Source organism: Drosophila elegans, unplaced genomic scaffold, assembly GCF_018152505.1.
Source record: "Drosophila elegans isolate 14027-0461.03 unplaced genomic scaffold, ASM1815250v1 contig_197, whole genome shotgun sequence".
Classification (NCBI taxonomy): domain Eukaryota; kingdom Metazoa; phylum Arthropoda; class Insecta; order Diptera; family Drosophilidae; genus Drosophila; species Drosophila elegans.
In genome coordinates, this window is record NW_024545565.1 from 346,311 (window position 1) to 418,399 (window position 72,089).

General features: G+C 39.7%; 1 protein-coding gene and 1 long non-coding RNA gene across 2 annotated transcripts; one reads left to right on the forward strand and one right to left on the reverse strand.

The window, feature by feature from the left end:
- Positions 1–18,760: 18,760 nt before the first annotated feature.
- Positions 18,761–22,116, reverse strand: LOC108137735 (atherin-like). Its single transcript, XM_041707810.1, has 2 exons — positions 22,093–22,116; positions 18,761–19,444 (listed from the first exon to the last, which is right to left on the reverse strand). The coding sequence occupies exons 1-2, from the start codon at positions 22,114–22,116 to the stop codon at positions 18,761–18,763; spliced, it is 708 nt and encodes a 235-aa protein (XP_041563744.1).
- A 44,369-nt stretch (positions 22,117–66,485) lies between these two features.
- Positions 66,486–67,663, forward strand: LOC121467008. Its single transcript, XR_005977169.1, has 3 exons — positions 66,486–66,644; positions 67,289–67,414; positions 67,475–67,663. It is a non-coding gene; the product is annotated as an uncharacterized LOC121467008 (long non-coding RNA).
- The last annotated feature ends 4,426 nt before the right edge of the window (positions 67,664–72,089 follow it).

The following is a 72,089-nucleotide window of genomic DNA, read 5'->3' on the forward strand; positions in this document are numbered from 1 at the left end:
GTTTTGCACTTGTGCTTGCATTATATTTTATGGACTCATTATTCTGTCATTATCGTTGGCCAGCAGTACAACTTTGTCACCCTTCTTGGTGTACTTCACTTTCTTCTTCAATACTCTCAATATTTGCATTTTCACTCTCTTCTTCAATACTCTCAATATTTTCATTTTAACTCTCTTCTGTAGCGGTTACGTTACTTTCATCTAAATTATTATAATCATCGTACACAATTAGCTCTTCGGGCACTTGTCCCTCTGGAAATTTTCTTAAATCCTCATGTGCATATTTATAATTTCTTTTATTAGTTAAAGACTTTAAAATGTACCTGTCACCTCCTAGAACTTTTACTACTTCACACCTTCGCGCACAAGCAGTCGTGAGGACGCACAAGTCGGTGGGGGTTGAGATTAGAGCTCGTGGGTATGCGGGTTCACTTTCTCATACCCTTTCTTACTTTCACACCCTCGCGCACAAGCAGTCATCAGGACGCACAAGAGGGTTGGGGTTGAGATTAGGGTTCGTGGGTATGCGGGTTCACTTGCTAGTACATTTTCTCATACGATAAGGATCGGTCCGAACATTTGGCGAGAATATTTAGAAACCAAATAAAACGAGTGAGTTCCATCGGAAATCATGTACACTGATTATGAAATTTGTATATGAATGCATTTGGAAAAAATTCAACTGATTATAAAACCGTTAAAAACCCCCGCTCCCGTATATTCCAGCTATTTTTAGCTTAAGGCTTTGGGAAATATCCATGGTTGCAATGCAACATCTTAAGCAAATTTTGACCCTAACCTAAGGACAAGGTTGATACACCATCAATATTTACCTACAACCTAAACCCTCCTACACCACGTTCACCACCCGATAACTTGTTATCCATCCTTGTATTGATTTGACCTCTGATATCCATTAGACAGGTGTCTGGGCGGGTTTCTATATTCAAGAACCAATCGGATTGGTTCTAGGAGTAAAACATACCTGTATGCACTCCCTGTATATGTCAAACAATTAAGTGAACATTCTAGACTATAAAAATGACACCACTCAAATTGCTCAGGATCAGTTCTTCAAATGCCTCAGTACTGCATACCAATGGATGTAACTGTGCAATTCATTGACTCCGAGGACGAGGTGGAAGTACCCCCTACCCAAGACTCGGATGTAATTATTATTGAAAACACAGATCAGGAACCTCTGGATGCTTCCGACTCTCAGGATGCGGTTGAGCTGGTTCTACGAGGCGTGTTTGCTTCTGCTACAGTGTCAACCCAAACGGAGCCTATTGGAGCTGACTATGGCTCCCTTGAGTGGAGCGATTTTCCATTGGGGAGGACCACTCAAGAAGTTTTGAATAAACTAATACGGGACGATGAAGACGATGAAGACGATGATCAATTTCAATGTGGACAGAGATTTGAATTGGACGAAGCTTTCTCAAACTCTCAAGGCAATACGTTTCCTGATGATGATCACATCTTTGATCAGATCATCGAGTCCAACCCCTCGAACGAATATTTAAAAATGATGGATGACGACGAAGATCACAACCTACTAGACGTTTTATTTGATCTGGGATTGTAATTTTCCATGTTGAAAAAAAAAATTATAATAAATAAAAAACCTTTTACAAAAATGCAGTTGTTAAAATTGTTTTTTCTTTATTTGATAATTTTCTTGGTCCTTGCGAATGCTTTTTAAGACTGCATCATGCTTCAACAGGAGATGAGCGTTATAATCATATCGCAACCAGAATGTTTGTACTTTTGGACAGAAATAACAGCAATAATATGACGTTTTTGATTTTTGATAGTTAATGTTATGTAACTTCAATATATGATTTTTGAGGCCTATGCGTCTAGTAAACGATTTTGTTTCTGGACACAACTCACAAAGGAACTTCCTTATTTTAATTTAAAAAATATAAACTGAGTTTTCTTTAAAAATGTTGTCTTATAAAGGGTCATGGGTACATTTTTTTTGTAACTATTTACTTATTTAAAAAAGAGATAGATATAATAATGTAAAATTCAAAGAATGTTCTTGTATATGAATCATAGTGATTTATATGACATTTTTTCATAAGTTCCCCAAAAGTGGAATTATAATATTCTTTTCCTTGATCTGAATGAATGTTTTTTGGTGTAAATTTACTATTTATAAAAACAGTTTTCATTGCATCTGCTACATCCGGTGCAGACTTTGTCTTAACTGGTTCAGCGAACGCATACTTTGAAAACGTATCAATAACGGTCAGTAAATATCTAAAACCTCCATTTTCTTTACTGAATGGTATCATTTCGACTAAATTAATTTGCCAATTTGCCTATGAATTTCATTAACGACTTGTAGTTTACTCATCTTAAGGCGGTGGTTTGCTTGTATTATTTTTTATTAGAACACAATGATTGCTTAGTTAATAGTGATTGCTTATACACCTGTACATCTCTTTTTATTTCAGCACGCATTTTTTTTTTAAATTTTTAAAACATAACCGTGTTTAATCTATTTGTACATCGGGATCGTAGGAACCATAGTTGAATATATAATCTTTCCAAAGATGCACACTTAGGAATAATATGATTATGATAAAGATATATAACTTGCTGTCGTAATATGGAATTCCAACATAAAAATGTTGTAAAAAATATACCCAATCGTAACAAAGATCTCCATGACTCCGAATCGAACTCAATTTTGTTACCATACTGATTAATTACAAAAACGTACTGCTTATCTGATTTCCTAAATCTAAAAGTACACTTTATTGAAGACATGCGTGGGTGATCAATAATTGAATCCGACAGCAAAAAGTCATACTGGTCAAGCTTCAATTGAATATATTCCTTATATGTTAACAGTTGCATCCATTCGTCTTCATCAAATACACGAAATTATTTTTACTTTGCTGCATCCAAATTTTTGTAAGCGTTGAGGAAATTATTATGCTAATAAGGGGAACGGACCAGACCCCGTACGGACAATTACTACTAAGAACCTTGAGAAGCAAAATTATAGGAAAAGCGGACGAGACTCTGAATATCTTGGACACCAAGCTAGAATGGGACAGAAAAATTTTCTGGAAGTTGACAAGCTACATTTCAACTTTAAGTTATGAACGACATAATATTCGAATTCGAAAATAACGCCATGGTCCTGAGTCTTTCGGGAAGTTTATTTTGTTTATTTAAACTAAAAATGGGTTCTTATCTTGCGGGTATATAAAGGCGGAAGCCCTTCCAAACTCACTCCCAGTTGATTAAAAAAACTCATTCAATCATGAACACTCCAAGTCGAAATTCAAGCATTATAGTAGATTTTCAATATTTACTCGGAAACAATAAACAAGTTTTTGTTAAGGAACTAGCGTTCATGCCGGCTGGAACTGTGACACCTAATTTCTTTCATTTTAAACCGCCGTTTAATATCAAAGAATTGGATAATGAGACTCTTAAGCAACAACACATAAATCAGCGAAGTATAAATGGATTGGATTGGTCAGCTGGTGATATACCGTATACATGTCTTGAAGATATACTTTCACCACTTAACAAGTATCAAACAGTTATTGTTCGGGGTGAAACAAAGAAAAGCTTTTTAACCAAATATTTATCAACTAACATAATCGACATAGATATTGGAAAAAGTTTAACTGAATTACCCAATTTTTTCACTAATTGTACAATACATAAGAAAAAAATTCCACTACGATGTTCATTAAATAATTTGTTTAAGCTTTTTGTATTCTTAGAAAACTCTAATTATGAAATATATAGTAATGGTGACACATCCGTTTAAGATTTAGTAGAAAATAATTAGTGGACCCAACCTGATCGTTAACTATGGATTCCCTTAAAAAAATTTTTGGAAATGATCCCCGCAAAAAGGGATACATGCAGCTTATATATTGTAATTATTGCGCATCTGATACTCATTTCGAGAAGAACTGCGCCAAGAAACGCGATCAAGAAAAGCATAAAAAAGCTTAGTGTAATAAAAATAAATAATATAATATCCTATTATAAACAAAAATTAAGTAAAACACTTTTATATTAATCTTGAATAAAATAATTTTTAAAAAATATATATATATACAATACCTAAAACTAAAAAAAATGTTTACACAATTTATACATCCATTCACAATGTTAATTTGCGGGCCCTCTGGATCAGGAAAACAACATTTTTAGAAAACCTGATTTCCAAGAAGAATGATCTTTTTAATATTTCAATTGATCGAATTATTTGGTGTTATGGGGAGGAAAGTGCTAAACCAAATTTTAGTAATATTGAATACTTTAAAAGAGTTCCTGAAACAGTCGAAAACGAAATTAATGTGCCTATTCTGTTGATTCTAGACGACTTGATGATGGGTGCCTTTAACAAAAATGTTTGTGAACTGTCTACGAAAGGATCACATCACCGGAATTTATCAGTTGTTGTGGTTACTCAAAATATATTTCATAAATCATTGCATACCCGTGATACTTCACTAAAGACCAAATATATACTACCTTTTAAAAATCCCCGAGATAAGCTTCAATTTCAATGTTTGGCAAGACAAATTTATCCAGAAAACCCAACAGATTTATTTAGAATATATAAAGAAGTAACAGAGCAACCCCACGAATATTTACTTATTGATCTCACTCAGGGAATTAACGATCTCTTACGGTTTAGATCAGACATTTTTAACTCTGAGTATACGGTGTGCTATTCCGAAGAAAATGGTTTACAAAAAGAATCTAAATCGCTTGAAAGCGAACAAACATATATTGTATGTGCTCAAAAAGGCTAGCAATTAACTACGAAATGCAATAATAAACAATAGCGATAGTGAACTGGTAAAAACAATAGTGGAAATAGTTTTGAACTCATAACGAGGAAATCATAAGGTTACTAAAACGCATCTAAATTCCCTAAAAAAGTATAAAAGTGCATTGCGCTACCTTTCATGTCCAAAGCGCACATTAAACTCTAAGAGAAAAGTTCTTATTCAAAAAGGTGGATTTTTACCTATTCTACTAAGTTCGTTGCTCTCAAATGATTAAAAACAAACATAGTTTAAAAAAAGTAATTTTAGTGAACCCCCACACCTTTCAAAAATTAAAAAACAACTCTCGAGGAAATGAATTGATAAGTACAAAAATTTTACCAATTTTAAATAATAACAAAATAAGTGATTTTGATAAATGGCTTTAAATTAGACAAGAACTTAGTTTCTATCAAAATAAAAAACGTAACAAATTATGGAATATTCAAAATGAACAAAAATTGCCATTTATGTCAACCAAAACAACTGAATCGCAAACTACAGATTGGATTGATATAAAACCTACCACTTCTGAATTAAAACCAAAGTCTGATGCGACACTTGGGTCCCCTGAAAGTGATGATGAATTTTAAATAAAACAAAATTCCTAATTCTGTTAACGTTCAACAAAAGTTTAAGTCTGATGACCTACCGAGAGTGATGGAGAAGATTTTAAATCAACTAAAACACGAAATTTATTGAACGAAAAACAAGAGATACTTCGTTTTTAGACAAAAAAGAGGATATCCAAAAACTGGCAGTACCGAAAATAAAGCTTAGTGATCAACAACGCAAATTGAGAGTTAAGCTAAAAAAAAAATGAAAGCGGTTTCATTACCATTTCAAGATTTTAAATATATAACAGGACGAGAAAAGTTGTCTAGATCGGTTCGAACTAAGCCGGTGCAAATAGGGAAAAACAAAATTAATTGGATATCTTATCAATAACAGAAATTTCAATATAAAGATAAGTTATTCAAATGAGTTGTTTGTCACATTGCTTAGTAATGATTCAATGAATGTATTTCCTGATAATGTAAAATGTGCATTTACAAATACTGTAAATATACCACAAGACATGAATGAATACTGGGAGGTAGGCATTACGGACATATATCTGAATAATTACATTTACAAAACAACTACTAAAGAAAGAAATATAGCTGAAGAAACTGAATTTGTTAGCTTAGTAAATGCTGAAACATTTAGATACTCAAATGTTCCTGTTGAATCTAAAATACCTGAAAATGGATTGTTTATACTGACATAATCAAACCAAGGTCTGTAGGTTGTAAAAGACCTTGATGTCATCGTGTAATGCATTATAATGGAAACGAAAGAAATATTCAATTTAAAAATATTGAATATTATCCTTTAGATATATGGTCTCCAAACGAAATCTCAATACTAATTACTGATTCAAATGGATATAAGGTTCCTTTTGAAACTTCAGCTGTTCCGATTTTTGTAACTCTACACTTTAGAAAAAAAAGAAGGTTAAGCCTATAAATAATGATGATGATTAATTTGAACAAGAATAGTCATCATGGTGAAATCTTATCACGAATATTATGTGAATCAGTGCGGTGCCGGACTAAATAATATTGGCAGTCTGTATGTGTCTCCACGAATTATTCAGCAAGGACGAGGAATTGGAAATTTTTTTAGCGGAAAGAAATATTCAATTTAAAAATATTGAATATTATCCTTTAGATATATGGTCTCCAAACGAAATCTCAATACTAATTACTGATTCAAATGGATATAAGGTTCCTTTTGAAACTTCAGCTGTTCCGATTTTTGTAACTCTACACTTTAGAAAAAAAAGAAGGTTAAGCCTATAAATAATACATACCCCAATGATGATTAATTTGAACAAGTTTAGTCAACATGGTGAAATCTTATCACGAATATTATGTGAATCAGTGCGGTGCCGGACTAAATAATATTGGCAGTCTGTATGTGTCTCCACGAATTATTCAGCAAGGACGAGGAATTGGAAATTTTTTTAGCGGTCTTTTTAATTATATAAAACCCCTTCTCCTTTCGGGTATAACTGCTATACAAAATCAGGCTGCAGAGACTGGTAAAGCAGTAATAAATGAATTTGGCCGAAAGCCCTTAAGAAATATTATTCAAGAACAGAGCAAGATTGCGTTAAGAAATCTCTCAAATAAAGCAATAAATAAAATGACACGCTCTCAAAATGGTAGCGGTAAAAGGAATAAAAAGCGTGGGTCGAGAAAAAATCGTTATCATTTAACTTCTAAACGACAAGGTAAACATACCCACCACTATCAAAAAGGAAAAAAAAATCAAGGAAATTGAATATTAGTGATATTTTTTCTAAAGTAAAATGAGTAACCATATTGAATGTATGAAAAGCGAACTAGATTTGTTTACTCCACACCCTACGCAAAGTTCTATTCTAAGAACTTAAGAAGTCTCATACAATCCTATTGCATCCTTGGACGGCACCTCCTCAATTGAATTTGTTTGCTTGGGAAATGGTGAAACATATCGAGACTTATCAAGTGTTTATTTACGGCTTGTGGTGCAACTCAAAAAAATGGATAATAACGTCATTGAAGGAAACGCTGTCGGTGTAGTAAACAATATTTTACATTCAATATTTAGAAGTTCCTCAGTTTATTTAAATAACATATTAGTATCGCAGAGTGATAATAATTATCATTATAGAGCTTATTTGCAAACAATTTTAAACTATGGGAGTGATGCATCAGAAAGCCACTTGGCTTCCCAAGGCTATTTCCCGAATTTTGGAAGATTAACAGCAGGGAAATACGTTTATCCAGCCACTAATGAAACTCTGAAAAATATTTTCCAAAATAGTAATAAGGTCGAATTATTTGGAAAAGTTCATGGTGATATTTTTAACCAAAGCAAACCGTTTCTTAATAATGTAGATCTAAAAATTAATTTTAACATTGAAAAAACAGCATTTTATTTAATGGAAAATGAAACTGAATCAAATTTAAAGATACTAGAAGCACAACTCTTTATGAATCATATAACAGTTAACCCAAGCATTTTATTGGCTCATCATCATGTTTTACAAACAAAAAATACTTTATACCCATTCAGTAAAGTAGAAGTCAAATCTTTTACAATATATCCAGGCAACAATACACTATCGATAGATAACGCAGTTATTGGGCAACTACCCAATTTCTTGGCTTTTAGTGTGGTTAAAAACCGCTCATACTCAGGAAACCGAGGCTTAGATCCATTTCATTTTGAACATTTTAAAATGCAACGCTTTAACCTAATGGTTAACGGAGTTCAAGTTCCTTCCCAGGCCTTAGAATTTGATTACTCGAACTCTGAAAATGTTCAAAGCTCTAGAAGTTATAATATGCTATTCAGATCAACTGGAATAAAGCATTATGATCGTGGTCTACAAATAACCAAGGAAATGTTTGATACTAACAGTTTCATATTAACCTTTGACCTAACTACTGATCATTCAAATTCCACTGTATACTCAAATTTGATGTCACAAGGCACTGTACGAATCGAAGGAAGATTTTCAGAACCCCTAAGTGAAGCAGTTACTTGTCTGGTATACTGTGAATATGATTCCATGATTAATATTGATAAACATAGAAATATTCGAACGCTTTTTTAAAATGAATACTTTACAAATTCAACAATTGCTTTCCAAACATGCCAAAACACAATCAATTTTTAAAGGAGTTTTTCCTTCGAACCAGCTACCTAAAACCATTTTAAAATATCCTGCTCTAATTATTGCGAACACCGACACTTCATTGGATTGCATTTTATTTTAATAGTAGCAGATCAGCAGAATTTTTCGATTCATATGGACAATATCCCCAGAAAAAAGAATTCGTAACATTTTTAAGATCAAACGCTTATAAATACTTTTGTAATAAGCAACAACTACAGGGATATTTTTCTAATACCTGCGGTCGCTATTGCATGCTGTATGGCCTTTTTAAAAGTAAAAACAAATCACTTAAAAATTTCTTAAAATATTTTAAGAAAAATGATTTCTCATACAATGACAAAATAATACTTAAAATTTTTAAGTCCAATTTTAAAAAATAAAATTCGAGTTTTTAAAAGATAATTAATTTAGTTTATTAAATGTTTCAGTTCGATACAATCGTCGGCTTAACTTATAATATCTAAGCATAAGACTAAGGGCTTCTTTTTCTAATACAGGCAGCATATGACACTGGCATGTGTCAGGGACAGACGTGGCATCATCATCGCTCCAGGGACAAAGTTTGTAATGGAATCCAAATTTAGAATGAAATAGCTCCTTTTCCTCCAAATCCTCCAGAGTAGCCTTTGGGTATTTAAGCCTCTCCAAGTATTTTTCTAAAAGCATGTCTTCCAATTGCATCAAGAAGACTTCAATTTGTTGAGCGTACATTTTAAGGGAGAAGTCATCGTTTCTTACGATTGCTTTAAGACTGATGTTGGATTTAGAAACCCAGGGCTTTGTATTGGAAAAATGCATTTATTTCAATCCAATCACAGGCTTCAATTCGTTCAATGTCTCTAAGAAGTCCTAAGAAATCAACAAAAATTACTTTATGATTTATTTATCGTCAATATATATGCATACCATTTTTGAACAGCGCTAGTTTTGATTCGATGTGCTCTAGTACCTAACAGTTGTGTACTAATTGATTTACCTAAGATTACTTGGTCTTTTATACTATCCAGAACATGAAAAATATACCGATATCTTTTTTCTCTTTTATACATGCATATATACAGAAACACAATAAAACTAAAACACATAACTATGCTATATTTTCATATATACTTTATTATAGCTATCTCTATCTTTAAGAAATAGTTACAAAAAAATATATCGATGTCTCTTTATAAGAAAACATATACGAAACATTGTTCAAACTATGTAATGCTCTCATGTTTACATTATTATATCTATCTCTTTTTTAAATAAGTAAATAGTTACAAAAAAAATGTACCCATGACCCTATATATGACAACATTTTTAAAGAAAACTCAGTTTATATTTCTTTAAATTTAAATATGAATCGAAAAATTCTGCTGATCTGCGACTATTAAAATAAAATCCAATCCAATGAGTTCCGGGCTGATCTGAAGTGTCGGTGTTCGCAATAATTAGAGCAGGATATTTTAAAATGGTTTTAGGTAGCTGGTTCGAAGGAAAAACTCCTTTAAAAATTGATTGTGTTTTGGCATGTTTGGAAAGCAATTGTTGAATTTGTAAAGTATTCATTTTAAAAAAGCGTTCGAATATTTCTATGTTTATCAATATTAATCATGGAATCATATTCACAGTATACCAGACAAGTAACTGCTTCACTTAGGGGTTCTGAAAATCTTCCTTCGATTCGTACAGTGCCTTGTGACATCAAATTTGAGTATACAGTGGAATTTGAATGATCAGTAGTTAGGTCAAAGGTTAATATGAAACTGTTAGTATCAAACATTTCCTTGGTTATTTGTAGACCACGATCATAATGCTTTATTCCAGTTGATCTGAATAGCATATTATAACTTCTAGAGCTTTGAACATTTTCAGAGTTCGAGTAATCAAATTCTAAGGCCTGGGAAGGAACTTGAACTCCGTTAACCATTAGGTTAAAGCGTTGCATTTTAAAATGTTCAAAATGAAATGGATCTAAGCCTCGGTTTCCTGAGTATGAGCGGTTTTTAACCATACTAAAAGCCAAGAAATTGGGTAGTTGCCCAATAACTGCGTTATCTATCGATAGTGTATTGTTGCCTGGATATATTGTAAAAGATTTGACTTCTACTTTACTGAATGGGTATAAAGTATTTTTTGTTTGTAAAACATGATGATGAGCCAATAAAATGCTTGGGTTAACTGTTATATGATTCATAAAGAGTTGTGCTTCTAGTATCTTTAAATTTGATTCAGTTTCATTTTCCATTAAATAAAATGCTGTTTTTTCAATGTTAAAATTAATTTTTAGATCTACATTATTAAGAAACGGTTTGCTTTGGTTAAAAATATCACCATGAACTTTTCCAAATAATTCGACCTTATTACTATTTTGGAAAATATTTTTCAGAGTTTCATTAGTGGCTGGATAAACGTATTTCCCTGCTGTTAATCTTCCAAAATTCGGGAAATAGCCTTGGGAAGCCAAGTGGCTTTCTGATGCATCACTCCCATAGTTTAAAATTGTTTGCAAATAAGCTCTATAATGATAATTATTATCACTCTGCGATACTAATATGTTATTTAAATAAACTGAGGAACTTCTAAATATTGAATGTAAAATATTGTTTACTACACCGACAGCGTTTCCTTCAATGACGTTATTATCCATTTTTTTGAGTTGCACCACAAGCCGTAAATAAACACTTGATAAGTCTCGATATGTTTCACCATTTCCCAAGCAAACAAATTCAATTGAGGAGGTGCCGTCCAAGGATGCAATAGGATTGTATGAGACTTCTTTAGTTCTTAGAATAGAACTTTGCGTAGGGTGTGGAGTAAACAAATCTAGTTCGCTTTTCATACATTCAATATGGTTACTCATTTTACTTTAGAAAAAATATCACTAATATTCAATTTCCTTGATTTTTTTTCCTTTTTGATAGTGGTGGGTATGTTTACCTTGTCGTTTAGAAGTTAAATGATAACGATTTTTTCTCGACCCACGCTTTTTATTCCTTTTACCGCTACCATTTTGAGAGCGTGTCATTTTATTTATTGCTTTATTTGAGAGATTTCTTAACGCAATCTTGCTCTGTTCTTGAATAATATTTCTTAAGGGCTTTCGGCCAAATTCATTTATTACTGCTTTACCAGTCTCTGCAGCCTGATTTTGTATAGCAGTTATACCCGAAAGGAGAAGGGGTTTTATATAATTAAAAAGACCGCTAAAAAAATTTCCAATTCCTCGTCCTTGCTGAATAATTCGTGGAGACACATACAGACTGCCAATATTATTTAGTCCGGCACCGCACTGATTCACATAATATTCGTGATAAGATTTCACCATGTTGACTAAACTTGTTCAAATTAATCATCATTGGGGTATGTATTATTTATAGGCTTAACCTTCTTTTTTTTCTAAAGTGTAGAGTTACAAAAATCGGAACAGCTGAAGTTTCAAAAGGAACCTTATATCCATTTGAATCAGTAATTAGTATTGAGATTTCGTTTGGAGACCATATATCTAAAGGATAATATTCAATATTTTTAAATTGAATATTTCTTTCCGCTAAAAAAATTTCCAATTCCTCGTCCTTGCTGAATAATTCGTGGAGACACATACAGACTGCCAATATTATTTAGTCCGGCACCGCACTGATTCACATAATATTCGTGATAAGATTTCACCATGTTGACTAAACTTGTTCAAATTAATCATCATTGGGGTATGTATTATTTATAGGCTTAACCTTCTTTTTTTTCTAAAGTGTAGAGTTACAAAAATCGGAACAGCTGAAGTTTCAAAAGGAACCTTATATCCATTTGAATCAGTAATTAGTATTGAGATTTCGTTTGGAGACCATATATCTAAAGGATAATATTCAATATTTTTAAATTGAATATTTCTTTCCGCTAAAAAAAATTTCCAATTCCTCGTCCTTGCTGAATAATTCGTGGAGACACATACAGACTGCCAATATTATTTAGTCCGGCACCGCACTGATTCACATAATATTCGTGATAAGATTTCACCATGATGACTATTCTTGTTCAAATTAATCATCATCATTATTTATAGGCTTAACCTTCTTTTTTTTCTAAAGTGTAGAGTTACAAAAATCGGAACAGCTGAAGTTTCAAAAGGAACCTTATATCCATTTGAATCAGTAATTAGTATTGAGATTTCGTTTGGAGACCATATATCTAAAGGATAATATTCAATATTTTTAAATTGAATATTTCTTTCGTTTCCATTATAATGCATTACACGATGACATCAAGGTCTTTTACAACCTACAGACCTTGGTTTGATTATGTCAGTATAAATAAAAATCAATCCATTTTCAGGTATTTTAGATTCAACAGGAACATTTGAGTATCTAAATGTTTCAGCATTTACTAAGCTAACAAATTCAGTTTCTTCAGCTATATTTCTTTCTTTAGTAGTTGTTTTGTAAATGTAATTATTCAGATATATGTCCGTAATGCCTACCTCCCAGTATTCATTCATGTCTTGTGGTATATTTACAATATTTGTAAATGCACATTTTACATTATCAGGAAATACATTCATTGAATCATTACTAAGCAATGTGACAAACAACTCATTTGAATAACTTATCTTTATATTGAAATTTCTGTTATTGATAAGATATCCAATTAATTTTGTTTTTCCCTATTTGCACCGGCTTAGTTCGAACCGATCTAGACAACTTTTCTCGTCCTGTTATATATTTAAAATCTTGAAATGGTAATGAAACCGCTTTCATTTTTTTTTAGCTTAACTCTCAATTTGCGTTGTTGATCACTAAGCTTTATTTTCGGTACTGCCAGTTTTTGGATATCCTCTTTTTGTCTAAAAACGAAGTATCTCTTGTTTTTCGTTCAATAAATTTCGTGTTTTAGTTGATTTAAAATCTTCTCCATCACTCTCGGTAGGTCATCAGACTTAAACTTTTGTTGAACGTTAACAGAATTAGGAATTTTGTTTTATTTAAAATTCATCATCACTTTCAGGGGACACAAGTGTCGCATCAGACTTTGGTTTTAATTCAGAAGTGGTAGGTTTTATATCAATCCAATCTGTAGTTTGCGATTCAGTTGTTTTGGTTGACATAAATGGCAATTTTTGTTCATTTTGAATATTCCATAATTTGTTACGTTTTTTATTTTGATAGAAACTAAGTTCTTGTCTAATTTAAAGCCATTTATCAAAATCACTTATTTTGTTATTATTTAAAATTGGTAAAATTTTTGTACTTATCAATTCATTTCCTCGAGAGTTGTTTTTTAATTTTTGAAAGGTGTGGGGGTTCACTAAAATTACTTTTTTTAAACTATGTTTGTTTTTAATCATTTGAGAGCAACGAACTTAGTAGAATAGGTAAAAATCCACCTTTTTGAATAAGAACTTTTCTCTTAGAGTTTAATGTGCGCTTTGGACATGAAAGGTAGCGCAATGCACTTTTATACTTTTTTTAGGGAATTTAGATGCGTTTTAGTAACCTTATGATTTCCTCGTTATGAGTTCAAAACTATTTCCACTATTGTTTTTACCAGTTCACTATCGCTATTGTTTATTATTGCATTTCGTAGTTAATTGCTAGCCTTTTTGAGCACATACAATATATGTTTGTTCGCTTTCAAGCGATTTAGATTCTTTTTGTAAACCATTTTCTTCGGAATAGCACACCGTATACTCAGAGTTAAAAATGTCTGATCTAAACCGTAAGAGATCGTTAATTCCCTGAGTGAGATCAATAAGTAAATATCCGTGGGGTTGCTCTGTTACTTCTTTATATATTCTAAATAAATCTGTTGGGTTTTCTGGATAAATTTGTCTTGCCAAACATTGAAATTGAAGCTTATCTCGGGGATTTTTAAAAGGTAGTTTATATTTGGTCTTTAGTGAAATATCACGGGTATGCGATGATTTATGAAATATATTTTGAGTAACCACAACAACTGATAAATTCCGGTGATGTGATCCTTTCGTAGACAGTTCACAAACATTTTTGTTAAAGGCACCCATCATCAAGTCGTCTAGAATCAACAGAATAGGCACATTAATTTCGTTTTCGACTGTTTCAGGAACTCTTTTAAAGTATTCAATATTACTAAAATTTGGTTTAGCACTTTCCTCCCCATAACACCAAATAATTCGATCAATTGAAATATTAAAAAGATCATTCTTCTTGGAAATCAGGTTTTCTAAAAATGTTGTTTTCCTGATCCAGAGGGCCCGCAAATTAACATTGTGAATGGATGTATAAATTGTGTAAACATTTTTTTTAGTTTTAGGTATTGTATATATATATATTTTTTAAAAATTATTTTATTCAAGATTAATATAACAGTTTTTTACTTAATTTTTGTTTATAATAGGATATTATAATATTTATCTTTATTGCACTAAGCTTTTTTATGCTTTCCTTGATCGCGTTTCTTGGCGCAGTTCTTCTCGAAATGAGTATCGCAATAATTACAATATATAAGCTGCGTGTATCCCTTTTTGCGGGGATCATTTCCAAAAATTTTTTAAGGGATCCGTAGTTAACGATCAGATTGGGTCCACTAATTATTTTCTACTAAATCTTAAACGGATGTGTCACCATTACTATATATTTTATAATTAGAGTTTTCTAAGAATACAAAAAGCTTAAACAAATTATTTAATGAACATCGTAGTGGAATTTTATTCTTATGTATTCTACAATTAGAGAAAAAATTGGGTAATTCAGTTAAACTATTTCCAATATCTATATCGATTATGTTAGTTGATAAATATTTGGTTAAAAAGCTTTTCTTTGTTTCACCCCGAACAATAACTGTTTGATACTTGTTAAGTGGTGAAAGTATATCTTCAAGACTTGTATACGGTATATCACCAGCTGACCAATCCAATCCATTTATACTTCGCTGATTTATGTGTTGTTGCTTAAGAGTCTCATTATCCAATTCTTTGATATTAAACGGCGGTTTAAAATGAAAGAAATTAGGTGTCACAGTTCCAGCCGGCATGAACGCTAGTTCCTTAACAAAAACTTGTTTATTGTTTCCGAGTAAATATTGAAAATCTACTATAATCAACTGGGAGTGAGTTTGGAAGGGCTTCCGCCTTTATATACCCGCAAGACAAGAACCCATTTTTAGTTTAAATAAACGAAATAAACTTCCCGAAAGACTCAGGACCATGGCGTTATTTTCGGATTCGAATATTATGTCGTTCATAACTTAAAGTTGAAATGTAGCTTGTCAACTTCCAGAAAATTTTTCTGTCCCATTCTAGCTTGGTGTCCAAGATATTCAGAGTCTCGTCCGCTTTTCCTATAATTTTGCTTCTCAAGGTTCTTAGTAGTAATTGTCCGTACGGGGTCTGGTCCGTTCCCCTTATTAGCATAATAATTTCCTCAACGCTTACAAAAATTTGGATGCAGCAAAGTAAAAATAATTTCGTGTATTTGATGAAGACGAATGGATGCAACTGTTAACATATAAGGAATATATTCAATTGAAGCTTGACCAGTATGACTTTTTGCTGTCGGATTCAATTATTGATCACCCACGCATGTCTTCAATAAAGTGTACTTTTAGATTTAGGAAATCAGATAAGCAGTACGTTTTTGTAATTAATCAGTATGGTAACAAAATTGAGTTCGATTCGGAGTCATGGAGATCTTTGTTACGATTGGGTATATTTTTTACAACATTTTTATGTTGGAATTCCATATTACGACAGCAAGTTATATATCTTTATCATAATCATATTATTCCTAAGTGTGCATCTTTGGAAAGATTATATATTCAACTATGGTTCCTACGATCCCGATGTACAAATAGATTAAACACGGTTATGTTTTAAAAATTTAAAAAAAAAAATGCGTGCTGAAATAAAAAGAGATGTACAGGTGTATAAGCAATCACTATTAACTAAGCAATCATTGTGTTCTAATAAAAAATAATACAAGCAAACCACCGCCTTAAGATGAGTAAACTACAAGTCGTTAATGAAATTCATAGGCAAATTGGCAAATTAATTTAGTCGAAATGATACCATTCAGTAAAGAAAATGGAGGTTTTAGATATTTACTGACCGTTATTGATACGTTTTCAAAGTATGCGTTCGCTGAACCAGTTAAGACAAAGTCTGCACCGGATGTAGCAGATGCAATGAAAACTGTTTTTATAAATAGTAAATTTACACCAAAAAACATTCATTCAGATCAAGGAAAAGAATATTATAATTCCACTTTTGGGGAACTTATGAAAAAATGTCATATAAATCACTATGATTCATATACAAGAACATTCTTTGAATTTTACATTATTATATCTATCTCTTTTTTAAATAAGTAAATAGTTACAAAAAAATGTACCCATGACCCTTATAACGACTTGATTTCTATGTGTTCTCGCTCGCTACGTTAACGGGCGGCTAGCTCAGAGAGGTTATGGGTTCGTTCCACTAAATTTATATTGGGTGATTGCCTTTGACCAATGAATAACGCAAGAGTTCTGTTGGGATCGTAACTGTCTTTATTCGTCTCCTTGTACAAGCCTCGCGGCTCTTCAGCTGCTGCTGCTCCTCGTCGTCGTCCTCTGCGGCGTCGCTCCTCTTCGCTGTCCTTCGCGGCGTCGCTCCTCGTCGTCGACTGCTTGCTGGTATCTGACTCGTGACGGCTCCTTCGAGACTCTGGATGTTATGCGAACCTCACTGTCGGGACCGGCAAGGTGCTTTGCCTAGCAGGTAGAACGCCGTTCTGCCTTTTCGCCCAGCCACCTTTATCGCAGACTCCACGCAAGGACTCCCTGAGCTCGATTTAACCACGACCTAGCACCCGTTGGATCTCAGCGTTGAAGCCTCAGCTTTGTAGACTCGCAGTCGTTCGGCGTCTCGACTTTGCGATCTTGATCCTGGTACTCGGCACTTGATTAACTTGCTACTGGTCTCGCGTACATGCACTCGCTTTGATTCTCGCACTATTACTCCTCGTGTGCTGCGCTTGCTCCGCCTTTTATAGCCTTTGATGGTCCCGTTATTTCCCTTTTCTAGCTCGCGTGATCGGGTCCAAGGTCCACTGCCGCACCGTTAGTTCACGGTGCGTCCTCTTTGAGCGGGTCCGAAGTCCGCCAATTTACCGTTCGACCCTGTTGCTCTTGCCGTATGACGGTCCAATGTCCAGCGTGGTACCGTTAGTCCACGGTGTCTCCTCTTTGCCCGGTTCCAAGGTCCGTTGTTTACCGTTTGACCTTGTTGCCCTTGACTCCTCCGGCATTCTCGCCTCCTTCGCTGTTGCTATGCAGCTCTCCTGCCTCCGAATTTGTGGGGAGTTTTAAGACTCTTCACATTTCCCCCTTTCTTCGGAAATGTTATGAAGGTGGTGATCTCCCCGCCCCTGTTGTTCATTCAAATTCCTCGCCCAAACTCGTTCTCCTCGTGACCCTATACAGTTCCCCAAAAGACTTCAACTTTCCCTGAGCTGCCCTTGTAAGACTCCCCCAAGACAGCGCTCTGAAAGACCTTTAACTTTCCTATGGCTGTGCTGCGTTAGCCTGTTCCCCAGACAGTTCCCCGAAAGACTTGAACTTTCCCAAAACTGCATTTTGTTCCTTCGATAATTCCCCGCGTAGAATTTGAATTTCCCGCCCAGACATTTCCCCGTGTTTGACATCACCATTCCGATTCCCGTCGTCTGACCACACCTCGATCGCACTTATCGATAGTGGTTCCAGCATTGCCATCGTTGTTGCCGTTATCGTTTCCGTTGTCTTAAATTGCCTCCGTGTGACCGTTTCTTGAGAAATCCTGTATTTTTTGTACCCATCGATCGCAACTATCGATCGACCGCCTATCGCCTGGCGCCCCCGTCCTTAATTTCCTCACGGCCTCGTTGTTTTGAAAAAAACTGGTAAATAAACATGCTGTTTATAGCTTTCCTTTAATTAACGACTTTTTTCTTTACAGCGACACCATGACCATGATGCCCCTGATGCCCCTGACATGTCTCGGGGTGCTGACCCTGGACCGCGTGCCCCGGGAGATCCTTGCGGCGGCAAGTGACCCCCTCGCCCTTCGCCTGCGGCAGCCTCGTGTTTTCTGCCAGCGGCGTGCTTGGCCCGCGATTTCCCCCCTCACCGCCCCCGTTCCGCGATCGGCTGCTGCGGCGGACCACTCTTTTTTTTTTTCCTGTGTTGTGCTGTGTTGTGCTTCCCTGCCCAAATAACAACTGCTGGGCTTTAACGCTGGGATCTGCTTTATTGGGCCTTAAACACCCGCACCCGGCCCCCTGCTACCTTGACTCGGTAGCGCTGTCCCTCCTCCAGCACGAGCTTGGCCCACCTGGCCTTCCTCTGCCTCCCTCGCTGTCGTTGCGCTTCTTCGGCCACCCGCGCCGGCCACTCCGCCTCCGGAACCTCCGCCCACGGTTCCGCGCCCTCCGACTGCTGTCTCCGCAGCGTCGGCCTCGCCGGTGGGGCTCGCGACTCCGGGCACGAAGTCTGCCGCGCCAGCTTCGGGGGGTGGCGCCGTGTCCCGCGACGTCTCCGGCGGTGTTGGCCACTCCCATGGCCCCTTTTCCAGCCCCTCCTGGGCCTCGCGTTCCTTCTCGGTCGTCACCTCCAGCCCCTCGCGATCGGCCGTCTCCGCGACGCGTTTCGCCGACTTGGCCCTCGGATCGCGCGGGTTCAACGGCGGTGGGCGCCGCCACCTCTGCTGCCTCCTCGGGCGCGGGCCACGTCCACGTGACCGTCTGCTGATGCCACCGCCGCCCCCCACCACGATGGTCCGCAGCGCTTGCGCGACCTGCGCTTGTGGCAGGTGCCACTCCTGCTGCCTCGGCGGCGACCATGGTGGTGGTGATGGTGAGTGTGGCAGCGGTGACGGCGATCGTGGTGGCGGCGGTGGTGGTGGCGTCGGAAGGAGAAAAAAAGGACACACATACCCGGAGAACTGAGAAGGACCGAAATGATGAAAACAATTATTTGTATAATTTATATACAACAGTAAGTTAAAATAGTGGTGTAAATAGAAAAAGAAAGGGTGCACAGATATAATAATGATAAAATTGAAAGGCATAAAATGAAACAACAACAAAGAACATTGGCAAGAATAAATTACATAAATCAAATAATGTGTTGACTGGGAATCTGGTGCGACGCAACCTGGCGACCTGCAACGTCATCGAACCATTTAGTTCGACGGATTGAGTTGCAAGTAAGACGTTCGAAAGTTCGATGTTGGACGCGAACATCAAACATGCAGCTTGGGAAAAGAAACCCAGGTCGCTGGGTGGATACTCTGCCTGTCAATAAATAAAAAAACAAAAAAAAAAAAAAAAAGGGAAAAGATTATAAAAGAAATATCTATTGCAAGTGACTGTCCGCTCGTGGCTGGAATAAATGCATCGCGCAGGATTTCCAGTTAGCTTCAGCACCGTGAAAAAAAAAAAAAATAGTAAACAGACAAGGAAATCCCAAAGACCACTGCATCGCGCAAGGGTATTTGGTGAATCTCAAAGTTAAATATAATAAATTATAACACCTACAAGAAGAAATTTTGCCGTATCAGAAACCACTGCATCGTGCAAGGGTGACGATTATGCAATAACAATAGAATATATATATATGTTACAAAAATACAAGGGAACCTGATACCACTGCATCGCGCAAGGGTATAGAAGGGTGAAAAGAAAATTAAAAAAAAAAAAATAAAAGAAACACATACACAACACTTCCAACACAGTACAAAAATTTTTTAGTAATAAAACAATTGAACAAATGATAATAACAAAATTTTACAGATAAAAGACACCGACACACACCTCACTTTCTAAGGAAAAGGAATTATTAAAGACACATCAGGAAAAAGCTAAGAAAATACATAATACAATATATACACATATATCTGATACACATATACTATATAATAAGCATAAGCAAAAAAAAAAAAAAAATAATAATAATAGTTGAAAGAGTAAACAAAAGAGAATTGTAAATGTCGAAAATTAGCAAAGTCAAAGAGTCACTTAGACCTCTGACTAGAAGTAAAGTTATAAAAAAGGCTACCAGTTTGCCAACGATAGTTGAACAGTTAAATTTTGAGCCCTCAACTTCTAGAGCAGTGCAGAACAGGGAAGCTAATACAATGACGCATCAGGACAATTTAGGAATGCAACAGGCAACATTTGAGATGTTAGGTACTGTGAAAATTTCCGACGTGATCCGGTCGATGCATGTTTTTATGGGGGAAAAAGAAAGGATAAACGAGTTCATCTTAAACGCAGAGGAGAGTCTTTTAATGATTAGAGGGATGGATCAAACACCTATGGGACTAATGATCCTTAGGCAAATAAGTAATAAAATCCAAGGAAAGGCAGATGACATTTTGGTAAAATCAAATTGTGGAATAAATTGGGATGTAATTAAAAGAATTTTGATAGCCCATTTTGCAGACAAGAGGTCAGAACCTGATTTACTGAGGGAATTAAACCAGTTGGAAAATAAAAAACTAACAGTAGAATTATTTTACTCAGAGGTATCTGATGTACATAAGGCATTGTGTAATGTTATAGACAGGACAGATACGAACCCCATCGCAATTCAGGCGAAGAAAAAGTTATATGAGGAAACGTGTCTGGAGGCGTTCGTAACAGGTCTTAAAGGCAATTTAGGTAGTGCCGTGAGGGAAAGAGTTCCGAAGACGCTCTTGGAAGCATACGAGATAGCGGTTAAGGAGAGAGACATTTATTACCGGTCTAAAGAGGTACCCAGGAGCAATAATTTTAGTATGGCAGGGGGTTATAACAGGCAGAACTTTGGGTATAATAGAAACAGAGGATACAATAACAACTTTAACAGAGATAATGAAGGATAAGGCAACAAGGAGGATATAATAGGAACCCCAGGTGGAATAATGAAGGAATTAGGAATAGAGGATATGACAATCAGTCGACCTCTAACTCTTCAGGGTATAATAAAAAGGCAATAATGCCAAAACAAGAAATTGCAGAATGCTCATCAACTGGGCCTAGAGGTGCCAAACGATGGCAGTCAGGGCAATTAAATACAGTAGAAAGAGAAGAGGAGCAGGAGTTGAATAACATTGAGGACGAGGGGAATTTTTGCCAGAATGCCTCAAAAAACAGACAGGGTATATAAGGAAGAATACCCATCAGGCGACATTACCATACGTGGTAGTTAAAGTAAATAACGAAACAGAACTAAAATTATTAATAGATTCGGGAGCTACAAATACGTATTTAAATCCCGCAATGGTTAGTAAAGATCAACAGCAAAAATTGAAAGAAAACCTTGTAGTTAAAACTCCAATAGGGAGTCATAAAATAAACAGTTATATAAAAGATGTCGAGCTGCAGGAAATTGCAAAAGGGGAATCGTTTGATTTCTTTTTATTCCATTTTCATTCCTGGTTTGGTGGATTATTGGGAATGGACATATTAATTAAGTTAGGTGCAAGTTTAGATTTAGAAAATCTCGTATTAAGAACCAAGACAGGGACAGTTAAAGTCCATTTGAAGCCCAATAGGACCACTGACATACATATCCTGGAGGAGGCGACTAAAACAATTGTCACCTTACCAGTTTCAGTAAACAATGGTTCATTTTTGATACAAACGACACTAGTGGAAGAAGGGTTAGAAATAACCGGTGGAATTTATTATGCAAAGAAGGGACAGGCCGACCTAGAAGTTGTCAATTTCACAGGAAAAAGAAAAGAAATTATACCTAGAAAAGCCGTTGGCTGTCACTGCATATGATTCCAAAGATTATGTAGAAATCGAAATGCTAAGACCATTTAAACAGGAGTATGTATGCAGGGAAATGAACACAACGGAATTAGCTGGGCGTGATGCAAGCCATGCTAAATTGGATATGTCCCATCTAAATACAGAAGAGGCGGCAAGCCTTAAAAAACTGTGTTCCGAATTTCCAAGTATTTTTCACACAAAGGGAAATCAACTGACATTTACCAATGCGGTAACTCACTCAATTCCAACAACGGACGATATTCCTATCTATAAAAAGCCATGTAGATATGGATTTAAACAAAGAGAAGAAATGAAGAATCAGATACAGGAATTGTTAGAACAGGAAGTTATTAGGCACAGTCACTCACCTTGGAGTGCACCAGTTTGGCTAGTACCAAAGAAGATGGACCTGTCAGGAAAACAAAAGTGGAGATTGGTGGTAGATTTTAGGAAGTTGAATGAGAAGACAGTGAAGGATAGGTATCCGATGCCAGTAATTGGCGAAGTACTCGATAAACTGGGAAAAGCCATGTATTTCTCGGTATTAGATTTGGCTAGCGGATACCATCAGATTGAGATGGAAAAACAGGACATTCCAAAAACAGCATTTACAACGGATAACGGGCATTTTGAATATGTAAGGATGCCATTTGGACTGACAAATGCTCCAGCGACGTTTCAAAGAGTGATGAATAACCTGATGGGAGAGTTGGTGGGCAAGATTTGTCTAGTCTACATGGATGACATAATTGTGTATTCCCCGTCCCTACAAAGTCACATGCAAGATTTGAGGACAGTTTTTAAAAGGAAAAGTGGAGCAAATTTTAAACTTCAAACAACAAATCAGAATTTTTAAAGAAGGAGATAGAGTATTTAGGGCATGTAGTGACACAAGAAGGAGTCAGACCAAACCCAAAGAAGATTGAAGCCATAAAGCTTTTTCCTTTGCCCAAAACATCAAAGGAAATAAAGTCATTTCTTGGACTTATTGGTTATTACAGGAAATTCATAAAAGATTTTGCAAAAATAACGTAACCATTAATTAAGAGACTAAAAGGAAAACAACAGATAATCATAGATGAGGAGTATACAAAAACTTTTGAATATTGCAAGACGTTGTTATGCAATGATCCATTGTTGAGATATCCAGATTTTACAAAACCCTTCATTTTGACCACAGATGCTAGCAATTTTGCTATTGGTGCAGTGTTATCACAAGGAGCAATGGGAGGTGATCGACCAATCGCATTTGCAAGCAGAACGTTAAATGAGGCTGAAGTAAATTATTCCACAGTAGAAAAGGAAATGCTTGCCATAGTTTGGGGCATAAAACACTTCAGACCGTACTTGTTTGGTCACAAATTCACAATAGTCACAGATCATCGCCCACTAACTTGGCTCATGGGGATTTAAAGAACCAAATTCCAAGTTGGTGAGGTGGAAGCTGCAACTGTTGGAATATCGGAAACGTCGTGGCAGACGCCTTGAGCAGAATTGAACTACAAGTTCACAACAGTGAACTAGAGTCAACTCAGGCTACTTGTGCGGCCCATACAAGTGAACTGGAATTAAGTTGCATTCATGTGGCAGAAAAGCCACTGAATGACTTTAATATCCAGTTAATATTTGAGGTTGGGTCGACACCAAGCAGAACAGTGGTGACACCTTTTAAGAACAAGACAAGAAGGACGATAACAGAAAAGGAGTTCACAAAAGAGGAAATTGCAAAAATTCTTAGGGAGGTGCTTAAACCATACAGGTTGTGTGCGATATACACGTCAGATGAAGTTTTTAAAAAGGTAGAAGAAGCGTTTAAGAGTTATTTTTGCAGGAGCAAACTGTATAAAGCAGTACGATGTCTTACCTTCATGCGGGAAATAACAGATATTAGTGAACAAAGAGAAGAAATAGAAAGGTATCACACCTCAGGTAATCATAGGGGAATAGATGAAACGTTTTGGAAGATGAGACGGGACATTTATTTTCCATTTATGAAAAACCGAGTAACACAGGTCATTAATGCGTGTGAAACTTGCCAGACATTGAAATATGATCGGCAACCGCAAAAGGTGGTATTTCAAAATTCGGAAACCCCGTGCAAGCCACTTGATATCGTTCATACGGACTTATATACAATCAACAAAAACTATGTAATAACAATAATAGACAAGTTTTCAAGGTTTGCCGTGGGGTACACTATACCGGCAAGGGACAGTTTGAATATTGTTAAATCAATAAAGAAGTTCATAGGTCAGTACGGCGTTCCTAAAAAGATCATATGTGACCAAGGCGCAGAGTATGCCTCGGCACTATTCAAGGATTTCTGTAGGCAGTACGGAATTGAATTGCATGTGACGTAATTTCAACAATCGTCCAGCAATTCACCGGTTGAAAGGCTTCATTCAACACTGACAGAAATTTATAGGATAATTATGAAAACAAGGAAGGACTTAAAACTAGAAAATGAGCATGAGGAAGTTTTAGATGAAGTTTTCCTAACTTATAATAACTCAATACACTCCAGTACGAAATTGAAGCCGTTCGAATTGTTCTCGGGGAGAACACACGTTTTTGAACGGGAAATTAATTTCGATACAGAGCATGAGTACTTAAGGAAGTTAAATGCATATCAGGAGGAAATTTATAAGGAAGTTAAGAACAGGTTGAAAAGACAAAAACAGGAAAGGACGCGAAAACTCAATGAAGGAAGAGAAGAACCCATGGAGTTAGAAAAAGAGGATGTAGTTTATAGGAAGGAGAATAGAAGAAATAAGTTAACACCTAGGTTTACGGAACACACAGTAGATGAGGATTATGGGGTTACATTCGTTACAAAAAAGAAACAGAAGATACATAAATCAAAAATTAAAAAAGGAATTAAACAAAATAAAAACTAATCAATCACGGTTACAGGTGCATATTAGTCCATGGACAGACAATGGAGGTGCAAGCACTAAAACGAGAAGAGGCGATCGTAAAAATGGAACTGGGAAAGGCAAGAGTAATGGTCGGAGCGAAGATGTTTGACCATATAATAAACTTTAAGGACTATGAAGGTAATATTGCACAGATTGAGAACGCGTTGTTAGACATAGAGAAGGTTAGATTCTCAGGTGAGGCAGTCCAGGTGGATAAGGAAAAATTGTATCTGGTGAAGGAGAAGCTAGAAGTACTTAAACCAAGAAATAGGGTCAAAAGAGGAATTTTTAATGGATTAGGGAGCATGATAAAAATAGTTTCGGGAAATATGGACGCATATGATGAGGAGAAAATAGGAAATAGAATAAAAGAATTGAGAAATGAAACAAGGTTTCTTACAAAAGAAGCGGACGAGCAAAGAACCTTTTATCAGGAATCCTTGAGTAGGTTTACGAAAATTACTAAGCATATAAATAAGGAGCAGGAAGATATAAATTTGTTTATAAAGAATTATAAGAATAACGTATTTAGGGAACTAACACAAGAGCACAATGAAATACATATGCTCCAGCATTTGAATAGGATTAGTTACAGTATTGATTTGTTAACAGTACACTTAAACAATATTGCGGAAATCATATTGTTAGCGAAACTTCGCATTGTGCCTAAATTCATTTTAGCAGAGACAGAATTAGAGAGGATTATACAGTTTGTAGAGTGTCAAGGGCTCAAAATTGTTTCAAATGAACAAGTTTACGAACTAATAAATATACAGACACAAATAAATGAGACAGACATAATATTTAGGGTAAGAGCTCCAATTTTTGAACCAAATGTTTATCAGCTATATCATGTTATACCAATTCCAATTAATGGAACTCATTTATTAATAATACCAAATTATGTAGCAATTAATAAGTATAAAATAAGTTTCTTTAACAACCAATGTTCAAAAGTTCATGAAACTTTTATTTGTGAGAGCGAAGAGTTGGGTGTTGAGACAAAAGGAAAGGAGTGCTTGAGGAAGATTTTAACGAACAAACCACCAATAAGCGATTCAGTAAACCTAGAGGGAAGAGAAATGGTTTTGGCACCTGAGGATGGACACATATTCATTTTCAATGCTTTGAACTTACCTGTAAACAACACGTGTGGGGAGGATATTACAATATCAGGGGCGTTAGCAATCAAATATGCAAACTGTTCGATCGAAATAAATGGCATAAAGTATGATGGCCAAGTTATGGAACATAAAGAGGACCATATAGTACTTACCACTACAATAAGTAAGCAGATACTTATAAATAACACTAAACAGGAGTTAAACCTAGAAGTTTTACATCTTGAAGATATGAGAAACCTCAAAAAAGTAGTGTACATGGGAAAAGTACAGGAAACACATTTTTCCGTAATATATGGTATGCTGGTGCTTCTAGCGATAACGGTACTGGCAATATGGAGAATTAGAAAAACAAAAACAATCTTCACCCCCAATGCTTTTCTGCACAATGTCGCTCTGGATATACCACAGATGTGGCCATCGCTCCATTCTAGGGGGGGAGGAGTTACCGTACCGGTACCATCGACTATGCCACCGCCTAAACCTCCCCGTGTTACTCTCTTCCAAGTGGACAGTGACCGACAGCTAGCCGTTCGTTGTCCCACATAAGATGCACATAAGAAATGCAACATCAGCACAAGGCAGGATGTTGCTAAACGACACCCACTCAGCAGAGCTCCAGAAAATACTTTGTTAGCATTTACTCACCCACACATACATAATTGTAAACACATAAAATTCTTTGGCGGAGGTTTGATGTGAATCTCAAGCCACAATAAAAAATTATTCCGTTTGGAACAACCAAAGCGAACACATCAACTGTCTATATATAAACCTTAACTGAATATTGGATGAATAAGAATCACCGTTAACTATTTTATACTATAACTCCGTCGCTGACGAAACCTCGGTTCTTCCGCGTATCCTCGGTTCCGTTATTCGCGGAGACGTGTACCGGTAACGGGACTCGCTCTCCCCTCTGTGTCCGTGTAACGTTTAAAAGTAACGGTGCCCTCCGTGTACACGCCTCCTACGCAACCCGTGCATGTGTGTGTTTAGCCGGTAACGGTGCCTACGGCTTTTTAAACCCTCCCTGTCCCGCTCTCGCGCTCCTGATGTGTGTGCCTGTGTGTGTGTGCTTGACCGTTAATTTCGATACTGTGTATCGTCCTCCCCCTTTCTTCGGTTAGGGTACAGTGCTCCTACGATACGCCGGATTTGTTGAGACTGCCCCTCTTTGCTTTGGGGTTTTAACTGCCCGTGTGTTCGTGCCGCAGGTTGCAAATAACCGGAGAATCGAAATTAATTATTTTAAACGGTCCCTCGTATCTGGGGGCCAGTTTCGCCGCGAGTCCTTCTGCCGCCTTGGATAGATGGTGCTCCTTGGCCCATACCGTGTCTCCAATCTGTGGTTTCCAAGGGCGCCTCCGGAGATTGTAGTGGCGCGCCTGATCCTGCGCCGCCTTCTCCATGTTCCGTCTGACCAGCTCGAAGATTTCGTTTATTTTTTTCGCATTCTCCGACGGGGTCTGGGTTTCCCTTCCTGTGCCGGTGGTTTCTTCATCAAACCACGCGCTCGGTAACCTGGGCTCTCTACCCTGCGTGACGAATGCCGGCGAATACCCTGTGGACTCGGCTACACTAGTGTTCATTTCTCATCCCACGTTCTCTGCTCTTGTCCGTCAAACTGGGCGATCATTGTTTTTACAGTTCTATTGGCCCTCTTCGTGGGATTTTCTTGTGGTGTGTACGGGGCTGTGAACTGGTGCCGCACTCCCAACTCTGTCAGGAACCGCTTGAACGCCCCGCTCGTGAACTGCACCCCGTTATCGGTGATAAGACCTTCGGCACGCCGTACCTTGAGACAATTCTTTCCCGGATTGCCTTTTCCAGCGTCTCCGTGGTAGCCCTACTGTAGTATGCTCATATATTGGGTACACACTGTACCGCTTATATCACTATAACATTGTAGCATTTGTTTATGTCCGAATATTCCCAGCACTTCAAGTGCAAAGCAATTCGACCCACACAACAATGTTATGCACATCCTAAATGCTGAGTCGGCATATCTGCATGCGCGGCCGACCATTCGGTTACCATGTGAGCATAACACTCTCCCTCTCATGCGCGGCCGCTGCTTGCGCCGCCTAAATACACTTACGTATACATTAACATATATATTGAGATACATAAGCGTTGGCCGCGGCGCTGCTCGTGCAGCTATATGAATTGTAAGCCAAGCCAACAGTAGTCTTAAGTGAGCATTCGAGAAATGAGTCCCGATCTAAACGGACGATATAATAAAGAACAATATATCTTATAACTTTACAGTACATTCTTTTCTTGTGGTTATAAAACAAAGTCTAACATACATACACCCAACACTACATGGCGACCGTGACATGTGCGCGAGAAGGAAGTGAGACTGTTTAATTTTTGTCTCTGCGCGCTGTGTAATTTTCGTTATTTTGGCCCCATAATGCGTAAATCGGCGAATTTGGCTAATTGAGCCAGTGCTTAACAAGTGTGGCCGTAAAATGTGGACGATGCAAGCCGATCCCTAATCCTCGGCTGTTCAAAGTTAGGCTCTTCAGAGCCGCCTTCGAAAATCGTAAATCGAAATCTCCAGCCAGATAAAAAATAAAAACAGTAATTAGTCTGTGCGATGACCAGCACCGGCGCCGCCTGAGCCCAAAAGGCCTGGACTACAAAAAAAAAAAACACAACAACAAACAACAAAATCAACAAAAAAAAAAAAAAAAAAGGGAAATTGACCAGGACATGTGTGGAAGGAATGGCAAATCCTTCTGCACCAACGATGGAAACTGAAGTGTGGTAGGCATACCGCCGACTACACCAACGAAGGAAGCATATGAGTGCGGAAGGCAGCCCGCCCTCTGCACCGTCGTGGGAGGCACCTGCTCCTGCTGAGCAAAGGGACGCACCAACTTTACAAGAGGCCCTCGAATTGTGTCCCAACGATGGACCTCGCCCCCTCACAATAGCTGAGTACAGGGCACGACAGGAGTCCAGCAACAACCCCACAGGAGAAGGAAACGCATGACCTAAACATCAAAGAACTGGACAGAATACTTTGTAACCGAGCAAAGTAACGCAACAAGGGCTGCATTTATGCCAATGCCTAAGTTGCCTTTAATTATAAACTTCTAAACCCGAGCCGATGCGCGAAAGCGCTGCTCGAAAAATACTAACCACTGTTAGGCTATATACTAACAACATATAACTGATATTGGTTTATATAGAGCAAAATATTGTAAATCAGTTATATGAATATTAACACAATTTTTTTTTTCTTCCAATTTTCAATATTAAAAAAATTTATGCGATTATGCCACAAGATTTAATCAACCAGATTTCAATAACTAAATTCCTACATTTTTGTTTCATGACACTTTTTTTCTCTCTGCGTGCTCCTCAGACTTTAAAAGCTAGACAGAAATATTTACGTATATTCACATAAAATCTTTTCATATGAATGAATAACAATAGAATAGATAAATTCTCTCATATTAATTATAATAATACCGATATATTAGAAGTGAATCTACCCAAAATGGGAATCGTAGACGTTAAGTCAGTGGACTCCACTGCTAACGTTATTAATAAAGTAGAATCAAACAATATTGACCTATATTGGGTACATTTACTCTTAATAATAATCATTGTCATCTTGAGTGCAAGTGTTATTACCAAAATATACAAATTGCACAATAAATGTTTAAAGAAGAAATATTTAAGTAGAGCACACGATCTAGATAAGATATAAAAAAAAGAGAAGAAAATTTTCCTTTTCAAAAGATTAGAGTGTTCAATTTAATACCCTTATATATATATATATATATATAAAAAAAAAAAAAATTTTTTTAAATTATTTTTGCTAAAATTATGGCATTTAAAACGATAGAATTGGATAGATGTCTTGAGGAAATAACTACTAAAGATCCAGAATTTAGAATGCGTGCATTAAATATTCTCCATTGCCATAAAAACTTCATTACAATCACTGAGTTCGAATATATTTATATGGAAAAGTACAGTTTGGAATTTAGCCTTTTGTTTGCTTACAATAAAAAAACAAAGGGTTTAATCCTAAATACTTTGCCATACGTCTCAGTAAAAGAGATCGTGGATTACCATTCTATACTAGGTGAAACCACGGTCCTCATGGTAAAATTACATAGATAATATTGCCATGGAATGGAACGATTTGTATGTGAAATTGAACAAAATAAAAACAGAGTTCGATAAATCTTACAAATCCCTTAATCAAAACAGACCGATTCAAGGGAGCACAATAAAAAAAACACGCAGAAATACTAGTAAATTGTTTTAACGTGGCGCGCATATTAATACATGGGCAACGGGGAAAATTAAATGACGACCATTGGTCAAGGGTATCAAGATTTTTGCAAAGGCTCAGAGAAAACCTAATATTGATAAAAGAAAAATTCAATTTGGATATCTCTGTACCTACCATTCTTAATACCGCAATAACAGTTGAAACCGATGAAGAATCAACATTGGAAGAGTCAACTGGTTTAGATCAAACGGAGCAAGAAAATTTTAACGCGGAAATTAAGGAAGAAGATTTAAATAATCTTACTATCCCAGCCGTTTTATTATCAAACGCAGATAATAAAACAGATTCAGAATCAGACTCAAGCGCAAACATAACTAAGAACAATAATTTCGAAATGGCGCAAACTAATATCGACTTCATTAACACTGCATCAAAGCTTATACCAGTTTTCGATGGTAAAGCAGAAAACTTAACCAGTTTCATTGATGCCTTGCTTATTATAGAGTCAATAAAAGGCGAACACGAAAGTCTAGCCGTCTCTATAATAAAGACAAAACTAAAGGGCGTAGCAAGAAATCTAATTGGAAACGAAACAACGGTAGGTGAGGTAATTGCCAAGTTAAAAAGCAACGTCAAAGGCGAAACTGTAGAGGTATTGTCAGCAAAGCTAATGAACCTACAGCAACGAAATAAAACTGCTAATCAATATACATCAGAAATTGAGCAGATGACGAAGGCTATAGAAAGTGCATACATAACAGACGGCTTAACATTAGAACTAGCAAGAAGTTATTCCACACAGCATGCAGTAAAGGCAATGACTAAAAACTGCACAATTGATAAGGTAAAACTTATCATGCAAGCCGGCAACTTCAACACAATGAACGAAGCAGTTTCAAAATTCGTAAACAGTTGCACAGAAGCAACTGGACAACCAAATTCGGTCCTCTACTACAACAATTATACACAGCGCGGCGGAAACCGCGGACGTGGAAGTTATAGAGGAAATTTTCGTGGTCGTGGTAACAATTATGGTTACTACAACAATATCAACCAAAACAATGGTCGCGGCAACTACAGAGGAAACTCAAGGGGTCGTGGCAACTCGAACGGAGGCTACAATAACAACAATACAGGCAATGTAAGAGTAGCCAATGAAACCTCGGGAAACTCCGAAACCCCTTTAAATGTTCAACAGTAGAAAAAGTAACGGTCCATACTATTAATCTCAGTCAGAATATATTCGTCTCATTCACCCATGTGACTACTGGAAAAGAATTTGTCTTTTTGGTAGACACTGGTGCCGAAATCTCTATAGTAAAAGAAAATTCAGATATATTTCAAAACGTACAAAATAATAAAATAATAGACATACGGGGAATAAGCCAGGAAATTACAAAATCCAAAGGCTTAACATCAATTGAAATACAGACTACCAAGTACATAATTCCACACGATTTTCATATCGTAGACTTACACTTAGCCGTCCCTTGTGATGGCATTTTAGGAATTGATTTTATTAAAAAATACAACTGTCAATTAGATTTTCAGCCATCTGAAGATTGGCTTATAATAAGACCAAACAATTTAAAATTTCCAATTTATGTTCCAATAGAATACAGTTCTGGCAATAACTCAATTCTTCTGCCAGCAAGATCACAAGTCATTAGAAAAATAAACTTAAATTCAAAAGAAGACAGTGTATTAATTCCAACTCAAGAAATTGAGCAAGGAATTTATATAGCAAGTACAATAGCTACAACACAAAATGCCTTCATAAGACTACTGAATACAACAAGCAAAGATAAAGTGGTCAGTGCAAACAATTTAAAATTCGAATCACTATTGAACTATGAAGTAGTTGAAGGAAACAAAGAAAATAGAGAAAAGTCTGTATTATCCCAATTGTCAGAAAATTTTCCCCCACAATTTAAATCCCAACTCACAAATTTATGTAAAAAATATAATGACATATTCGGATTAGAATCCGAACCAATTAGCACAAATAATTTCTACAAACAAAAACTGAGATTGAAAGATGATGAACCCGTTTACATAAAAAACTATAGAAGCCCACATGGTCAGGTGAACGAAATTCAAAAGCAAGTCGGAAAACTAATCACCGACGGGATAGTCGAACCATCAGTATCGGAATACAATAGCCCATTATTGCTTGTCCCTAAAAAATCAGCTCCAGGTTCCGAAGAAAGAAAGTGGCGATTAGTAATTGACTATCGTCAGATTAATAAAAAATTATTGTCCGATAAATTTCCACTCCCTAGAATTGATGATATTTTAGACCAACTAGGTCGAGCAAAATACTTTTCATGTCTTGATTTAATGTCAGGATTTCATCAAATAGAACTTGAAAAAAGCTCAAGGGACATAACTTCCTTTTCAACGAGCAATGGCTCGTATCGATTCACACGATTACCTTTTGGCTTAAAAATAGCGCCAAATTCATTTCAGAGAATGATGACTATTGCATTCTCTGGACTTGAACCTTCACAAGCATTCCTTTATATGGATGACTTAATAGTTATAGGTTGCTCCGAAAAACATATGCTTAAAAACTTAACAGACGTTTTTGAGAAATGTAGGAAATACAACCTAAAGTTACATCCACAAAAATGTTCATTCTTTATGCATGAGGTGACTTTTCTAGGTCATAAGTGCACAGATAAAGGAATACTTCCAGATGACAAGAAATATGACGTCATACTGAATTATCCAGTCCCACACGATGCAGACAGCGCAAGACGTTTTGTAGCATTCTGCAATTACTACAGAAGATTCATAAAAAATTTCGCCGATTATTCACGGCACATAACACGATTATGTAAAAAGAATGTTCCTTTTGAATGGACATCTGAATGCCAAAACGCATTCGAATATTTAAAAACAAAACTTATGGAACCTACTTTGCTACAATATCCAGATATGTACGCAAGTAAGCAAGCATGTGGAGCGGTTTTAACTCAAAACCATAACGGACTCCAACTCCCCATTGCATATGCATCAAGAGCTTTTACCAAGGGAGAAAGTAATAAGTGTACTACCGAGCAGGAACTAGCTGCAATACATTGGGCAATATTACATTTTCGACCATACATTTATGGCAAACATTTCATTATCAAAACCGATCACAGACCGTTAACATACTTGTTCTCAATGACTAACCCAAGTTCCAAACTGACACGTATGAGGCTAGAATTAGAAGAATATAACTTCACAGTTGAATATTTAAAGGGAAAAGACAATTACGTAGCTGATGCGTTATCAAGAATAACCATCAAAGAACTACAAAGTATAACCGGAAATATACATAAAGTCACTACAAGAAATCAAAGTAGACAGAAATCCTGCGCAGGAGAAAAAGAAATAGACTTGCCTAGGCAATCTATAGAAAAAGCTTCAAAGCCCAACGTATACGGAGTCATAAACAATGACGAAGTACGTAAAGTAGTGACCTTGCATGTAAAAAATATGCTATGTTTATTAAAACATGGAAAAAAAGTTACTGCAAGATATGATGTTAGCGATTTATATACCAATGGAGTCTTTGACTTAGGTCAGTTTTTCCAAAGGCTTGAGAAGCAAGCCGGTATACATCAAATCAGCCAACTCAAAGTGGCACCGTGGGAAAATATCTTTGAATACGTTTCAATAGATAATTTTAAGGAAATGGGCAATAAAACATTAAAATCATTGAGAGTAGCGCTACTCAACCCGGTGACCCTAATAAATTCTGAAAAAGAAAAAGAAGCAATTATGTCTACATACCATGATGAACCAATTCAAGGAGGTCATACTGGCATTTCTAAAACCTTGGCCAAGGTCAAAAGACATTACTTTTGGAAAGGAATGACTCGATATATTACAGAGTACGTACGAAAATGTCTAAAATGTCAAAAAGCGAAAATAATCACGCATACGAAGACCCCATTAACAATTACGGAAACACCGCAAACAGCTTTTGACAGGGTAATCGTGGACACGATCGGTCCACTACCTAAGTCTGAACAAGGGAATGAATACGCAGTTACTTTAATCTGCGATTTAACAAAATACCTTGTAGCAATACCAATTCAAAATAAAAGTGCAAAAACAATAGCAAAAGCTATATTCGAAGATTTTATTCTGAAGTACGGTCCAATGCAGACGTTCATTACGGACATGGGAACGGAATATAAAAATTCAATAATTGAAGATTTATGTAAAAATTTAAATATCAAAAACATAAATTCTACTGCACACCATCACCAGACTGTCGGAACAGTGGAGCGAAGCCACAGAACACTTAACGAGTTCATACGCTCATACATCTCAGTTGATAAAACAGATTGGGATGTATGGCTACAATACTTCATATACTGCTTTAACACAACACCCTCTATGGCACATAATTATTGTCCATATGAACTAGTTTTTGGGAAAACTCCAAACTTATCAAAACTTTTCAATAGCATAGATAGAATAGAACCATTATATAATATAGAAGATTATGCTAAGGAATCTAAATTTAGATTAGAACAGGCATATAAAAGAGCCAGAATAATGCTAGAAACTAATAAACAAAAACAAAAAGATAGATACGACAAAAATAGTTTAGACTTTGAATTAAAAATAGGAGACCAGGTTTTATTAAAAAATGAAACTGGCCATAAGCTAGACTTTAAATATTCAGGACCATATATAGTAAAGAAGATAGAATCCAATAATAATATAACTATTTTAAATGCGAAAAATACAACACAGACAGTTCATAAAGATAGATTAAAAATTTGTATCGAATAGATTTTGTAGGATGGCCATTCATAAGAAAAAAAAAAGGAAATAAAATAACAAAAATTTTCTCTTCAAAAAAAAATCAAAAAAAAAAAATTTTTTTTTATTACCTTACTATAATGAAAATATAGGAATACAAATATACAATACATTTTATAATAAATAATAAGAAATAGTCGCATAAATTTTCAAAGTTTCAACTTCACTAAGTTTTCCAATATTTACTATATTAAACAAAAAAAAAATAATAATAATAACAAAAAAAAAAAAAAGAATTTTATTAATTTGCTAATTTTTATAAACATACATATATATATACTTAACACAATAATTAACTAAATAGCTCCATAGATTACGTTATTTTTCAAAAGGAGGGAGATGTAGTATGCTCATATATTGGGTACACACTGTACCGCTTATATCACTATAACATTGTAGCATTTGTTTATGTCCGAATATTCCCAGCACTTCAAGTGCAAAGCAATTCGACCCACACAACAATGTTATGCACATCCTAAATGCTGAGTCGGCATGTCTGCAGGCGCGGCCGACCATTCGGTTACCATGTGAGCATAACACTCTCCCTCTCATGCGCGGCCGCTGCTTGCGCCGCCTAAATACACTTACGTATACATTAACATATATATTGAGATACATAAGCGTTGGCCGCGGCGCTGCTCGTGCAGCTATATGAATTGTAAGCCAAGCCAACAGTAGTCTTAAGTGAGCATTCGAGAAATGAGTCCCGATCTAAACGGACGATATAATAAAGAACAATATATCTTATAACTTTACAGTACATTCTTTTCTTGTGGTTATAACACAAGAAAGTCTAACATACATACACCCAACACTACACTACGCATTGGCACTATTTCCGTCCACTTTGAGAACCGATCTACGAGCACTAGTAGTATCGAGTTCCCGTGTTTCGACCGAGGAAGCGGCCCAACGAAATCGGCGCATACTGTGGCCCAGGGCTACTCTGGGATCTGTGTGAGCATTTTTCCGGCTGCCTGGAGCTGACTGGGCTTGTTCCTGAGGCAGCTCTCACAGTTCCGCATGTGCTTCCTAATGTCGCGGTGCATGCCCGGCCAATAATACCTCGCTGCCACCCTCGCGATCGTCTTCCGGCTGCCCATGTGTCCGGCCGTCGGCATATCGTGGTTTTCAACCATGACTCGCTGCCTTGACCCGATTGGTACGCATAGCTTCCATGCGACCACATCCTCGTTGCCTGCTCTGTGAGGAATGTGCCGGTACAGCCGGTCGGCCTCCACTAAATAGTCCGGATATTTTTGGGGGTTCTGTGCTATCTTGCCCCTTATGTCCCTTATCCAGCTATATTCGGCATGTTCTGCTGACTGACCAGGTGACTTCGTTTTCAACCTTCGGCAGGTTTCAGGTAAGGGCTGCCGCGACAGTGCGTCCGCCACAATATTCAGCTGGCCTTTCCTGTATGTGATTTCGAAGTCGTATTGCTGGAACTCCAGTGCCCACCGCGCGATTCTTCCGGTTGGGCTCTCGATGCTATTCAACCACTTCAAGGCCATGTCATCTGTTATCACTTTGAAATGGTATCCCTCCAGGTATGGCTTTAATTTCCTTATGGCCCACACGATTGCTAAACATTCCTTTTCAGTGGCGGAGTAACTTTTTTCCGACCCGTTTAGGGTCCGGTTGAAATATGATATCACCCGCTCACCCTGGTCGGATTTTGAGTGAGAATGGCGCCCAGCCCATAATCGTTGGCGTCGGTCTGCAGCACAAACGGCTTTGTAAAATCCGGGCATGCCAAAATTGGGTCGGCGACCAATCTTGCCTTGACAGCTTCAAAGGCCTGCTGGTGGTCGTCGGTCCATTCCCATTTGACACCCTTTCGGAGAAGGGCGTTCAGTGGATGCACTAGCGTTGCAAAATCTGGCACAAAACGCCTGTACCACGACGCCACTCCCAAGTACTGCCGTAACTCCTTGACAGTTGCCGGTGGTTTTAGCAATGCTATCGCTGATACCTTTTCCGGATCCGTCCCGATGCCTTGGTCTGTAATGCGATGCCCTAAGTATTGAAGTTCCTTCCTGAAGAATTTACACTTATCCGTGTTTACTTTCAGGTTTGCCGCTCGCAGTCTTCTAAATACTTCCTTTAGGTTCCGCATGTCCTCCTCTAATGTCCGTCCGATGTCGATTATATCTTTGTGGGTCCAACCTTTCCTACCGCCTGCAGCCTGTCCGCCAGCTCTTTGCTGATGAAACTCGCTGTCGCGCCGGTGTCCACCGTGGCCTTAACGTTCGCGTCACCTATGAGCACTGTGGCGGACAGTTGCATTTCTTCCGCCTTCAGGGCGCCCATTATTTTTGAGAGGCAGCACCTTACGATCCCTGGCCGCCCCTCGGAACAGCACTCCACCGTTCGGACGCCTATCTTTCCGCATCGCCAGCAGAATGTGAGTCGCCGGTTCCGGCACTCCTTCGTCCAATGGTCCGCGCCCCCGCATCTGCGACACGCGTTGCCCGGATTCTCTATAAATCCACTGCGATCGGCTGGTGGTCCGTGTTCCTGCGGCGTATGCCTCCGTGGCGCCTCCGTGTCCTCCTGGCACCGCCTACACACCGCACCCTGCTCTGCCCTTGGCCTTGGCACTGGGCGGTTCTGTGTCCTCTGGGAGTGGTTTTCCATTTCAAACTTCTCCCGTTGCTCCTCCAGCTCCTCGAACTCGTCTGCCAGCGCCATCAGGGTGTCCAGGTGCCGACACTCATACGGCCGGATAAACATTCGGAGGGCCGGCGTGCTGTTCTCCTTTATCCTGTTCAGGACTTCTTTGGCAGACATACCTAGGGGCCGCTTCATCGTCTGCATGTCCACCATGTAATCTTTAAATTTTTCTGTCTGCCTCCGCTGCCTGACCTGGTCCGCTAGCTTCTCCATGTAGCCTCGAGGAAGGAAATATCCTTGGAAGCTGAATATGAACTCTCCCCAGTTGTCCTACTGCCGGTTGTTGGCTATGAACCACTTTAGGGCTCTGCCCTGCAGCAGCTCCGGCATTGCTCGTGGGATCTGGTTTATATCCAGACCATATGTTACGGCTGACCACTCCACCTGCTTCAGGAACTCCAGTGGCTTGTCGTAGCCGTCATACCGAAAGTTCCACTCTCGGACTTGCTTGGCCACCTTGGCGTAGTCCTGCGGATGTGGCCGTACGCTTTCTTTCCTCTCGCGGCTGCCTTCTCGCTGCCTGCCGTCGCTTGCCATGCTCTGAATATCCAGGCTTGCTGTAAGGCCTTCGGCATCTGCGGCTGTTAGCTTGAATTTTGGGACCGGCAGCTTCCGGAATTTGACCTCCAGACCTGCCACTAACTCTGCCACGACCGGGTCTTCTGTTATGCGGTCAACCGTCTCTGCCAGGGTCTTCCTCATCGCCTCTACCGAGCCCTCAAGTTCTATTCCCAGAACATTGCTCACCTCGGCGAAGTCCTCCTTTCTGAGATTATAAATCCAGGACTTTCTCATCTTTGATCTTTTGTTCTCTTGGTCAGGGCAATCACTCATGGGCGCCAGATGTAACGACCTAATTTCTATGTATTCTCGCTCGCTACGTTAACGGGCGGCTAGCTCAGAGAGGTTATGGGTTCGTTCCACCAAATTTAAAACTGGTGATTGCCTTTGACCAATGAATAACGCAAGAGTTCTGTTGGGATCGTAACTGTCTTTATTCGTCTCCTTGTACAAGCCTCGCGGCTCTTCAGCTGCTGTCGCTCCTCGTCGTCGACTGCTTGCTGGTATCTGACTCGTGACGGCTCCTTCGAGACTCTGGATGTTATGCGAACCTCACTGTCGGGACCGGCAAGGTGCTTCGCCTAGCAGGTAGAACGCCGTTCTGCCATTTCGCCTAGTCACCTTTATCGCAGGCTCCCTAAGTTGGTCCGGATTGTGTCGGCAAGGTGTATCGCCTAGCCGGCTGAACTCGGTTCGACCTCTTCGCCCAGCCACCTTTATCGCAGACTCCACGCAAGGACTCCCTGAGCTCGATTTAACCACGACCTAGCACCCGTTGGATCTCAGCGTTGAAGCCTCAGCCTTGTAGACTCTCAGTCGTTCGGCGTCTCGACTTTGCGATCTTGATCCTGGTACTCGGCACTTGATTAACTTGCTACTGGTCTCGCGTACATGCACTCGCTTTGATTCTCGCACTATTACTCCTCGTGTGCTGCGCTTGCGCCGCCTTTTATAGCCTGTGATGGTCCCGTTATTTCCCTTTTCCAGCTCGCGTGATCGGGTCCAAGGTCCACTGCCGCACCGTTAGTTCACGGTGCGTCCTCTTTGTGCGGGTCCGAAGTCCGCCAATTTACCGTTCGACCCTGTTGCCCTTGCCGTATGAGGGTCCAATGTCCAGCGTGGTACCGTTAATTCACGGTGTCTCCGCTTTGCCCGGGTCCAAGGTCCGTTGTTTACCGTTTGACCTTGTTGCCCTTGACTCCTCCGGCATTCTCGTCTCCTCCAGTAAATTAAATTCAACAATATTTCGCCGCTGGAAATTTTCTGTCGTTCCTTGAAGTTGCACCTGACGTTTCTGCAAATTTAATTGCTTAATTTGGTGCTGCCGCCAAATGGAAGTAAAAAAGGAAGTTGCAATTATCAAGTCGGCCAACCAGGTATAGAGTGCTAAAAGTTGAAAGTTAATCTGTGGCTTTTTGTCAATTGTGTTTTGGCCCATCTTTAAACTTTTTGCATTCGTGAAAAATTCGGTAGATAGTGAACATTCTAACCAAGAAATAAAATTTTGCATGAACTAACAACCAAAATTCTGCAATAAACATAATATATTTCGAATTATATGTGAAACGCTTTGGCCCATAAACAAGCAAATAAAATACTCGTCGCCGACCCAATTAGTGCGAACTTAATTCCCCCAATTTTCGTCAGCTGGAAAAAAATGCAAATTGTGGAAAGTGTAGTTCTCAAAAATTAGCGGCAATAATTTTCGTCGCAGCTTGTCTAAACATTTTCTTGCGCCTTTCAGAATTTTCCCGCGCTTTTCAGAATTTTTCCGCGCTTTTCAGAATTTTCCCGCGCTTTTCCAATTTTCACGAGCTTTTTATAATTTTTGCGCGCCTTTCGGCATCAGGTTTATATATTCGTTGCCCTTAGTTATCGGTCAGTGTATCATTCTCCGTTAGCATTTGCCTAGGAAGAGCCGCAAGTCGCGTACACATACACACGCACACCGATACCGCTGCCGCTATTTCGAGTTATCTTTTGTCGTTTTCGTTCTCGATCGCTGCAGCGATGCAATGCAATTTTCGGTCTGCCTAAACGTTTGTTCGTTTTTTCGGTACGCTTGAGCTTGAGCGTTAGCTCCCCTACAGTGCGTGCGTGCGGCATATACTGTCGCAGGGTTTATCTAAAAAAAAATATAAAAGCCCTATTTAGATGTTTTCGCTGTAATTCCCTCGGCACTTAGCTCCTTTCCACTGTGTGCGATCGGTATATTACTCGTTGATTTTTTTATTATATTATTTAACAAATAAATAATTTAATAAAAATAAATATTTAACACCTTTTCGATACCAACAAAATAAATCCAAATAAACACAATGGCAACTAAGGATATCGAAGAGCACCAACGAGATGTTTGCGAGAAAAGTATTAACCGAACTTATCGCCACTTAAAAGAAGCTAAATTATCAGTAAATCCGGTCGAGCTTGAGTGTCGATTAGAGATTCTAAATACGCACATTGAAAATGCTTCACTCTTGCAAAAACAAATGGAAGTGAAAGTTATAAAAGATGTATACCGCGAAGAGTTGGAAGAGAGGGCCGTGATGACAAAGTCATTGCTGATTTCAATTTTAAATAAGTCCAAACAAAATAATATCGAGAAATCCGCTCCGCCAGCAAATCGCCCGCCTCAATGACGTCTACCGAGCGTTGCTCTCCCAACTTTTAGCGGAAAACACTCCGAATTTAAAAAGTTTATAAGCCTTTTCGAAACTTTCGTTGACAAAGATGACACTTTACACGATATTGAAAAATTCAATCATTTAATTTCGTTATTAGCTGGAGACGCTTTTCGAACAGTTAGGGCATTTTAAGTCACTGCGGAAAATTATCCCAAAGCCTAAAGCGGGTGTACGATAGTGAGTGTGTAAAGTTGGTTGTATATATATATTATACTTTATTTTATAAACACAAGAATAGAGTGCACTGTAATGTTATTATATATATTGGGCTTTATTATTCCGTCCGTTTAGATCGGGACTCATTTTTAGAATGCTCACTTAAGAATAATGTTGGCTTGGCTTACAATTCATAAAGCTGCACGAGCAGCGCCGCGGCCAACGCTTATGTATCTGAATATATATGTTAATGTATGCGTAAGTGTATTTAGGCGGCGCAAGCAGCGGCCGCGCATGAGATAGAGAGTGTTATGCTCACATGGTAACCGAATGGTCGGCCGCGCATGCAGACATGCCGACTCAGCATTTAGGATGTGCATAACATTGTTGTGTGGGTCGAATTGCTTTGCACTTGAAGTGCTGGGAATATTCGGACATAAACAAATGCTACAATGTTACAGTGATATAAGCGGTACAGTGTGTACCCTATATGTGAGCATACTACATCTCCCTCCTTTTGAAAAATAACGTAATCTATGGAGCTATTTTGTTAATTATTGTGTTAAGTATATATATATGTATGTTTATAAAAATAAGCAAATTAGTAAAACTTTTTTTTTTGTTATTATTATTATAATTTTTTTTTTTTTTAATATAGTAAATATTGGAAAACTTAGTGAAGTTGAAACTTTGAAAATTTATGCGATTATTTCTTATTATTTATTATCATAAAATTTTTTTTTTTTTTTGTATTCCTATATTTTTATTATAGTAAAGGAATAATAATAAACAAATTTTTTTTTTTTAATGTTGATGTAATTTTATTATTATTATTTTTTTTTTATATGAATGCCCATCCTACAAAATCTATTCTATAAAAATGTTTAGTCTATCCTTATGAACTATCTGTGTTTTGTTTTTTGCATTTAAAATAGTTATATTACTATTGGATTCTATCTTCTTTACCATATATGGTCCTGAATATTTAAGTCCAGCTTATGGCCAGTTTCATTTTTTAATAAAACCTGGTCTCCTATTTTTAATTCAAAGTCTAAGCTATTTTTGTCGTATCTATCTTTTTGTTTTTATTTATTAGTTTCTAGCATTATTCTGGCTCTTTTATATGCCTGTTCTAATCTAAATTTAGATTCCTTAGCATAATCATCTATATTATATAAAGGTTCTATTCTATCTATGCTATTGAAATGTTTTGGTAAGTTTGGAGTTTTCCCAAAAACTAGTTCGTATGGACAATAATTATGTGCCATAGAGAGTGTTGTGTTAAAGCAGTATACGAAGTATTGTAGCCATACATCCCAATCTGTTTTATCAACTGAGATGTATGAACGTATGAACTCGTTAAGTGTCCTGTGGCTTCGCTCCACTGTTCCGACAGTGTGGTGATGGTGTGCATTAGAATTTATGTTTTTGATATTTAAATTTTTACATAAATCTTCAATTATTGAATTTTTATATTCTGTTCCCATGTCCGTAATGAACGTCTTCATTGGACCGTACTTCAGAATAAAATCTTCAAATATAGCTTTTGCTATTATTTTTGCACTTTTATTTGGAATCGGTATTGCTACAAGGTATTCTGTTAAATCGCAGATTAAAGTAACTGCGTATTCATTCCCTTGTTCAGACTTAGGTAGTGGACCGATCGTGTCCACGATTACCCTGTCAAAAGCTGTTTGCGGTGTTTCCGTAATTGTTAATGGGGTCTTCGTATGCGTGATTATTTTCGCTTTTTGACATTTTAGACATTTTCGTACGTACTCTGTAATATATCGAGTCATTCCTTTCCAAAAGTAATGTCTTTTGACCTTGGCCAAGGTTTTAGAAATGCCAGTATGACCTCCTTGAATTGGTTCATCATGGTATGTAGACATAATTGCTTCTTTTTCTTTTTCAGAATTTATTAGGGTCACCGGGTTGAGTAGCGCTACTCTCAATGATTTTAATGTTTTATTGCCCATTTCCTTGAAATTATCTATTGAAACGTATTCAATTTGATGTATACCGGCTTGCTTCTCAAGCCTTTGGAAAAACTGGCATAAGTCAAGGACTCCATTGGTATATAAATCGCTAACACCATATCTTGCAGTAACTTTTTTTCCATGTTTAAATAAACATAGCATATTTTTTAAGTGCAAGGTCACTACTTTACGTACTTCGTCATTGTTTATGACTCCGTATACGTTGGGCTTTGAAGCTTTTTCTATAGATTGCCTAGACAAGTCTATTTCTTTTTCTCCTGCGCAGGATTTCTGTCTACTTTGATATCTTGTAGTGACTTTATGTATATTTCCGGTTATACTTTGTAGTTCTTTGATGGTTATTCTTGATAACGCATCAGCTACGTAATTGTCTTTTCCCTTTAAATATTCAACTGTGAAGTTGTATTCTTCTAATTCTAGCCTCATACGTGTCAGTTTGGAACTTGGGTTAGTCATTGAGAACAAGTATGTTAACAGTCTGTGATCGGTTTTGATAATGAAATGTTTGCCATAAATGTATGGTCGAAAATGTAATATTGCCCAATGTATTGCAGCTAGTTCCTGCTCGGTAGTACACTTATTACTTTCTCCCTTGGTAAAGGCTCTTGATGCATATGCGATGGGGAGTTGGAGTCCGTTATGGTTTTGAGTTAAAACCGCTCCACATGCTTGCTTACTTGCATCAGTAATTATACAAAATTCTTTACTAAAATCTGGATATTGTAGCAAAGTAGGTTCCATTAGTTTTGTTTTTAAATATTCGAATGCGTTTTGGCATTCAGATGTCCATTCAAAAGGAACATTCTTTTTACATAATCGTGTTATGTGCCGTGAATAATCGACGAAATTTTTTATGAATCTTCTGTAGTAATTGCAGAATGCTACAAAACGTCTTGCGCTGTCTGCATCGTGTGTGATTGGATAATTCAGTATGACGTCATATTTCTTGTCATCTGGAAGTATTCCTTTATCTGTGCACTTATGACCTAGAAAAGTCACCTCATGCATAAAGAATGAACATTTTTGTGGATGTAACTTTAGGTTGTATTTCCTACATTTCTCAAAAACGTCTGTTAAGTTTTTAAGCATATGTTTTTCGGAGCAACCTATAACTATTAAGTCATCCATATAAAGGAATGCTTGTGAAGGTTCAAGTCCAGAGAATGCAATAGTCATCATTCTCTGAAATAAATTTTGGCGCTATTTTTAAGCCAAAAGGTAATCGTGTGAATCGATACGAGCCATTGCTCGTTAAAAAGGAAGTTATATCCCTTGAGCTTTTTTCAAGTTCTATTTGGTGAAATCCTGACCTAGTTGATCTAAAATATCATCAATTCTAGGGAGTGGAAATTTATCGGACAGTAATTTTTTATTAATCTGACGATTGTCAATTACTAATCGCCATTTTTTTCTTCGGAACCTGGAGCTGTTTTTTTAGCGACAAGCAATAATGGGCTATTGTATTCCGATACTGAAGGTTCGACTATCTCGTCGGTGATTAATTTTCCGACTTGCTTTTGAATTCACCTGACCATGTGGGCCTCTATAGTTTTTTATGTAAACGGGTTCATCATCTTTCAATCTCAGTTTTTGTTTGTAGAAATTATTTGTGCTAATTGGAATCCGAATATGTCATTACATTTTTTACATAAATTTGTGAGTTGGAATTTGAATTGTGGGGAAATTTTTCTGACAATTGGGATAATACAGACTTTTCTCTATTTTCTTTGTTTCCTTCGACTACTTCATAGTTCAACAGTGATTCATATTCTAAATTATCCGCACTGACCACTTTGTTTGTTGTATTCAGTAGTCTTATGAAGGCATTTTGTGTTGTAGCTATTGTACTTGCTATATAAATTCCGTGCTCAATTTCTTGAGTTGGAATTAATACATTGTCCTCTTTTGATTAATTATTAATTTTATTTTTCTAATGACTTGTGATCTTGCTGGCAGAAGAATTGAGTTATTGCCAGAACTGTATTCTATTGGAACATAAATTGGATATTTTAAATTGTTTGGTCCTATTATAAGCCAATCTTCAGATGGCTGAAAATCTAATTGATAGTTGTATTTTTTAATAAAATCAATCCCTAAAATGCCATCACAAGGGACAGCTAAGTGTAAGTCTACGATATGAAAATCGTGTGGAATTATGTACTTGGTAGTCTTTATTTCAATTGATGATAAGCCTTTGGATTTAGTAATTTTTTGGCTTATTCCCCGTTTATCTATTATGTTGTTATTTTGTACGTTTTGAAATATATCGGAACTTTCTTTTACTATAGAGATTTCGGCACCTGTGTCTACCAAAAAGACAAGTTCTTTTCCGGTAGCCACATGGGTGAATGAGACGAATATATTCTGACTGAGATTAATAGTATGGACCGTTACTTTCTCTACTGTTGAACATTTAAAGGGGGTTCGGAGTTTCCCAACGTGTCATTGGCTACTCTTACATTGCTTGTATTGTTGTTATTGCCTCCGCTCGAGTTGCCACGGCGCCTTGAGTATTGTTGTAGTAACCATAATTGTTACCACGACCACGAAAATTACCTCTATAACTTCCACGTCCGCGGTTTCCGCCGCGCTGTGTATAGTTGTTGTAGTAGAGGACAGAATTTGGTTGTCCAGTTGCTTCTGTGCCACTGTTTACGAATTTTGAAATTACGTCGTTCATTGTGTTGAAGTTGCCGGCTTGCATAATAAGTTTTACCTTATCAATCGTGCAGTTTTTAGTTATTGCTTTTACTGCGTGCTGTGTGGAATAACTTCATGCTAGTTCTAGTGTTAAGCCGACTGTTATGTATGCACTTTCTAAAGCCTTCGTCATCTGCTCAATTTCTGATGTGTATTGATTAGCAGTTTTATTTCGTTGCTGTAGATTCATTAGCTTTGCTGACAATACCTCTACAGTTTCGCCTTTGACGTTGCTTTTTAACTTGGCAATTACTTCACCTACCGTTGTTTCGTTTCCAATTAGATTTCTTGCTACGCCCTTTAGTTTTGTCTTTATTATAGAGACAGCTAGGCTTTCGTGTTCGCCTTTTATTGACTATAATATGCAATGCATCAATGAAACTGGTTAAGTTTTCTGCTTTACCATCGAAAACTGGTACAAGCTTTGATGCAGTGTTAATGAAGTCGATATTTGTTTGCGCCATTTCGAAGTTATTGTTCTTAGTTATGTTTGCGCTTGAGTCTGAGCCTGAATCTGTTTTATTATCTGCGTTTGATAATAAAACGGCTGGGATAGTAAGATTATTTAAATCTTCTTCCTTTATTTCCGCGTTGAAATTTTCTTGCTCCGTTTGATCTACACCAGTTGACTCTTCCAATGTTGATTCTTCATCGGTTTCAACTGTTATTGCGGTATTAAGAATGGTAGGTACAGAGATATCCAAATTGAATTTTTCTTATATCAATATTAGATTTTCTCTGAGCCTTTGCAAAAATTTTGATACCCTTGACCAATGGTCGTCATTTAATTTTGCTCGTTGCCCATGTATTAATATGTGCGCCTCGTTAAAACAATTTACTACTATTTCTGTTTGTTTTTTTATTGTGCTCCCTTGAATTGGTCTGTTCTGATTAAGGGATTTGTAGGATTTATCGAACTCGGTTTTTATTTTGTTCAATTTCGCATACAAATCGTTCCATTTAATGGCAATATTATCTATGTAATTTTACCATAAGGATCGTGGTTTCATCGAGTATAGAATGGTAATCCACGATCTCTTTTACTGAGACGTATGGCAAAGTATTTAGGATTAAACCCTTTATTTTTTTATTGTAAGCAAACAAAAGGCTAAATTCCAAATTGTACTTTTCCATATAGTTATATTCGAATTCAGTGATTGTAATGAAGTTTTTATGACAATGCAGAATGGTTAATGCACGCATTCTAAATTCTGGGTCTTTAATAATCATTTCCTCAAGACAGCTATCCAATTCTATAGTTTAAGTGCCATAATTTTAATTAAAAAAACAATTTTTTTTTCAATAAATGGGTATGAAATTGAAGACTCTAGCCTCTTTTTTTTTAGATCTTATCTAGATCGTGTGCTCTACTTAAATACTTCTTCTTTAAACATTTATTGTGCAACTTGTATATTTTGTAAACAAAATTTGCGCTTATGATGACAATGATTATTAATAAGAGTATATGCACCCAATATAGGTCAATATTGTTTGGTTCCACTTTGTTAATAACGTTAGCAGTGGAGTCCACTGACTTAACGTCTACAATTCCCATTTTGAGTAAATATTCTTCCAAAATAGGTATTATTATATTTACTATGATTTTCTGTAGAGAATTTATATATTTTATTGTTATTCTTTCATTTATCCTGTTTTTGCATATATTACTGCCTAGCTTTCTTTTTGATTTTAGGCCTGAGAAACAGTCAACATAATAAAGTCATCAACAAAAAATTTAGGAATTTAGTAATTCAAATTTGATTGATTAAATAAATGTAATAAAATGTCTGCTGGCATAATCGCATAAATTTCCTTTCGATAAAATTGAAAATTGGAACAAATTTTGTTTTTTGTGTTTGTTTTCATATATTAGTTATATGTTGTTAGTATATATATAGTATCGAGCAGCCCTTTGCGCATCGGCTCGGGCTTAGAATCTTAAAATTAAAGGCAACTTAGGCATTGGCATAAATGCAGCCCTTGTTGCGTTACTTTGATCGTTTGCAAAGTATTTTGTCCAATTCTTTAATTGTGGATGGGTTTGCTGGGTTTGCAGGTGCCAAAATTGTGCCGGCGCATAAGGGCTAAAGCAAGTCTGAGGTTTCTAAATACAGGCCTATTGCTAAAATAAGCAATATTGCAAAGCTATTCGAGAGAATTATAGTTAAAAAATTATCCTTCCTGATACGTACTTATATTGACCCTAATCAGCACGGGTTCATGTGAGCTCGTTCTACGAACTCGAATTTTGCTATTTTCTCGAAACATTGCATACAAGCCTTTGAGTTCCATTCGTTATTAATAATGTTATTATTAATTATTAATAATGTTATTAATAACCACTCACTCACTGCTCTTACCAAGTTTATGGATCTTGGGGTCCCCTTTGACAGTAAATTTTTATTTATTAATCTTATAAACCATATTCTGCCGAAGGCGTATGTATATTCAAGGGTGGAATATGCGTCCTTTATTTTAAACCTTTCAAGTGTCCTTCATATTATTAGAATTGAGAAGCTGCAGAAAAAAAACTTAAAATATGCACTTCAGCCGTTACACTTTTCGGAACCTTTGCCAGCTTACTCTAGCCAATGCTGCTTACTGCATACCTGCAGTCTTGGTGATAAGCGTTCGATAGCCATGTCTTTATCAACGATGTAATAATTGGTATTATTAATAATCCCTTCCAAATACCGTACCGTCGTCCCTTTTATCGAAAGTGCTGCAAGGACCAATTATGCGCGGATTAATCCAATTTTAATAGCTTTAAGACTGTTTAACTCCTTGCCAGCAAGTATTCTATTGGGTTGGGGATCCAAGAAAGATGTGCTTAGACAATTCATTAAGGAATATTTTTTAATTAATATTTAGTTTTAGAGTTAAATCAGCCAGATAAGGATTTATACAATGGCGAATAAATAAATAAATATTGCAATTATCTTATCGTAAAACTTTCAAAATCATAGTTGGTAAATTATGCACCACGGGGAATTTGACCAGCTTTTTTGGCATAAATTAATAACTCTCAAACTAGGCAAGATATTTTGATGAACTTTTTTTCCTGTTCTATACATACCCTAACTACGATTAAGGCAATGTGGGGTTGTCCTAACCCCCGGCCCAAAGTTGTTCTGAAACATTTTTTTTATTTTTTTCAATTTTAATCTATAAGGTCAAGAAAAAGTAATACATTATTTGAAAAATACATGACTTTAGTCCGATTTAATTTTAGTAGGTGGCTTTAGAAAGTTGAGCTTTTGAACTATAAAAGCTTCCTAGAAAAGTTTTATGATCGATAACACAAACGCTTTGAGAGCTCGATAAATGTGGAGACCGGCAAAGAAAACAATCGCTATATCTTAAAATTTTTCTTTGACACAGGCGAGAGCCAGGCAGCTGAAAATGTAAATGGAGTAAATGGCCTTAATACTGTTACCGCCAACTCTACACAATTCTGGTTTCGTCGATTTCGTTCTGGGAATTTTAATGTTAAGGATGAGGCACGCGGAAGGCCAATCGTCAATAATACCGACAAAATAATAGAAATCGTTGAGTCTGACCGTTATTCAAGCTGTAAATCAATTGCCCAGGAGCTAAACATTTAACAAAGGCTAAATACACAAAAAAGCTCGATGTATGTGCCACATGAGCTTTAAAAAAAACCTTTATGACCGAATTTTTATCTGCGATTCGCTGCTGACTCTCAACAAAACCGACCCGTTTTTGAAGCGGATGGTGACTGGTGATAATTAGTCGGCACTTACGACAATGTGCAGCGAAAACGGTTGTGGTCGAAGAAGGATGAGCCGGCGCAGGCGGTGGCTAAGCCAGGACTGACGGCCACAAAGGTTTGCTGTGTGTTTGGTGGGATTGGCAAGGAATTATCTACTATGAGCTGCTCCAACATGGCCAAACACCTTATTTGGTTTTGTACTGTCAACAATTGGACCGTCTGAATGAAGCAATTGCCCAGAAGCGACCCGCTTTGGTCATTAGGTAAGGAATGGTTTTCCATCAGGACAACGATAGGCCACTCACATCAATAGCGACTCGCCAGAAGCTCCGAGAGCTTGAATGGGAGGTTCTTTTGCACCCACCTTATAGCCCAGACATGGCACCAAGTTACTTCCTCCTTTTCCTATCAATGTCGAACGATTTGGATAGTGTAAAATTAGCTACAAGTGCGGATTGTGAAACCGACTGGTTTTTGCAAATATGGACGAAGCATTTTATGAGAGGGGTATCATCAAATTAACATCAAAATGGAGTTCGATTGTTGAAAAAATGGTTCTTATTTGAAATAAATCGGTTCATTCTAACCATAAAAACAAAGCTTTGAATTTCATGTACAAGAAATGGATTTCTTTTCACTTGACCTTATTTATATATACGTCACTTTCGATTTCAATATTATACAAAACCCAAAGTCGGGGTTCTCTCCCTAATCAACGCCGTCGAAAGACTCATCTGAAAATCCAGATTCACATAATATGAGGTTATTGACTTCTTGTGTTTTTAATGCGCCTCTTAAAATTGACCGACGGAATTATAGGGTCCGAAATGTCCATTGCCCTCTGAAAACATCAGTAAAGTTACTAGCTCGGTGTAGTCTGTCGGATTTATAAATCTTATTTCTTGATGCAGCTGCCTCTTCTCCAAAATAGCAGACTGAAAAAACTGTTTGCTCTAAAAGTTGTATCAAATGAACCAGGATTTTCTTCCATCCATTTCGAATATACTTTTGTATACTTCTCCGTTTTTCTAATACATTTTCTCCCTTTAAACCGTTTCATTAACTTCAAGAGTGCTGGCATCAATTTGCTCACTTATACTAGCATACACAGCATTTTGCTTGTCGCGACTGCTTGTTTGTTTACGCCACACGTCCAGAAGGGCTGCATTGCAAATCGAGAGATTACTTCCTGAAAAATAATATTTCGGTTTTGGTGTTCTAAATCAGGAATTAATGGCTCTACAGCATGGACATACCCACTCACTGAACAAGCCTAACCGTTTTTTTAAAACTCAATTTAAAGTTGAATTTTTATTACAAAAGCTTTACATGGACCCTACGTGCTAAATTTATAAATTTTGAAGAAATGCACGCACAAAATAAGCAACCTATAGGTATCCACATTTAGTACAAACTTTGAAATTTAAATTTATAGTATATTTTTGTTGGATAATTATTAATTTTAAATTGCCCGTCAAAAGTAAGTCAAATGTAAACACTTGCTGTTCGCTTGCACCAACTGACTTTTACACCTTATAATAATAGGCTGGACTGTCATATTAACATTTTCAGTGTATAACATAACAGTTGAATCTGTTTTTAATACGTTTGCATTAAAAAATCGAAAAACTGCGTACTTGTAAAATATAAATTTATGTCAAAAAAAATCGAGCCAAATTCCCCACCGGAGGATCCACATAGTGCCCATTATTGGCTCCTACGGTTGGCCACAGGTTTTAAAAATCATTACAAAAATTGATTAAGAAAATTATACTACTATACAAATTTAAGAAAATAAGCCATAAATTATCAAAAGCCCCACATTTCCAATTATTTATCTAAATTACTATATTTATAACCTAAAATTAATATTAGTTAAGTCTTAGTGGAATATTCAGTTTTGCTATCGAGCTTGAAGTCAGGAGATTAGTGTTTGTAAATTAAATGTGTAAAGAAAAAAACATGAACAATGAGTAGAAAAATCAGTAGGAGGGGAAACATTACGGGTGAACGTGAATAATAAAATTTAAGGTTCATTAACTATTCTATTGACCAAATGGAAGGGCCACATGAATGCATACAACACCCACTAGCATCCGCTTCCTTATCCGAGAGTTGGAGTAGATGATTCATTTTTTAAATAAATAAAAATGTTGTTCTCTACAGGAGGCTATCGGAAGTCAAAACCCATGCCCATGAGCAGCTGGCTATCCGACAGTCATTAAAATATCCTGTGCAGGAGGTAAGAATTGCTAAGGGAAATCAATTGGAAGAATGTATAGAGGAGATAGATTCTAGCGATACGTTTGGAGACGAGTTGGAAGTACTAACCATAGTGACCAAGGCAAAAATTATGTTGATTTTAACGGCCGTGAAAATAGCTAGCCCCAACTCGAGCTCAACTTCCAAATTCATAATTGCCAAAATTCAACGGAAAATAATTGGGTTTTAAAAATAATATCAGCCATTTTAAAAACTCTAGTTCATCGAGAAGATAATATTCCGGTTATCGAAAAATTCAATCACTTAATTTCATTTTCCTCTGGTGAAGCCTTAGGAACTATCAAGGCATATTATGTCACCGATAGCAACTACGAATGTTTATTTCCTTGATCCATATTTCGACATTGTTTAGTCTTCCTATAATTTCACAGCAGTCTGCATCGTCCCTACGAAACCTTATCAATACCGTTTCATCGATTAAGGGTTCTTTGTTATCGGCAGGAGACGGTACCTAAATTTCAAATGCGATGCATTGAACAAAGTCGATTATAATACTTTGCTGGCTATGGTCTGATTTCGAAAAAATGTTAAATCGCCGATATAAGCATTAATCCGCTGAAGAATCGTCGAAGCCAAAACAAGACACAGCAATGTCGAGTAAAAAACATAACCGTAGCTCATTTACGTGTTTTCCTCCAACAGTAAAGCACAGGAATTATAGCTATTGCAATGCAGGAGACCATTTCCTAGCAAACTGGTATTCTCACAGTAATGCAGAATTCTGAGTTTGTCAATACTGTTTTTTTGTGCATCAACTGTCAAACTAATTTTATAACTGAGGACCTTGCAGATCCGTAGAGATAATATCCGTTTGGATATTAACTGACATTGTGGAGGATATTCGTCAGCAAATCGAGCAAAATATCGTCACTCTGCTGACTCTTCTTGATTATAGCAACGCCTTCTATTCTGTGAATCAGAACATTCTTAGTACTAAACTAAGAAATCTTTTTTAATTTTTCAAGCACTGCAGTCATGTGAAGGAGCAATAATAATAATACAGCAATAAGTGTGTGTGTCAGTAGAAGCATTTAAATGTTTCCTGAAATTAAGAAATGTGCAAAAGAAAATGACTTGGGAACAAAAGACCCGTTGTTACTTCTACTCAACAGAAATTATTTTTAAACAATACACCTATTAAATACTTAGAACACGCTGTGAATTTGGGAATTACCTCCAGTCACACATTGTTTTGGAGAAAGCACATGGGCGAGCATATAGCAAACTTATTTCCGATACAAAATTAATCCTGCCCGTAGTTATAAAGCTGCTAATCGCCAAAGCCATCCTCGTTCCTGCACGTTTCTATAATGTTTGGTATAGTTTGGTCACGAGCCAAATGTCATTACCATTATGGCCGGTTGCTACTTTGTTGGGTCAAAAAAATTAATTTTTTTTCTTTAATGCTTTTTATACCCTTGCAGAGGGTATTATAATTTCAATCAGAAGTTTGCAACGACCCTATAAAGTATATATATTCTAGAAGATAATCACTAGGTCTTTTGTTTTGAATAACTATTCAAAACGCGCGTCCAAAGCCAACAACACAGGGTCACACTTATTCAACGGAGTTATCGATCGCCGATAATCAGCGCCCAATAATCCGATTACACAAAGCGGGATCTGGTCACACTAGCCGGCGCTTATATAAGGGGAGACACAGCCCAGACCAGTGACTTGCATTCCGACGAGCTTCGAGGAAACATCACCAAGGATTAATATACGGGTAAGTGTTCTGGTAGATAGTCTTGGTAGTACGATTTTAAGTCGGCTCTACGACCTGGTGAGGATCACCGACGCCCGGTGTGGTTTGCGAAATACGCACTCAGGCCCGGTCGTGATCACTGAGCCTGGCGTGGCTTGCGTAATTTTGGCCCATCTCAGTGAGTTCCTCCCAGAAGTCACGTTTCCGGCTTCCGACCCGGAAACGATACGGAATAAACGGCAAGTCGAAACTAACGATGCCTGGCAGCTCAAATACGCGCGAGAACTCCGGAAAATCATGCAATTCACTATGCTCACAGAAGAAAAAAGCTGGAGTGAGTGTACCGAAACAGTCGCGTGGAGTTGAAACGATATGCTAAACGCGGCGAATGCCAAGCCCTAGCGGAATAGCCGACGAATTTGTGACGCTCCAATCACACTAGGGCACCCAGAGCACACACCACACCCGCAACGTCAATAAAGTTCAACGGTCGACGCCTAATCGCACAAGTCAACATAGGCAGCACAGGAATTCGCGGTGCAATTGACACAGGGCCACACTGAGTCTCATCGGCAAAGAACTAGCCAACAGAATAGCCAGACATGGAAAAATAATGCAAGTAACCGAAGACATAGGACTTGCAGACTGAACAAACCGAACAGTCACAGAGGCACTAGAAGTACCAAAAACAGCTTAAGACACAAACAAACACAACAACACTACTAGTCCTCAACGAGGTGATCGGAGACCTTTTCTTTGGAATAGATTTCTTAGAGCAATGCAACGCCACATTAAAATGCGGAGGCATCATAGCGAAAATTAAAAAGAACAGAAAGAGACACAGCACTAGAAACAGGCGATTTAAAAGAATCACAGATCCAAGAGACCCTCAAAAAGGGAGTTGGAGATGAGCGAACTTAACTCCTCAAAAGAGTTAGTCAAATTGCCAGCCTTAAATCTTCATGAAGCACGACCGCCCAATTAAACAGAGATACTATCTTCGAAACCCAAAGAATTGAGGCTGTGCATAGACTATAGGCAGCTGAACAAGCACTCTGAGCGAGACGCGTACCCAGTACCCCGAAAAAATCAGATCCTCAACCAACTCCGCGAGGCAAAATATATAAGCAAACTAGAACTGAAAAGTGGCTACTGACAGATACCGATATCTATTTTATTGCTTTTCGGATTACACACAGCACCAGCGACTTACCAAAGACTTTTGACTCAGTCATCGGACCAGAGTTGGAACCATGCGTATGCGTTCGCATACCTGGATGACATAGTGGTCATCGGACGCACGAAACAGGAACACCTGGAGAAACTACAAGAAGTGATGAGTGATTAAGCCAGTCGGAAACTTACGAAAACAGAACAAAATTACTCGACCACCGAAAAAGAGGGCCTGGCAATACACTGCGTCATCCAGAAAATGAGGATGTACCTGGAGGGATACCACTTCGTCGTCATCACTGACCACCAAGCTCTTAAATGACTCAACTCGATCGAGCGCCCTTCGGGACGGATTACCTGATGGGCATTGGCAATGCAACCATACTTTTTCGGGGTAAACTGTAAAGAAATCTCATCTCAGACAACGGGGTACATTTTACGAGCAATAAGTTTAAAGCGCAGCTCCAGAAATGGGAAATCGTCCATCAGTTGACAGCTCCATTCACCCCGCAAGAAAACCCGGCCGAGGGGGCAAATAGGACTATAAAGACAATGAAAGCTCAATTCTCCGGAACCGAATACACGCGGTGGGACAACTGGTTACAAGAAATATCAATGGCTATTAATAGCAGCAGGTCAGTGTCAACTGGATACAGCCCGTCGTATCTACTATACGGACGGGAAATACGATTACCTGGGAGCCTGTACAACAAAACCACCCCCGGATCCGGAATAGTAAAGGAGACGATCGAAGCACGGTTGCAATGCATAATAGAAACAAGCAAGTTGGCACATCGGAACATGGGAAAAGCAGCACAAGATAGAGGGCCCATTCAAAGTGACTGGTATCGTGTCAACAGTTATAGCGACGATAAGACATACGTGATCAACCAAAGCATTACCGATTACATAATGGCTAACAAACTATGCTATGGTCAGATTTCGAGAAAATGTTAAATCGCCGATATCAGCATTAATCCGCTGAAGAATCGTCGAAGCCAAAACAAGACACAGCAATGTCGAGCAAAAAACATAACCGTAGCTCATTTACGTGTTTTCCTCCAACAGTAAAGCACAGGAATTATAGCTATTGCAATGCAGGAGACCATTTCCTAGCAAACTGGTATTCTCACAGTAATGCAGAATTCTGAGTTTGTCAATACTGTTTCTTTATGCATCAACTGTCAAACTAATTTTATAACTGAGGACCTTGCAGATCCGTAGAGATAATATCCGTTTGGATATTAACTGACATTGTGGAGGATATTCGTCAGCAAATCGAGCAAAATATCGTCACTCTGCTGACTCTTCTTGATTATAGCAACGCCTTCGATTCTGTGAATCAGAATATTCTTAGTACTAAACTAAGAAATCTTTTTTAATTTTTCAAGCACTGCAGTCATGTGAAGGAGCAATAATAATAATACAGCAATAAGTGTGTGTGTCAGTAGAAGCATTTAAATGTTTCCTGTAATTAAAAATTGTGCAAAAGAAAATGACTTGGGAACAAAAGACCCGTTGTTACTTCTACTCAACAGAAATTATTTATAAACAATACACCTATTAAATACGTAGAACACGCTGTGAATTTGGGAATTACCTCCAGTCACACATTGTTTTGAAGAAAGCACATGGGCGAGCATATAGCAAACTTATTTCCGATACAAAATTATTCCTGCCCGTAACTTATAAAGCTGCTAATCGCCAAAGCCATCCTCGTTCCTGCACGTTTCTATAGTGTTGAAATATTTGGTCACGAGCCAAATGTCATTACCATTATGGCCGGTTGCTACTTTGTTGGGTCAAAAAAATTATTTTTTTTTCTTTAATGCTTTTTATACCCTTGCAGAGGGTATTATAATTTCAATCAGAAGTTTGCAACGACCCTATAAATTATATATATTCCAGAAGAGAATCACTAGGTCTTTTGTTTTGAATAACTATTCAAAACGCGGGTCCAAAGCCAACAACACAGGGTCACCTATTCAACGTAGTTATCGATCGCCGATAATCAGCGCCCAATAATCCGATTACCCAAAGCGGGATTATCGTCATCGTCCGATCTGGTCACACTAACCGGCGCTTATATAAGGGGAGACACAGCCCCAGACCAGACACTTGCTTTGCGACTATTTGGGTAAGTGTTCTGGTAGATAGTCTTGGTAGTGGCAGTTTAACACGGCTCTACGACCTGGTGTGGCTTGCGAAATACGCACCCAGGCCCGGTAGTGACCACTGAGCCCGACGCGTTTTGCGTAATTTCGGCCCATTTCAGTGCGTTCCTCTCAGAAGTCACGTTTTCGGCTTCCGACCCGGAAACGATACGGAATAAACGGCAGGTCCAAACTAACGATGCTGCACTGTGGGAGCGTAGAAAAACCAAGTAGATCGTTCCTCCCAACGACCCAGGTCAATACGAACCCGGCGTACTCGAACGACGAGACACCAGGAGGCAAGCAGTGCGCAATCGACCCTTACGCACTACCAGATCAAGCAGTATAACCCATCCGCAGCGCCAGCACCAAGCAGTGCAGCACTCGGTCCTTCAGCAGCGCCAGCACCAAGCAGTGCAACAACAGGCTCTTCTGCAGCGTCAGCACCACGCACCAATTAGTGCAACTTTCGGATATCCCGTTGTAAAAGATTCGGCCGTAGCGCCAATCTCGCACAGAAAGCAGTGCAATACCCAGCAAGCAGTGATACACTCGGCCCTTCCGCAGCGTCGGAATCACTCGAAAAGCAGTCCTACACACAGCCCTTCGGCAGCGTCGACGTCAACTCATCAAGCAGTACCACACTCGGCCCTCCCATAGCGTCGATATAATTATAATTAGAAACGTAGCCCTAACCAACCGTACTATTAAATATAACAATATTTTGTAGCGTTAGATTTGTGTTTTTCTTTGGGGAACGGGACGTAAATCGTTCTAAAGAGGAAATAAATATCTGTCTCGAGCCCTGGCCGCGGCGAGCTATACCACCTCCCCAAACAGGGTCGTTACACCATCTGCATGAAAATTCCCAAAAGTTGTCTTTCTATTGCAGGTTGTGAGGAGTCTTAAAACTCCCCACAAATTCCGTTGCAGGAGAGCTGCATAGCAACAGCGAAGGAGGCGAGAATGCCAGAGGAGTCAAGGGCAACAAGGTCAAACGGTAAACAATGGACCTTGGACCCGGGCAAAGCGGAGACACCGTGAATTAACGGTACCACGATGGACATTGGACCCTCAAGGGCAGTGGACCTTGGACCCGATCACGCGAGCTGGAAAAGGGAAATAACGGGACCATCACAGACTATAAAAGGCGGCGCAAGCGCAGCACACAGGAAGTAATAGTGCGAGAATCAAAGCGAGTACGTGTACGCGAGACCAGTAGCAAGTTAATCAAGTGCCGAGTACCAGGATCAAGATCGCAAAGTCGAGACGCCGAACGACTGAGAGTCTACAAGGCTGAGGCTTCAACGCTGAGATCCAACGGGTGCTAGGTCGTGGTTAAATCGAGCTCAGGGAGTCCTTGCGTGGAGTCTGCGATAAAGGTGGCTGAGCGAAGAGGTCGAACCTAGTTCTACCTGCTAGGCGATACACCTTGCGACACAATCCGGACCAACTTAGGGAGCCTGCGATAAAGGTGGCTACGCGAAAAGGCAGAACCTCGTTCTACCTGCTAGGCGAAACACCTTGCCGGTCAGTGACAGTGAGGTTCGCATAATATCCAGAGTCTCGAAGGAGCCGTCACGAGTCAGATACCAACAAGCAGTCGACGACGAGTAGCGACGCCGCGAAGGAGAGCGACGAGGAGCGACGACGCAGAGGACGACGACGAGGAGCAGCAGCAGCTGAAGAGCCGCGAGGCTTGTATAAGGAGACGAATAAAGACAGTTACGATCCCAACAGAACTCTTGCGTTATTCATTGGTCAAAGGCAATCACCAAATATAAATTTGGTGGAACGAACTCTCTAAGCTAGCCGCCCGTTAACGTAGCGAGCGAGAATACATAGAAATTAGGTCGTTACATCTGGCGCCCATGAGTGATTGCCCTGACCAAGAGAACAAAAGCTCAAAGATGGGAAAGTCCTGGATTTATAATCTCAGGAAGGAGGACTTCGCCGAGGTGAACAATGTTCTGGGAATAAAACTCGAGGGCTCGGTAGAGGCGATGAGGAAAACCCTGGCAGACACGGTTGACCGCATAGCAGACGACCACCCGATCGTGGCAGAGTTAGTGGCAGGTCTGGAGGTCAAATTCCGGAAATGCCGGTCCCAAAATTTAAACTAACAACCACAGATGCCGAAGGCATGGCAAGCGACGGCAGGCAGCGAGAAGGCAGCCGCGAGAGGAAAGAAATCGTACGGCCACATCCGCAGGACTACGCCAAGGTGGCCAAGCAAGTCCGAGAGTGGAACTTTCGGTATGACGGCAACGATAAGCCACTGGAGTTCCTGGATCAGGTGGAGTGGTCAGCCGTGACATATGGTCTGGATATAAGCCAGATCCCACGAGCAATGCCGGAGCTGCTGCAGGGCAGAGCCCTAAAGTGGTTCATAGCCAACAACCGTCAGTGGGACAACTGGGGAGACTTCATATTCAGCTTCCAAGGCTATTTCCTCCCTAGGGGCTACATGGAGAAACTAGCGGACCAGGTCAGGCAGCGGAGGCAGACATACGGAGAAAAATTGAAGGATTACATGGTGGATATGCAGACGATGATGCGGCCCCTAGGTATGTCTGCCAAAGAAGTCCTGAACAGGATAAAGGAGAACAGCACGCCGGCCCTCGGAATGTTTATCCGGCCGTACGACTGTCGGCACCTGGACACCCTGATGGCGCTGGCAGACGAGTTCGAGGAGCTGGAGGAGCAACGGGAGAAGTTTGAAATGGAAAACCACTCCCAGAGAAGACAGAACCGCCCAGTGCCAAGGCCAAGGGCAGAGCAGGGTGCGGTGTGTAGGCGGTGCCAGGGGGACACGGAGGCGCCACGGAGGCATACGCCGCAGGAACAGGGACCACCAGCCGATCGCAGTGGATTTATCCAGAATCCGGCCAACGCTTGCCGCAGATACCAGGGCACGGACCATTGGACGAAGGAGTGCCGGAACCGGCGACTCACGTTCTGCTGGCGATGCGGAAAGATAGGCGTCCGAACGGTGGAGTGCTGTTCGGGAAACGCGCAACGATCCCAGCCTCCGAGGGGCGGCCATGGATCGTAAGGTGCTGCCTGTCAAAAATAATAGGCGACCTGAAGGCGGAAGAAATGCAACTGTCCGTCACAGTGCTCATAGGTGACGCGAACGTTAAGGCCACGGTGGACACCGGCGCGACAGCAAGTTTCATCAGCAAGGAGCTGGCGGACAGGCTGCAGGCGGCAGGAAAGGTTGGACCCACAAAGAGGCAAGTACGGATGGCGGACGGTAGATGCGGAGACGTAAAATCGCAGTTAGAAATTCAAATCGGACTTGGCACAAGAAAAGTGTCAATGGAGCTGCTGATCCTCCCAGGATTGATCGACGAACTGGTGCTAGGATGGAACTTCCTTACCAAAATCGGAGCCGAGGTGAAATGCGCAGGTCACAGAGTGATGATACCGGCGTGGGACAGACACCGAGGCTGGCTAGAGGAAAAACTGTCGGTAGCAGTCGTGGAAGCCGCGAATGAATTTTCGGAGAAGGATGTGGACCAGTTTTTAAAGACCGAGTTGGAGAGCCTGGAAAATCTGCAAGGCACGTCAAACGTGGCAGTACACAGGATCACCATGAAGGACGATCAGCCGGTCAAACAGCGGTACTATCCGAAGAATCCAAAAATGCAGGGCGAGATCAACGCCAAAGTAGACGAGCTACTTGAAAAGGGCTGCATCGAGTCTTCAAGGAGTCCGTACAGCTCACCAATAGTCATGGTGAGAAAGAAGACCGGGAAATGGAGGCTCTGTGTGGATTTCAAGCAGATCAACGCAAAGTCCGTGAAGGATGCATATCCAATGCCGATGATCAAATACATCCTGGACCAACTCCGAGAAGCTAAATATATTAGCAGCCTCGACTTAAAGGACGGGTACTGGCAGATACCGTTGGTATCAGCCAGCAGGCAGTACACCGCATTCACAGTGCCACGGAAAGGACTGTTTCAATGGAAAGTTATGCCTTTTGGTTTACACTCGGCATCAGCAACATTCCAGCGGGCGTTGGACCAGGTAATTGGACCCGAAATGATGCCGCACGCTTTCGCGTATCAGGATGATATAATCGTCATCGGACGGACACTAAAGGAGCACATGCGGAACCTAAAGGAAGTATTCAGAAGACTGCGAGCGGCAAACCTGAAAGTAAACGCTGATAAGTGTAAATTCTTCAGGAAGGAACTTCAATACTTAGGGCATCGCATTACAGACCAAGGCATCGGGACGGATCCGGAAATGGTATCAGCGAAAGCATTGCTAAAACCACCGGCAACTGCAAAAGAGCTACGGCAGTACTTGGGAGTGGCGTCGTGGTACAGACGTTTTGTGCCAGATTTTGCCACGCTAGTGCATCCGCTGAACGCCCTTCTGCGAAAGGGTGTCAAATGGGAATGGACCGACGACCACCAGCAGGCCTTTGAAGCTGTCAAGGCAAGATTGGTCGCCGACCCAATTTTGGCATGCCCGGATTTTACAGCGATTATGGGCTGGGCGCCATTCTCACTCAAAATTCCGACCAGGGTGAGCGGGTATCTCCTATTCCAGCCGGACCCTAAACGGGTCGGAAAAAAGTTACTCCGCCACTGAAAAGGAATGTTTAGCAATCGTGTGGGCCATAAGGAAATTAAAGCCATACCTGGAGGGATACCACTTCAAAGTGATAACAGATCACATGGCCTTGGAGTGGTTGAATAGCATCGAGAGCCCAACCGGAAGAATTGCGCGGTGGGCACTGGAGCTCCAGCAATACGACTTCGAAATCACATACAGGAAAGGCCAGCTGAATATTGTGGCGGACGCACTGTCGCGGCAGCCCTTACCTGAAACCTGCGGAAGGTTGAAAACGAAGTCACCTGGTCAGTCAGCAAAACAAGCCGAATGTAGCTGGATAAGGGACATAAGGGGCAAGATAGCACAGAACCCCCAAAAATATCCGGACTATTTAGTGGAGGCCAACCGGCTGTACCGGCACATTCCTCACAGAGCAGGCAATGAGGATGTGGTCGCATTGAAGCTTTGCGTACCAATTGGGTCAAGGCAGCGAGTCATGGTTGAAAACCACGATATGCCGACGGCCGGACACATGGGCAGCCGGAAGACGATCGCGAGGGTGGCAGCGAGGTATTATTGGCCCGGCATGCACCGCGACATTAGGAAGTATGTGCGGAACTGTGAGAGGTACCTCAGGTACAAGCCCAGCCAGCAGCAGGCAGCCGGGAAAATGCTCACACAGATCCCAGAGGAGCCCTGGGCAACAGTATGCGCCGATTTCGTTGGGCCGCTTCCTTGGTCAAAACACGTGAACTCGATGCTACTAGTGCTCGTAGATCGGTTCTCGAAGTGGACGGAAATAGTGCCAATGCGTAGGGCTACCACAGAGACACTGGAAAAGGCAATCCGGGAAAGGATTGTCTCAAGGTAAGGCGTGCCGATGGTCTTGATCACCAATAACGGGGTGCAATTCACGAGCAGGGCGTTCAAGCGGTTCTTGACAGAGTTGGGAGTGCGGCACCAGTTCACAGTCCCGTACACACCACAAGAAAATCCCACAAAGTGGGCCAATAGATTTGTAAAAACAATGATCTCCCAGTTTCCCGAACAAGACCAGAGAACGTGGGATGAGAAATGGCCAGAATTGCAGCTGGCCGTGAACACTAGTGTAGCCGAGTCCGCAGGATATTCACTGGCATTCGTCACGCAGGGTAAAGAGCCCAGGTTACCGAGCGCGTTGTTTGATGAAGAAACCACCGGCACAGGAAGGGAAACCCAGACCCCGTCGGAAAATGCGAAAAAAAATAAACGAAATCTCCGAGCTGGTCAGACGGAACGGAGAAGGCGGCGCAGGATCAGGCGCGCCACTACAATCTCCGGAGGCGCCCTTGGAAACCACAGATCGGAGACACATTATGGGCCAAGGAGCACCACCTATCCAAGGCGGCAGAAGAATTCACGGCGAAACTGGCCCCCAGATACGAAAGACCGTTTAAAATAATTAATTTCGACTCTCTGGTTATTTGCAACCTGCGGCACGAACACACGGGCAAAGAATGAAAAACACACATAAGCCAGTTAAAACCGCAAAGCAAAGAGGGGCAGTATCAACAAATCCGGCGTATCGGAGGAGCATTGTACCCTAACCGAAGAAAGGGGGAGGACGATACACGGTATCGAAATTAACGGTCAAGCACATACACAGGCACCTGCAGCGCCTTCGATTAGTCTTGCAGCTCCGAGCTTCTGTAAGCGCATCTGCTGATTTAAAAAAAAATAAAAGAAATAAAAAACCCCTCCCGCCAAGGCGAATTAGTTAGAAAATACGTCGGCAGGCAACTAGAGGAAAAGGCAAGGACCGCATTGCCTCCCAACCCCACCGCGCAGCGGCCTTTGGCAAAAAGGGGCTCTGGGGACCGATCAGGGGCGGTGAAACCCCCATCGGGCGCCGGAAGGAAATTTCTCGGCCACCGGGGGAGCTATACCGATTCGTATTACCAATTAAGGAGTCAAAGGCAGGGTTAGCGGGAAGAGGCGCAACAACGAGGCCTTCCGATGGACGCCACGGCGGAAATCGGCTGCCTCCAGGCGTTCTGGAGCGACCCAAGGTTGGTCGAACGCCCCCACCATCAGCGCCGCCGGTTTTGGCGGGGGACATGTTCCCATTTGAGCGGACTGGCGAAAGCGAGACGCCAAAAAGGGGCAGGGATGCAATGAGCCCTTGAAGTCCCGAGAAGCAGACAAAAAAATCAAAGTGCCAGAAACCCCCCCTCGAGCTAGTGCTCGATTTGGGAAATATGATAGGCGGACTGATTTCAACGTGCATTGAAAAGAAGCCGGCAGTTCGCCACATAAATCAAAACATGAAGGATACCCTAATGAGCATCAAGGAGATCCAGCTAGAGCTTAGCGAAAGATTGGAGGAGGTAGAGGCTGCAAAAGGGCGCGCGGCCACGCAAACAACGCCGGGTTTGGCGTCATACAGCCAAGTGGCTAGGAAGGCAAACCTATCAGGGCCAGAGGCAACTAAGCCATCCGTGCTGGAAAATAGGGTGCAACCGAGAATGTCCGGGCAGACGGCCCAGCGCAATGCGGATAAGCCTATCAGGAGAGTCCGCCCTGACGCCCTTGTTATAGCTGGGGCAGAAGGCCACTCATACAGCGAAATCCTAAATATGGTAACGAGGAGAGACGACAACGAGCTGGAGGGAGTCCGCAAGAATGTGCGCAGAATATAACGCACGGCCAAGGGAGAACTGCTTCTGGAACTGGATGGGTCCGCAAGGAGCGACACGCAAGCCATTAAGGAAGATATTGGCCGATTCTTCGGCGACCATGCTCGCGTACGAGCAATTGTGGAGGAAATCCACTTGGAAATACGCGACCTAGACGACCTGTCCACCAAAGAGGAGGTAGCAGCAGCCGTATCTGCGGCAACAGACCACCAAGTGGATGCTTCACGGGTCAAAGCGCTTCGCTCAGCCTATGCGGGCACAAAAGTCGCCGTTCTCGGACTGGTGCCACAAATAGCAGCCAAACTTCTCGCAGTGGGGAAAGTAAAGGTAGACTGGTCCAACTGCCGGGTTCGGGAAAGATCGGCCGAACGGCGCTGTTATAAGTGTGTGGAGTTCGGGCATATAGCGGCCCAATGCAAGAGCGGAGTAGATCGCAGCGCCTGTTGTCTAAAGTGCGGCAAACCGGGGGATAAGGTAGCAAACTGCTCGCAAGAAGCAAACTGTTTTCTATGCGTTGGCGCTAGGAAGACAGCGGTTAACCACATAGCAGGTAGCAGGAAATGCCCTATGAGCAAAAAACCGTCAGAAAAGTGAAGATCCTGCAAGTCAACATCAACCACTGCGAAGCCGCGCATGATCTACTAAAGCAGACTGTGCGGGAAATCCAAGCCGATGTGGCGATTATCAGCGAGCCGTACAAAAAGACTCCCGGGCCGGACTACGTACTGGATACTACGACGATTGGGTCATCCCGGCCACAGCACTTGAGAGCCAGTTCGATTTTCATTCGAACTACGGTGAACGAGGTTGCAATCTACAGCTGCTACATGCCACCACGCCTCTCTCTCCAGGAGTTCGCGGCAGTTCTGGATGAACTGGTGGACGACGCAAAAGGAAGGCGAAACGTTATCATTGACGTAGCTCTACTAAATTCCAGATCGGAGCACACATTTAGCAGAGCAGGAGCCGGCTCCGTTGTGGACCTTACATTCATCAGCAGCTCACTTTTCTCGCAAGCCCGCTGGCGCCTCAGTGAAGAGGTCGCTCAAATATCGAGCTTAGGAGGCTGGAGTACGCCGAGAGCCGCAGGACTCTAAAAAGGCTCAGTAAGCAATCCAAGAAGAAGTGCTTCCTGGAACTTTGCGACTCAGCTAAGCAGGACCCGTGGGGTTCAGCCTACAAAGTTGTAGTCAAAAAGATGGGCCAGGTAAAGCCCCTAGGCGCCGGAGTAGCTTCCCACATGAAGACGATCGTAGAGCACCTATTTCCAACAGTAACCTCAATTCCTCAGCGCGCGTACGCAGAACCTGCAGACACATCACCGATCAGAATCCATCCGGATGAAATCAAGAAAGTTGGCAGGGATATGCCCTCAGGGAAAGCACCGGGTCCGGGCGGAATCCAACGAGATGGCGGGGAGGCAGCAAGGAGGACTGCCTAGTTGTGACCCTGGACATCAAAAACGCCTTCAATTCGCCACGCTGCACACTGGGGCAGAATCCCAAAAAGATGCCAAAAATTGAGAAAAAAAGTGATTGCAGTATTCTTTTATTATATTGTATAACTAGTACGATAAGTTAGGTACCTTTCGACAGTGTTAATAACCAAACAAAAGATATTGTTGGTTATTGCCAGTGTTGGGGTGTATCTAGGTACTTGTACCTAGGTATGTACCTAGGTAATTTTTTTCGGTATCTTTTACCTTACCTAGGTAAAAAAGTATTTGGCTACCTTTTACCTTACCTAGGTACGAATTTTCGCTTACCTTAAGTTTTAGCTATGTAAGGTATTTAGGTACTTCCATACGTGTATGTAAATATTGTGCATATTAGAAATAGCTCTGCTTCACAGCAATGCAATCGAAAACTTAGAAATATGATAGTTCAACCACTTACTCACAGAGGTCTTTATGGTAAGAATGCAAAAATATTTTCCGTTGGAATTTGGTATAATGCTAAATTAGCAATTAGTTGCTACCTAAACAGTGCACTTTTATCGATGACATCGGTTCCTAGAAAACGCCACAAAAAATCTTAAAATGAACAAAGAAGACGCAGAGAAAAAGGAGCTACCATTAATTTTAATGGTACTTTCTTTTTACCGGACGGGAAGTGCAAACTGTGTGTGAACAAAGCTATCAAATTTGATGAAAAGTCAACCGGCAACTTGCATAAACATCTGAAAGTAAGTGAACTGTGAAGTGAATTGATAAATTAATTTTCGCGCGAAAAAATGCATGTGCGTAGACATGCACATGTGCTTTTAAACATACATATGTGCTTATTCATAAATTTATGTGGTGCAGTCATCAATGTGAATATGACTATATGTATGTATTTATGTATAGATTGTGCCTATTTCATTAACACATTTAAACAATCATAGCTTGAAGCAGCACGATTCCCGCAATTTTATTTTAATGCACCTTCGAATTTTTTGAGTATGTGAACAAGCACATGTTTATGTATGCATCATATATGTATGAATATGTGCTTATTGGAGTGCATGTTTAAATGTAAATGTGCATATCTATGCACATGCATTTTTTCGCGCGAAAATTATTTTCCATAAGTTTAAATAATCTAAAAGTGCATTTTAATAAGAAATTGGCGGATACATAAATACATACATATGGTCATAATTTTATGGACATTGATTCTTTAACAATTACCAATATTTTTAAGCGGTTTTATTTTCCACCAAAAAATGTAAAACTATTTTTTTATTAAACCACATTTTTATAAATATATGTATGACTAAGCACATAATAATGTTTAAATTAAACAAGTATAATGAAGACATTAAAACATTATAAAACTTTTTTTCAGAGGGTTCACCCGAAAAGTTATTCTTCGTATGAAGCTTTGAAAGCGAAAAATTCAAAAATAGAAGTGAAAATTTCCGGTGAGGCAAAAGATCGAAAATCCTGCTTCAGTACTCTTAACTCAGTCCAGGTAAACATAAAAAGATTTAAGTATAACTTAATTTAATTTAATATATTTTAACTATTGCAGGTAAATAATGAAATTTGTGACTACATTGTAACGGAAATGTTACCACTATGTCTTTGTATCTCTGAAAAAGAAACAAATAATATATATATTTATAGATCTGACGATCTCAAAAAAAGAAACCAATGTGACTTATGTTTATATCTTTGTATCTCAGAAAAAGAAACATAATATAAATTTCAAATTTAAAAATTTTTAAGTTGTATTTTTTACCTTTACCTAGGTACAGAAAAAATTGCATACCTTTTTCCTTACCTAGGTACAAATATATTTAATACCTAGTTAAAAAAATGGTACCTGTCTCAACACTGGTTATTACAGTGAAGTGAACTGCGTCGTGCTGCCCGCGCTATTCGCTAAGAGTGATTTACTTGCAAGCTCAAATTAGTCTTACAACAAAATAATTTTTTTGTTTGTTTATAGAGCAATGGAATCGCCATCCCCAGGTATGTAAATATGTTTCAGTAATGGTTTTTTATTGAAATTTTAAATAGTTTTCGATATTCGAGATAAAGTTAGTGGTGAAGTGAAATCATAGGAAAATTAATAAACAATAGATATTTTGTTAGGGTTCTTAACATTTTTAAAGGTTGGTTGTGATCTGAAAATAATCATTGTTGTATAGGCTCATACAAGCAATTTTTGTTTTCTGCTACTTTCTGCTACTTTAGAAATTATAAAGATTTGAAGCAGTGCGCCCGCGTCAATGACGACAGTTCGTTGGATTCGATGCTGCTGGATGCATACTGCATTTAGCATATAAGCTGCCTATAAGAAAATGGCAAGCTCGTGGGGAAAGAGAGAAACAGTTCGTTGCTGAAAACAAAGCTCGAATACAAAAAGAGTTTAAGGAAAAAAGTGGCCTAATTGTCGACAAACGGAAGCCGGCTTTCGGTAATACTAACGATGGAAACACCAGAAATCCAGAGTTATCCGCACAAATTACTAATGTAGACATTGATTTAATTAAAAAACTCCACGTTATATTGTAGCTGTAGTGGGTTGGACATAGATCCTGAAAAGTACAGCACATTTGCACTTGATACTGCCAGATATTTTTTTTCCTTATACCCATGGTCCAACATGCCACCCACAGTACATAAGTATCTGATTCATGGACCTGAAATAATTTCCTTTGCTCTCCTTCCTATCGGACGATTGACAGAAGAATCACAGGAGGCAAGGAACAAGGACTTTAAGCGCTACAAAGAGTACAATTCGAGAAAATGCAGCAGAGAAAAGTCTAACAGTGATATTTTCAATTTTTTTCTACTCAGTTCTGATCCTATAATCAGTAGTAAGCAAAAACCAGCAAAAATAAAAGTAAAAAATATTCCTAGAGAAGCACTGTTTCTTCTGAAAGCTTCAGCCCTACACAAGTCAGATGATAACGAAGGGAATGATGACAATAATAATGATGAAGATGATAATGAAGAAGATGATAATGTTGAGATGTATTTTTAATAATAAGTAGGTATATATTCTTCATAATGAATTCAAAATGTTGAAAATAAGTATTTTGTACAAAATGCATCGATGCGATGCGCCTCTTTTTATAATAAAAATATTCTTCTTTACAAAAATTGTTCTTTTTTTTTGTAATGGGTATCTTTATCACAACATTTCATTCATTTTGAGAGAGAAATTACCGCCATTAAATTAATTTTAACTTAATCCGTTCAATTCTAGAAAGATAAGTCCGCCATATTAGGTCCACCATTTTTAATTTTTGACATTTGACTTCAGATTCGCAATCAGTGGCCCAAAAAACGTATGGATACCGAATTTCATCTAAATCGAAGTAAGCATTGATTTTTTGGCATCTTTTCAGGCTTCTGCCCCACTGTGCGCTGGGACATTACCCTGGAAGCACTCCACCAACTTGGCGTACCGGAGAGCTTAGTAGGCATTGTGCAGTCCTACTTTAGCGATCGCACCCTACTCTATGAAACAAATAGAGGGGTGATGGAACACAAGATCACCTGTGGAGTTCCCCAAGGGTCTGTACTGGGACCGCTGCTCTGGAACGCCATGTATGACAGCGTCTTAAGGCTGGCGTTACCAGGAAGATCGAAGGTGATAGGCTTTGCGGACGATATAGCCATCATTATTGTGGCCAAAACACTGCAAGACGCAGAGCGTCTTGGAAACGATGCAGTGGCAACCATCGAGGAGTGGCTCTTAGCGGTAGGGCTCAATATAGCGCACCACAAAACTGAGGCAGTGCTCATATCCAGCCGTAAGGAAGTAAAGACAGCGAAAATTCAAGTCGGAGGCTGCACGATAACATCAACCAGAGCTGTACGGGCTGGGAGTCATGATAGACACAAGACTGTCCTTCAGGGAACACTTCGCGAAAGCAAACAAAAAGGCCGCAAACGTCGCTAGAGCACTATCAAGAATAATGCTGAACACAAGGGGTCCAAAACAAGGGCGCAGACTACTCCTTCAATCGGTTACTCGGTCGACAATGTTGTATGCCGCCCCAATATGGGCCGACGCAGTCGAAACGCAGTCGTACAGGAAGGATCTCAAATCTACCTATAGACTCTGTGCTCTGAGAGTCTGTTCCGGGTTCCGCACAGTATCCGATGACGCAGCTCTAGTCATCTCGGGAATGATCCCCATCGATTTTTTTGGCAGTCGAGGCTAAGGAGATCCACGAGGATATCGCCAATCTGGGAAGGCAGTGCACTCCCTCACAGAGGCGGGAAATTAAGGCGAAAGCAAGAGGAAAAAGCCTAGATGCGTGGCAAACTCGTTGGCAGCAATCAACCAAGGGACGCTGGACCCATCGAGTTATACCAGACATCAAAAAGTGGATGCAAAGACCAAAAGGAGAGGTAAACTTCTGGCTGACCCAGATACTCAGCGGGCATGGTTGCTTTAGGAGCTACCTAACCAGGTTTGGCCACGACGATGACCCTAGCTGCCCGCAATGCGGTGTTGAGGAAACGGCGGAGCACATCATCTTCACCTGTCTACGGTTTGACCGTGACAGGGATGAATTCATGGGCGAGACCAGAGACGCGACAGCGCTGGGAGACCGTATGATCTCGGACGAGGTGTTCTTGGGCCAAATGAGTAACTTCGCTGCGGTAGCAATGAAAGCTCTACGGACCCTAGAGAGGCAGCGCGACCGAGTGCGACGACGGACTTCAAGCTGAATACCGCCACAGAGCAAATCCTGATCCTGCGAAGCAAAGCCACGAGGTAGTACCGCAGGGTTATAAGGAATAAAACAACTCACAGCTATATCTATTTACCCTACTTTATCTCTATTACCTCTCCCCTTATATTTGTAAATACCATATTCTGACAATAAAACCAACTGATAAAAAAAAAAAAAATTAGGTGCGTAGGAGGCGTGTACACGGAGGGCACCGTTACTTTTAAACGTTACACGGGCTCAGAGCGGAGAGCGAGTCCCGTTACCGGTTCACGTCTCCGCGAATAACGGAACCGAGGATACGCGGAAGAACCGAGGTTTCGTCAGCGACGGCGCTGCACTGTTCAGGTCTTTCCAAAAAGATCATCAACATGAGCGCACGCAGCAGTAGCACTCAGCAACAAGTGCAGCACGAGGTGAGGGAGGAGCGCGCCAGGGAACAGCCAGTGACGAAGTGGAGACGGGACTCCGATTTCGTCCTCCAGCTTCTGGCGTCCCCACTGGTGTCGCGATCCCAGTCACCGGTCAGCGAGGCTGACGAGGAGTCCACCGGTGAAATCTCGGACGTGGAGTTGCCGTCCGAGGAGGAGGATGACGCGAGTGAGGAGGACGAGGGACGGAGACTGTCAGTCCCAAGGTGTCCTCGGACGAGGACGACGCGGCGTGGCGAGCTGCGTGGGACCGGATGATCTTCCACCGGTTAAGAAGGGCGACGGCAGGGCTCGGAAGGATCTGCCTAGGGCAGATACCACCGTCGGGCAAGCCCAAGGAGTGGGCTCGCATCTTGGTGGCGCGGGCGGTAACTGTCCGCCAATACGAGGTCCGGCGGGTGGCGAGGAGGGCAGCAGTCGCCGCGTGGCAGCAGAGGCTGAGGGACGCCGAGGCAGAGGAGGCCGCACTCTGGGAGCCGCCATCATCAGCAGACAGTCACGTGGACGTGGCCCGCGCCCGACGAGGCAGCGGAGGAGGCCCGGATGCGGGAGGCTATCGAGTGGCAGCGCCCACCGCCGATGCACCCGCGCGAACCAAAAACCAAGTCGGCGAAACGCGTTGCGGAGACGGCCGACCGCGAGGAGCTGAAGACGACCGAGGAGGAGGTTCTGGAGAAGGGGCCGTGGGAGTTGCCATCACCGCCGGAGACGTCGCGGGACGTCTAATGAATTCAAAATGTTGAAAATAAGTATTTTGTACAAAATGCATCGATGCGATGCGCCTCTTTTTATAATAAAAATATTCTTCTTTACAAAAATTGTTCTTTTTTCTTGTAATGGGTATCTTTATCACAACATTTCATTCATTTTGAAAGAGAAATTACCGCCATTAAATTAATTTTAACTTAATCCGTTCAATTCTAGAAAGATAAGTCCGCCATATTAGGTCCACCAGGGAACACCTCGCGAAAGCAAACATAAAGGCCGCAAACGTCGCTAGAGCACTATCAAGAATAAT

Coding starts and splice junctions, on each gene's coding strand:
- LOC108137735 (XM_041707810.1), bottom strand. CDS start 22,116: ATGAACCATTGTTTACTGAAACTG. Junction 19,445..22,092: donor ACCATTGTTTACTGAAACTG/GTAAGGTGACAA, acceptor GGTCCTTCTCAG/TTCTCCGGGTATGTGTGTCC.